Source organism: Uloborus diversus, chromosome 5 (genome assembly GCF_026930045.1).
Source record: "Uloborus diversus isolate 005 chromosome 5, Udiv.v.3.1, whole genome shotgun sequence".
Taxonomy (NCBI): Eukaryota; Metazoa; Arthropoda; class Arachnida; order Araneae; family Uloboridae; genus Uloborus; species Uloborus diversus.
The window spans coordinates 156,849,238-156,921,326 of NC_072735.1; the positions used below are offsets into that span (position 1 = coordinate 156,849,238).

At 35.0% G+C, this 72,089-nt stretch overlaps 2 protein-coding genes across 2 annotated transcripts in view; both read left to right on the forward strand.

The window, feature by feature from the left end:
• The window catches only part of LOC129222033 (alpha/beta hydrolase domain-containing protein 17B-like), a 16,262-nt gene extending 7,043 nt beyond the window's left edge, over positions 1–9,219 (forward strand). The window contains 1 exon segment of the mRNA XM_054856450.1: positions 6,724–9,219. Coding sequence (XP_054712425.1) covers positions 6,724–6,940 — 217 coding nt within the window. The 3' untranslated portion in view covers positions 6,941–9,219.
• A 7,322-nt stretch (positions 9,220–16,541) lies between these two features.
• Positions 16,542–55,946, forward strand: LOC129223214 (dual oxidase maturation factor 1-like). The gene is made up of 5 exons (XM_054857779.1): positions 16,542–16,666; positions 30,894–31,084; positions 33,640–33,697; positions 51,934–52,068; positions 55,819–55,946. Exons 2-5 carry the CDS (start codon positions 30,917–30,919, stop codon positions 55,944–55,946), a joined length of 489 nt encoding a protein of 162 aa, XP_054713754.1. The 5' UTR covers positions 16,542–16,666; positions 30,894–30,916.
• Positions 55,947–72,089: the final 16,143 nt, after the last annotated feature.

The following is a 72,089-nucleotide window of genomic DNA, read 5'->3' on the forward strand; positions in this document are numbered from 1 at the left end:
AAAGCCTAAAAGACGCGATTGTAGACATCTTTTATGTAGGCAGGATTGGGTTCAGTGACTTGTCTTCAGTAATTTTTCGGAACTGAATTCCGAAAAACTCGATTTTAGGCGATCTTCGATGATGTTAGAGGTATTGGGTTTCAAAACATTTCAGCCACATTTGCAGCAGAAACTGCCAAAAACTCACAAAATGGCAAAAAATTAATTGTTGACACACAGTAGAAAATGCAAAGAAAAAATAATTAATTGTTAACTAAAGCACAATCAATTGTTACATTGTTTGGACCCTGCAGTTGACTCTTAGAAAAGGTGGTTTCAAAAATCTAAACAGTTTCACAATTTAATGTGCACAGATGAGGAACTTGAGAATATTCTTGCAACAGAAGAGCTAGCAGGCAATGCATCAAGGAAAAAGCAATATTCGTGAAACTTTCATCTATTGTATATTTTTTCAAACTGGTTCATGTAGTAACTGGGAAAGTGGTAAAAATTTGACTGGAAAAATAAGTTTCGAAATGTGGGGCCAATTTGTCTTGCATAGTTGTGACATTAGGTACATACAAAATCTAGGTTAATATTGGCTAGTAAAATTCTGACACTTTCTTCTTGAAACACGTAATAATTTCAATCACAAGCAGTTTAGATGAAGCATATAAGCAAGCAAATTACAATCAGTAATTCTGTATGTCACTCTTCTTTCCTAAAAAACCCATATGATTTTTGTCCTTAGTTAGATTAATCCAAATATTACGAGCATCTGACGCTCTCAGCTTTATACATTTCTCTTTAGACAAAAACAGGATCCATCACACAATATCTAGCATCCAGCCCCAGCTATTAATAATTGGAATTTTGACGTCTTGAATTCAAATTATGTTTTTTGCAATTATGAATGCAATGGACACTATTTGTAGAAACATGAGGCTTAGCGAGTAGGGTCCTATCGCAATTTGTGATTGCGAAAAATATGATTGGAATTCAAGGCCTCAAAATTCATATAAATGCTAAGGGACGGATACTTTATTTCCCCCTCGCTGTTTAGAAAACAGCAAAATGCATCTTTTTTTTTTGCAAAAAAAGGGGTGGGGGAATGCAATAATCTATGTTTCAAAAATACTTTGCTGCAGAAGTTACACACTATTTCTACTTAGCACACTAAACAACTTAGCAACTAAATGCTACAACTTAACAACTAAACTGAACAACTCCACTCAACAACTCATTCAGAGCCGGCCTTAAGCCGATTAGAGCAAAAGATCCCAATGGGGCCCCGCACCAGCTGGGGCCCCGCTCTAAAAAAATATTTTTTTCCACACAAAAGAAAATAAAGGAAATATAACGTTCAAATGAACTTAACTATGATATTAATCATAATATGCTTAACTGATATTTAATCTGGCGGGTATGGAGCTACTTTCAGTGCCATTGAGGTAGTATAGGGGGAATTTCCTGAGGCTTTTAGCATCCATATTAAGTCCAAAACTACTAGTCTCAAATAAATTTCCTGAAGAAAAAAAATAAAACATATAGCCAGCTAAAATTTTTTAAATCCATATCTAAGGCGATACCTGCTGTATCCTATAACTTCCGATCAAGAGGAAGGAACTAGCTAGTGGGGAACCAAAGTACAAATTTTTAATGATTATTAGCAGTCTGCAATAACGTAAGGGTCAAGGACCCCTTACGTTATTGCAGACTGCAATAACATCCCAATGCAATCCCAGGATCTACTCGTATCACATGGGCAATGCGGAAATTTACATGAAATTCCGAAATTTCAGGAATTTCCAAAGCTATCTTTTTAATTTCATTTATACATTTACTTTTATTATTTTTTTACTTTCTTTATTAGTATTGATAAAAAAATATTAAAACTTAGCAGCAATGCCAATTTTTTTACTACACAATTAACACCAACGTAAATGCAATTCTGAACTAGTATGTTGTGGCCATCACGAAACTTTCTTCTATATTTTTCTTTTTTTTTTCTGATCCCTCCCCATGCTTGACGAGGAAGCAATATTCCCAACAAAAACAAAATTACACATGCAAAAACTTGACGACTATCCCAATGTCTGAATTATTGCAAAAGCAAAGCAAAGAGCGAAAATTGAAAGTTATTTTAAAAGCCTTGCTTGAATTAATTACAAATATTTTATTTGTTAACAAACATAAGATGGCAACAGTTAAAAATTTTAAATCATTGAGATAATATTTCCTATCATTTCCATACAATTAAAATCACGAGAAATACGCAGACGACAATCTATTACGATTCATCTTTCTTATTGTTGCATTAATAAAAATATTTTTATTCGCAAAAAAAAAAAAAAGAATCAACACCTCTTGGAGCGATCGGCGTCAAAATTGAACCAAAGCCTGTTTACAAATGGATTCACATATATTCCAAATTTCAACCAGAACGTAGCATTACTTCTTGAGATAGGGCACTCAAAATGGAAAAAAAAAAAAAACGGGTGATTGCGCTACCCCCCTTTTTAGCTGTTGACACAAAAATAAAATCAATTCTTATACCCACTAAGGGCTACTTGCCGATAAATTTTTCTTTCATTCCGTTCATTATTTCTTGAGATACAGCAGTCACAATCGACGACAAAAAACGTTCTATAGCTCAACCCCCGTTTGAGTTATTGACACCAAAATTGAATCAGCCCCTGTTCCTGTTAATACCAACATATGGACCAAATTTTGTTTGATTCCGCCAGTTACTTCCTGAGGAATAGCAAGCAGGCGTAACTCGAAAAACGTCCCATTGCTCCACCCCCCTTGGAGGAATTCGCGCCAAAAACTAATGGGCACAAGTTCACAGAGGGGCACATACGTGTACTAAATTTCGTTCGATTTCATGCGGTAGTTTTTGTTGTAGAGCGGCCACAAAAAACTGGTCACACACAGACGTGACACACATACACACACACACACATACACACACACACACACACAGACAGACAGACATTTTCCAAAAATGGTCGAAATGGACTCAGCACACCTCAAAACGTTCGAATCCGTCGAAATTCGAAAATTTGCACGAATCCAATACTTTCTTTTATATATTAGATATAGAAGAAAGTAAAAATAAATATATAAATGATAAACTTCAAATACTGCGTATTTAATACGCGGAAAACATCTCCATAACAATTCTAAAGAAAGCAAAGTGCCATTCTTCTTCTAACGTTTATACATAAAGCCTTTAATTTGGTTTTAAATCTTCAAGGTCAAAAAATTACTTGGAGCCAACCAAACCCTGACATCTCTCTTAACGTGACTGAAGATGCGTGTTTAAGACCTTAATTTCAAAAAGTTCAGGAGAAGGCTACTCAAACGCTCACCCTTACCTCAACTTTATCCCAAAAAAACTGACTAAAATTACATCATTCAGTTTTCAATTTAAAAGGATTTCCAAGGAAGGAAGAGATTCATAAATTTCCTTCTTCTCTTCTAACGTATCCAAAGGTAGCCTAAAATAGTGTTTTTAAGATTTAAATTTTGAAATATTTCATGAGGAAGGTCTCTGAAACATTTTTACTATCTAATGACCCCTTTCTTTAGCATCAGCACAATAGCTTAAAATTTTTCTTTTAGAAAATACTACCACAAGAAAACACTCGAACCCTTCCTTCAAATAGATAGCATAAAATTCATTTCAGTATCGAAAAAAAATTCCGGGACGAAACTCCTCCCGTTTCCCCTATCGTTACCAAACAGGGCATAAATTTGAGTTTTTTTGCGCTATAAAACCCTCTATTTTGAAAGTTTTCCGTAGGAGATCACTAAATTCCTTTCTTTTCCATTTTCATCAAACATCATCTAATGGGGACAAAAACTTCTGAGAGGAGCCCCCACTTCCCTATCGTTACTAAAATTAATCTAAACTTATCTTAAATTTTTAAATAAAATTTGGTAGGCGGGAAACCTCCGCCTCTCCCCCTTTCCCTTCAGTTTATATAAAATTGTCCAAAGTTGCAATTTTAGACGTCAGCTTTGAAGACTCTTCCAGGGACTGTGGGTGTTTTATCTGACCTCTAACGTCCCTCTTCTCCCCCCCCCCCTCAAACCTCATCTCCGTACCAAAACTGCCTTTTTAAACTTCAATCTCGAAAAATTTCCTAGGAGAGCTCCCCCGTTCCCCTTAATTCCGTTCCACTTCTGACACCTCAAAGACGTCTGGTCTTTTGCATGTGGTCTAAAATTACTTTTTTAGGACAGATACATTTTGGTGCATTTTCCTTTTCTGTTCTAAGTTATAAATTGCGCTACCCCCGCTTACTTCCAACGGTGAAGGGGTTCTCACTTCTGAAAGTTGCACAATAATGATCGATAGAAAAATGATTTTTTACTGGGTGGGTTGATTTATTCCATGAAAATAAAAATTAAAAAACCAGCTGAATGGACTTTTATCAAGTTATTTCACAATAAGCGAACTAAGAATTGGAAGAGAGAAGTCTACTGTGACCATCCGTCCCGGTTTTGGAGACAATATTCCACTTTTGTTGGAGGTTATTTAATCCATGTCAGTCATGTTAAAATCCCATAATATCGTCCAATTTTACAAAAAAAGGAAGAAAAAATCAGCATCAGGGAAGCCATTCCCTCAGCCCCACACTTCTTTAGACACCCCAATTTTCTCGTGCACCAACCGCATGTGATTGGGCATAAAGATTCTCAAAGCTACTTTTCTTACGTTTTTAGAATGCACACTTATTTTTGTGGCCATTCATTCATTTGTTTCTTAAGAAATAAAAAAAGTAAAAATCGAACGTGATATAGAAATTTGAAGGAAGACGGATAATTGCGGCAGTTTCGAATCCTTGCCTGAATTTAAAAAAAAAAAAAAAAAAAAATCGGTCAGCACTTCTCGAATTTGTACGACCAATCTGTAAGGGGCCCCGCCAGATTTCTCTAATCGGGCCCCGCATGTGCTAAGGCCGGCTCTGAACTCATTGTTATTATCGACTTCTTCACTCACTATTTGACCACTTTTGATTTTTCTTGTTTGAAGCGTTCAAATTATTAGTTTAAAATGAAAAAGTCACTTTGTGTGCACATTCTAGAACTGCATATTAAATCACAATTAATTTTTTTACTTCTGCTTTTAAGTAAAAAGAGTTTGGAAATCAGCTGTGAATGTTACGTTAGTCGCTATGGAATGGTCCAAGCTTACTTTTTGATGAGCATTTGCAATCTTTGTGCATCCTGCACTAGAATCTATTTTTTTCAATTCAACCATTTTTTAAGTTTTATATTGAAGTAATTAATTAATTGCCTTTTCATTTTCCTTAAAATTTTAGTTTGCAAATATAGTTGCATTATGTGTCATTAAGTTATTGAAACAACTATAGTATCGAAACCAAGAAGAAGCAGTTCTTACTAACTACCAAACGGCACGACCTTGAGGGTCACGGATTTAGACAAAATTCTAGATATAGGTCCATTCCCACTAGGTATGAGGCCAGGTAAAGAGGTTTGAATGCATAGGCCTTAGTTTGGTCGCAACGGGGGTCTAAAGTTGCTAATTTGGACCCAGGAATGTAATAGAATTTCCTTCACATTTACCATTTTTATCCCTTTTACTGCTATTCTACTACAGTATGAGTCATTTAGATGCACTTGGCTTTGAATTAACTACGTTGAATGCTATTTTTAATAAGTGGTTCTCAAATTTCAATTGGATACTACTTTTAATTTCAAGAACTTGAATGTTAAAATAGCATAGTTACATGATATTTATCATTTGCAAATGAAACTAAATTATTTTCGTTTTATATTAATTGTCTGCTAGTAAAAAGTATTTATCGTTACTTTAACTGGATATTTACCATTTGTTATCAAATATGATTCTCAATAACAAGCAATAAAAATCGGAGAGGAGAAAAAGCTCCGATTTATTGCACGCGGCACATAAAAAAAGAAACAAAAAAAACAAGATCGTTTCGACTTTCCAAGTTACTTAAATAATGCCCATAAATAAATAAATGTTCTCCCTTCCACTTGTACTAACAAAAGACACCAAATGTGTTTGAAGAACGTGTTTTGTACCTAAGTCGGAAATTCCAGGAAACGCCATTGCATTTTTGGAGCCAAACTAGCAAATTTGAATCTTTGTTGCAGCCAAACTAGAGCCTATGCAGCCAAACTAGGGCCTATGCAGTCAAACCGCTTTAACTGCGTTCATATCTAGTGAGAATGGACCTATGTCTACAATTTTTACCAAATTCGTGACCCTCAAGTTTGTGCCGTTTGGTTGTAAGTAATATTGTGATTTTAAAAGACTAATTCTTTTGAAACATATTGGCATTTCAGTAAATTACCGCCCATTAGCAAGGGCTAAAGCAGAAATATATGAAATACACCGCCAGCTCAGTCATGGTCTGCTAATTCTATATTAGCTACCAGTTTGTTCGGCACTCTTGGCTTCCTTAAGAGGTTTTCCATCTCCAGCTCAGTCACTTTCCTATGCCGGGCTGACGAGTGCTAATAAGCACGAAACTGCAGTCCTCGGCTGGAAATGACTGAGCTGGCGGTGTATTTCATGTATATTGGCATTTGTTTCCCTGAGTTGAAAGATTAATGAAATAAAAGCATTTTTTCAACTAACCAGCTGAATGGTGGTATTTTCAAATTAAAAAAATTTTTCTCCTTTGTTCGTGAACAACCGTGTATATGATTTGTACACGTCTAACGTGGTTTATTCTCTTTCAGCATAGAAAAAGTGCCGAAAGTGACTTCTCCTGTTCTGGTCATTCATGGTACAAATGACGAAATAATAGATTTCTCACACGGTCAAGCAATTTACGAGCGATGTCCTCGTGCCGTGGAACCGTTGTGGGTCGAAGGAGCCGGGCACAACGATATCGAACTGTATGGGCAATATGTGGAGAGACTGCGCAAGTTCATTAATGAAGAACTTTCTAACTAGTGGCTGTTTGATAAAATCAATACTTATTTTACTCGGAAAGGCATATCACGATGTATTTGCGGAGTACATGCTGCCTATTAGAACCTAATAAAAGTAATATGTCCTATATTGATTTGTACTTTTTGTTCCTTTTTGCAGTTGTGAAAAGTGAAATTTTTGAGATATATTTATTCAGTATTGTTTCAGTATTTTTTTATGTATGTGTTGATTTAAATATATTTAAATAAGTGTAAGTTAATGTTTAAGTTGTGAGAAATTTCTATTTTGTTATATTTATTATAATTTAAAATTCTTTTGGATTCAATCTTGATTTTATTTCTTGTTTTGTTGTCTCCGTGGATTCATGCAAGACGATTCATTTCCTACACTGCCTACAGTTTTCTATATGAAGTGCATACTGTCTAAAAATTACTAATACATTACAGTGGCACTTGCTGCATATTTATTCCATTGGTTGTAATTGATATGAAAAATTTTATATTTGAGCTAGTCTTTTTTTTTTTTTTTTTACACTTTGTGACCAACTAATGTTGCCGTCTCTTTTCATGTCTAGTATTGAAGACATAAATAACTGGCCACATAGTTATTGGTGCCGAAAACATGTTCTAATATGTGAACAAACCGCAAAGTAAAAATATATAGCCATATGTGTACCTGTTTCTTCCTATGATCACTGAAAGTGATTACACTATTAATTTCAGGAAAACAGAATCATTTTGCTTAAAATTTTACTCAATGAATTTTTATCAAACATATTTTGCGTACTTTATGTCTGGCACTATAATTTGTATCAATGCTCTGAACTCAGTTCATGAGAGATACAAGTTGAAGTGATTGAATTGTTTAAAAGGAAAATCATAAAATTAATTTAGTAAAATGCAAAAAAAGACTGCTTTTTTTACAAAATGAATTTATGTTAGAGTTTGGGTACTACTGTGCAATCTTGTACTGGTGGGGGGGGGGATGTAATTACTCATATCTATAATGTTATTAATAGGTTTAGATACATTTTTCAAAAGCATCAAAGTACTTAGAAATGAAATCAATTTTACTGTGATGGATATATACAAGCTTTAGGAATAGTTTTTTAGACTTTTCAATTGAATAACCTGACACATTAAAATTTCTTTTACTAGCTAATTGGAAACAAATTTGGATCTTTTTTTTTTCTTCAATCATCTGGCAATAGAGCTTATGGTATGTTTATAAAATATCCTGTTACATTGCATTTTTTGGGGGAGGACTGTGAATCGATTCTATGTTATTCCTCACATTTTCAGCTGGCACTTAGAATTGATACACATAATGTTTATAAAAAATTTAGTAATAGTTCGATAGAGGGGTCTGTGGGTGTCAATCAACTTTTATATTGTTTTTTAATAGTTGAGTACAACCTTTCTTCTCCTAAATGGATTCTTCATCTCCCTTCCCCCAAATAAAATTGTATACAAATTTTTTACATGCTGTTTGTTCAATACGTTCATCTCTTGTGTACTTAACTATTTTTCCCCAAGACTGTTTTATAAATTTTAAATTTAGTTTTATTTTCTATTTCAAATAAATTTTTTAATTATTCTTCCAGCATTGATTGATATTTTTTTATATTTGTTTTTAAAATAAGATATTCTTTAGGACTCCTCTTTTACCATTTTGAAGATGTTCGTTTTTTTTTCTTTAAACATGATTTTATTGATGTAGTAAAAATCAGTAGAGTTAGACAAATTATGTAAATTAAAAGTAAGAGTTGATTATTTAATGTTTCTATATTAACTGTACCTACATCAACAAATCAATCATGTGGAATTAACTATAATAGGAACCAGCATTGTTTGTATTGTTGATATTTATGTGGCTGTATTGTCAGTTTTTAATTTTTTTTTCCATGAAATGTCCTGATCATAGTGTATGTGTGAATGATTTTAGAAACTTGTGAGTACTTTGTATTCATAGAATTGAAAGTGGACCATAAAAAAGAAAAAAAAATGTTGGGCTCAAGCTGAATTGAACTTCAATATTTATATTTTTTACCTTAAAAATTCTTTATAAAGGCAATATTTGTAACATTAAAATGCGCTTTAGCAAGCGCATGTAGTGTTGTGATAATTTGTAAAAATTTATTTAATATTTTTTTATCTGAAAAATTAGAATTGGTATAAAAATATTGGATGTCAAGTTTCTAACGTTCCCTTCATAATAATTGTCGTCAGTTCTCATTTGATGAGAGCATATCCATCATGAATTGTAATTGTGATATATGATTAAGAGTAGAACTTTCATGTTCCATGCCCTGTGGCAGAAAGCTGCCGACACGGCGACATTGTCGCAGAATGAGAGAGAGTTTGTGCAGAAAGATTTTGCACTAAGGAGGGAAAAAAGGGATAGTGGGGAAAAAAAAGGTCAGCAATAAAATAATTCTGCAGAACGATACCAAAAGATAGCTGTTTCACGGTAAAAAAAAAATGTAACTCGACTATGAATTAAGGAAAAGGCCTGATTTTCTGCGAAAAGTAAAATAATCGCGACATTTTACAAAAAATAAAAAAAAAAACTTTGGCGAGCGCCAAATCGAGCGATTATTGATGATTGTGGTAGTCTGCAATATCGGAAATCAGCAGGTATGACATGGATAGAAACCAGTTCTAACCAGAACTTCTCACCACGTGGAGCGATTTTAAAGCAACCCTGTATTGATCAAAGAAGAGTGGCTGGCAACGCACATGTTTGGATGTTTGTGCTTGTTTGTGTGAAAGACTTGGTGCTGACTTGCTTTTTTTCACCTCTGTTGAAAAATTATTTTAAGCCTTTAAAAAATTGCTTATTTGTGGTGGATGGGTGTCGCAGGTTGCAGCAACAGAAAACAGATGGAATACTTATAAATTGTGTGGTATTTTGGGCTGACCAATCGTTATTCAGATAGGGGTGCGAACATGAATGAAAATCTTCTCTCTTTGGAGGAGTTAGTTATAGATTTTTCTTCTAAATGCATATTCAAATTAAATTCTTTTTTCTTCGTATGGAAAGGGAACTTATGTTTGCTCCAGTACTTGATTTAAATTCTTTTTTTCACATGAGGGAGAGGGCAGGGACGCCCAGCCTGGAGGGGGGGGGGTCATGGTGCAGACTGAGACATTAAAATTTGTAAGGGGGGAGTTGTTTTGAGGGTTTTTTTTCATTGGGGGAGGTCTCCGCAATATTGAAGGGAGTGCGCCCTTGTCCTGAGGTGGGGGGGGGGGCAATCCGGGGGGGGATTTCTTTTTTGCTTCAGTACTTTAATAAAATCCTATTTTCTTCTAGTGGGGGGGGGTTGAATTTTCAATTTTTTTGACTAAAATGTGTTTTTTAATTAAATTTATTTTCATTTTGGTGGGAGAGGGATACTTTGTTCATAATCTTGTGTATTGCATAGATTATTGTTATTTATTTTTTTTATGGGAGGGTGCCCTTTATTTATTCATTTTTTTTTCCTCCAATTCACATGCAGTTTTTTTTTATATATATAATTCAAACTGTAATGAAAATTTTAATTAAATTCATTTTCTTTTTAAGGGGAGGGGTATACTTCGTTTTAATTGTGTAAAATGTTTATTTTAGTTAAATTTTTTTTATGGGAGGAGGGGTGATCCTTATTTATGTGTTTCAATCACATGCATGTTTTAGTTTTTTTTTTTTGGGGGGGGGAGCACCGAAATGTAATGAATATTTTAATTAAAAATTATTTTTTCTTCGGATCTTATTTCTTTGAGTATTGAATAGATGTTGCATCTGTATTTTTCTGGTATTAAGAACTATCAATAAGTAAGTGTAAGAGATTAAGGCTGAAAACTTAAATATGTGTGAGAGTGGCATCTCTGTTTAAACAATCACCCCCTGCTATAACATAATAATTTACACTAGCATTACATAAATTAGCACAATTATTTACATTGCTTTTGGTTAGATTTGGTTCTTTTCTCCACTTACCAATTGCTGTTACCATGGCGTTAATATTTACCATATAGATTTAGCTCAAGGTCACTTTTTTCCCCCTAGCTAAAACTGAAAATCTGTTGGAAGCCCTGATACTGAGCATTAATGCTCTTCGTTTTTGTATAAATGAATTTACCTAAACAAGAAGTTGTGTGAAATTCGTTAATAAATAAATAAATTTTTCACTTTTGAAATGAACTGCACTTAAGTTTGTCTATTAATTCATTCTTCATATCACTGAGCATTCTTGCAGAAATAAATTAGGTCCAGAAAATTTGTCGCAGAAAGTAAAATAAAATTCTGCCACAGGGGTTCCATGTAATGTATACTGAATTTTAAAGAAACAAATGTATGAATGTAACGCAGCTACTATCTACCAGTGGATTTTTATTTTTGTCTTATATATTTTTAATTTTGTGGGATCAATGTGTATTTATTTTTCTTGTATGAAAAACAGTCAAAACTGAAATTATATGCAATGTACTTCAGTTTGAAATGCGTTTATAATCAAATACTTAATTATAATCGTTGCATATTCTGTTTTCAAAATGAACATTATTGTTATTAGTTTTTTCTCATCCACACAATAAACATCTGATAGTTATCTTGTAAATTATTTGTTATGTCTTGAACTAACGAAATTTTTTTTTATAGCCGGGGACCTACCAATAGGCTCATGGGGCCTGGGTTAGGAGCCCCCAAATTTGTTTCGCCACTATTTTGAATTACCATGCCATGGGGTCCCGAAATTCAGCTAGAACCTGAGGCTCGAATATGTTAGTTTTAGATTTTACCAACTGAAGTTAAACGATCAAGTTCTTTTTTTTTTAACAGCCGGGGATTGATTTACGAATAGGCTTATAAGGCCCGGCTTAGGGGACCCCAATGTTTTTCACCTATTTATTCGAACAATAATAGCTGAAGCAGAGGTGCTGTCGGGAAAAGAGGAAGTGGGGGAAGTGCTCATAATGGAGACTACATCATCAAGAATTTTAAAAGAAGGTATTTAAAAGGATTTTAGTTGCAATTTTATTTGACACATTTTTGGATCTTAGATCGAAACATGACATCAGAAGAAAGAAAAGCATCACTCAAATGTTTGAAGGATATGTACCGAAATGATATAGATGTTTGCTCTTGGGGAGATGAATTTGATCATTTTATTGTGTTTCTCCAAAAAAACAAGGATACCTTTAAAACAACACCAGACACATGAGGTCTCTCTTAATATATTTATCAAACAGCTCAAAGACTGTCTTATGCATTTTCAAACATGGAAACATTGTTTGTTTTTTTTTGTTTGTTTTTTTTGATAATTCCATTGACGAATGCATCTGCCGAATGATCCTTTTCAGTTTTGAAAAGAGTGAAAGATTATTTACAAAATAAAATGGGAGAAGAGAGACTGAATAACTTAGCTGTTTTATACATAGAGCAGGAGATGTTAAACTGCATTCACATAAAAAAAATAATGATTTTCTTATGAACAAAACACGATAAAAATTCATATAATAAGGTACAAAAATAAAAATTATTGTGTAACGATATTGTTTTCAATTTTTGTTGAAAGTTTATTTTTTATTTTATTGGAACTTCTATTTTTTACTGCTTAGGGACCTTACCTCACTTGATCTACCTCTGCATGATCATTAGTCTGGTATACCAGTTTTAGCTTTTCCCATATAAGGATGCTTTTGGTGCTTTATCTTAGTTTGCCAAAATTTTGGAATTTTCCATTGTTTGCATCTTAAGTCTTTCAAACTTTAAGTTTTACATTCATATTTTAAAGGAGAACTGATGCAGTGAGAATCAAAGGGATGTAAGCGAACATTTTCAAGTTTTGAGTAAAATACCTTTTTAAAGTTGCGGTCCTAATTAGGCTATCATTGAAAAGTTTTTCCAAATCGTGCTTTCTAGCAGCACCTACCAGTACTATTAGCACTATCTCTTGCTCCAAAGAAGAGGAAAGGTTCACGTAGCATTTGCATTGGTTATCTCCAAGTTTTTAATTTTGGCATTTACATCCCTTTGCTTCTCGCTGCATCAATTTATGTTTTCATTTTTTGTGTGAGCTGTTTTTCTTTAATGAACTTCTTTTCCCAAACATATTTTCAAAACTAAATGTTGTGTTACAATTGCATAATTCTAGTTGCATAAAATGACCGATATCTGCTAATAAGTCACAACTCAACCAAGCACTTTATTTGCATTTTTCCATGTTTCAAGAGGATATAACTTCGATAACTGGGAGTTTGATGTTATTGCTAAATGTTCGGTAATAATCCTTTTATTCCAACATTAGCGTGGAATACATTTTGCTATTTGCTCTTAGTCTTTGGGTGAAAAAAAACAAAGGCAACAATTGGGAAAACTGACAAGACTCAGTTTTCGAAATCCTCCCTGTTCTAACATTTCCGTTAAAAGTCCACTTTTCCATAATATTCATTGTATAAACAAATTTTTAAATATTTTAAATTGCTTTTCGGTAATTACTTCCTTGAACTGTAATTCAAATTTTCTTCAAAACGGGTTTTTGGACATGATTTTGGTATGTACGTATCAGATAAAGCAGTGTTTCCCATTCCTTTGGAGTTCATTGCCCCCCTCTAGAGGTTAACCGACACTTACAGGGTTGCCATGCCACAGGGAAACATGAAGAAACAGGGAAAACACAGGAAATTCAAAAATCAACAAAAAAAAAAATAGGGAAAATCCAGGGAATTATGAAATTTTCCTCAAAAGCATGGAAAATACAGGGATTTTTTTTTTAATTTAAAGTTGCAAAAATCAATGTCCAAATATATAAACTACCAAAACATAAATAAATAAATAGTAATAATAGAATTGATAATATTAATGAAGTTCAGAAATAAAGCAAAATAAAAAATAGTAATTTTGCTTATTTTTTTTAAACGTAAATATTAAAATGTTGATCATAAAAACAATCTTTTGTTCCTTGAATTTCATGATAATTTCATTTAAAGTGTATGAAATTAGTCGTCAATATTCATTGTTCTGCTTAACGTTTACACTTTTAGGTCCAAGTAATGAATAGTTAAGAGAAGGCTTCTTTTTTTTTTACCTTGCATGAAAAGTTAAATATATCCAATCAACATGCTATTATTTCAGTTTTTACAAATTCTTATTCATTTCCCCTTGTTTATTTATTAAAATATTTATTATTTCGATTTTATTTCCTGTGGTGAAATTATCAAGATATTAATTTTCTTTTTCAAACATCAGTGTTCGCTCGTTTGTAATGTGTCATTTTCATACAGAGAAAACACAGGGAAGTTTTTTCCAAAATTGAGTGGCAACTCTGACTTATTCCCCCCCCCCCCCTCTTTCTTTGCATAAGCCATAAATTGGTGCTAGTGAATATCAATTTTATTCAAAGCATGTGTGATTAATTTGGAAGTGAAATGTGTACAATAAAAAATTTCATCCAATCTCTTAAACTGAAAAATAAATAAATAAAAATGCCTTTTTCTTACGTGTTTTTTTTTTTTTTTCTTGAATTTTCCTAAGCAAACTGATAGGTATTTGAAGGGAAATACTTAACTGAGATCATTGATGTATTTGTCAAAAATAGAAGTACATTTTTTATGATATTTTCTTTTTTGAATTGGAAACTGGAGAGTTAACAACACAGACACTTGAAATTAAAAAAATAATAATAATGAAAATTTGAAAATTCATGAACTTGGTGTTGAATAATAAAATACTTCCTTAAGGTTCAATCGAGGTGTGAGGAGGAAACTCCTGAACTTCAATTTGTTTCTTTTTTAACTTGTAATTCCTTGCCTGAACTCTTAACGATCGATTTCGCATTCGTTTTCAATTTCGATATTCGCTGGATTTTTATTATTACCAATGTTTTCTTGAATGCTCAGCGCCCCTCACGAATTTAACGCCCTCTTGAGGAGCCCAATTCGCTCCTGAAGAGCTAATTTGGAAGCTTAAATGAGCAAGAAGCTCAAAAGAATTTGGATCTCCCCTAGGGCCACTGCGCTACAGTCACAGAAGTTCCTATCGTATTAATCTTGCCTAGAGAGAGATTTACATCATCAAAATGAAATGAAAACAAAGCAGTTATATTAACTTTGAATAGATGACGCTTATTTTATTAACACGCTTTTATTAGCTTCACCTGTATGTATGTATGTATGTATGTATGTATCTTGTAACGGAATCTTGCAGCTCAAATTTCGCCCTCTTCCTGCGATCGGATTCTTTAGAAATTTGGCACGCGACCTCAGACCCGATGACAATGCAATATTCTACAATCAAATAAATTAATTAACTCTTTTAATTGTTAGTTTCCTCCAATTTTAATCAATATTTTGGCATAAATCCAACAATGTGAAAAAAAAATTTAAAAAAATACATTAAAAAATGCTCGCAAAAATTATTTAAAAATATCTACAAAAACCTTTAATTTTTCTGCATCAGACAAAATTCGTTCCAATGTTCCAAGGTAATTAGAACATGAAATATAATTGTTTTTAACTAATTTCATGCCAAAATTTAGGTGAGCCTTCAATTGGAAATTCATTGCTGATCAGACCATTGTTAAACAAAACTTTTATTCAAATGCATCTCAAATTTTCAAAGCAATATAAATATGATTTCAGCAAACATACATCGATGACTCACCGCAGTAGCTTCCCATCGGAGTGCCCTTGTCTTAACTTTAAGATATTACCTCGAACTCGTTTTATAAATAATTTCGTCGTCTGATAATTCTCCAACATAAGACTAAAAAACAGAAAAATAAGATAATAGTTTAAAAAACTAAAAAAACACGCTTTCGTAGCAAAATGAACTAAAAAGCGAAAAATAATCTTTGGAAGATAGTAGTTGACCAATCACTTAATTTTAATGTAATACAAAAAAGCGTGGGGGGCTTCTTATCAGTTGCTTGAATTTCTTCCATTTGTTGTCCAAGCAAAATTGTAAATAGACAGCACCCCACGCTTTTTTGTATTACATTAAAATTAAGTGATTGGTCAACTACTATCTTCCAAAGATTATTTTTCACTTTTTAGTTCATTTTGCTACGAAAGCGTGTTTTTTTAGTTTTTTAAACTATTATTTTATTACAATAAAAGTTCATGTGGGCGAGAATTATACAATGCAGTGAATCGTATTGGATGAAGTATAGCCTTCAATTTTTTTTTTTTTTTAGAATCTTTTGCCAACAATTATAGAAAAGGGATCTAATTGTCGCAACATTACCTGGGGTAGATTTTTATGAACTTTCCAATGATATCAAATACAAAACAAGACAGTAATTGCTTCGTACAGGAAAACTTTTTTTTTGTACAAGTTGACGGCATTAAAACTAAATTTCTAACACTTAGGAAATTTTTAAACTCATTTTCTTGCATTTTCATCCGATTCTGAAAATCAAGTTTGTAGCTCAATGGGAAGTTAGTTAAAAACCAATCACAAGGTTTTACCCGAGCAGACATCAACAAGTCCAGTTAATAAAAACATGTTAGATTTGAGGGGTTTTTATTGTAAATCACTAGAGCTTAGAATATTTCTAATGAAATGAAAAGGAAGAGCATGTGGAGCGGAAGTCACCTTCCTTTTGAATAGCGGAGCCTGTCCTTCCGCTTTCATATCCTCAAGCAAATGCGCAAAATGTTAGCGAATATATGCTACTCAAAGTAAATATGCAGCTTTTAAAAGAAATGTGTCTGATATAACGTATTTAGTCATTGAAATTGCGGCTGTTGAGCAAGAAGAAAACAGGTGAGCAATCTTAGATGTGGTTGTTGCGTTGGTAGTTGTTAGAGATAAATTAGAATTTTAATTCATATAAGGTATGAAAATTGTTTATCCAAGTTTGTGTCTCTAAAAATCCCCCCCCCCGAGTCATTTTTCTTTACTGGTCTTAAATTCTTTTGACATTTTCCCATAAGCGATGTTATTATTATTATTTTTTTTTTTTTAAATTCATCACGGACCACGCTATGCGGGTATTGTTAGTAGACTCCGGATCAGGAGCATATACAGAAACTTATTTTGGAAAGAGAACAAGTCGAATATTGTGGGAATTTTCCAAATTTAAATTTGAAATAACCAAAATCCTTATTTACAATGAGTAGTTATAAATGTATTTCGGGAGGGACCCAGGCCCCTTCGGTTCTCCCTTAAATACACCCCTGCTCCCAATTTATCAAAATTGTCTCAATCCAGGTGTTGGTGAATATCCCGAATAATGCAAATTTTGATGAAACTTTTTTGAAAAGTGAAAAAGAAATCCTCATATAAATAATAGCCGATGATCGAGTAACCCGCGTGTTTCAACAATGAAACTCGCGCCACGGCATGATAATTAGCAAATATGTTTTGGTAATGCTTAACATACAGGGAAAGGCTTTATTGTATTGTGACAAGGCTGAACTCGATCTGGTAACTGTTTTACTGGTAAAACTTTCATTTCAGGAAAACGAAGAAACCAAAACAATTAACGCTATGCACTAGAGTTTCGGGTTAATCCACTGATGTTAGGATTACAGTTACCAGTATCAAAATATCACCAAACAGGCTTCACCCGTCATGCTATGACAGGCGATTTTCTAGTTGTTATAACAGAATTTTTTAAAAAATGCTAAGCACTTTTCATAATGCACTCAAAAGGACAAAATAACTTTTCTGGGTCAGAAAATACAATATTTAAGTGTATTCCTGTAGTTTTCAATTATTACAAGAATATGACTTCACAAACGAGGAAAAGTGCGGCTCAAGTCAGGTAGAGAATTTCTAATCATTATCTAACTTCTGTCATAAATTTGAGTGTTCAAACATACATATTTTTCTGGGAAAGTTTGTTTTAAAATGAATTGAGCGCTTGAGCCGCACTTTTCCTCGTTTGTGGAGTCATATTCTTGGAATAATTGAAAACTACAGGAATACTTAAATATTGTCCTTTTTGACCCAGAAAAGTTATTTTGCCCTTTTGAGTGCATTATGAAAAGTGCTTAGTATTTTTTAAAAAATTCTGTTATTTTATTCTTTTTAGTGTCAGAAACAGAATAATGTTACCATCACGAAATTTCACCTTTGTTTTCATATAAATGCTTCATACTAAAAGGGAAAAAAGCTATATACGTGTCTAAAACTTTAAGCATTTGGCACTAAAAATTAATCCTTGTCCCCTCTAGGATTTGTTTGTGTGCTAATTTAATTAGAACCATTTAAATATTAAAGGTTTACGAAACTAAATCATATTTCATAACATACAAGTTACTCGTGATAAAGATCTCAATATGTGTCTTTACTTAGCTCCGTTTTCGATTATTGGCATCAAAGAGATGAGGATAAAAAGCCTTAATCCTAATGCAATGATAATGGATCAATTTCGTGCTTGCTCCAGAGAAGCCTTGATTCAAAATTTTTATTTTATTACTATTAATATTGCTATTGTAAGGCAACAAAATTTAACAATGGGTTTTACTCGTATATTTAAATATTACTTCTTCTTCAAGGATTAGGCATAAAGCCTGTTCCGGCTTCTTGGTCGCCCCACCGCTTCCTGGGCCTACCACGGTCTCGTTTGCACCTTGGTCTGTAATAAAAGGCTGCTCTTGGAAGTCTCCCTCGTTCCATACGTTGAACATGGTTTTTCCAATCGTTACGATATTCCGTAATTTTTACTTTCTTCTATATCTAATATATAGAAGAAAGTATTGGATTCGTGCAAATTTTCGAATTTCGAATTTTGACGGATTCGTACGTTTTGAGGTGCGCTGAGTCCATTTCGACCATTTTTGGAAAATGTCTGTCTGTCTGTGTGTGTGTGTGTGTATGTGTGTGTGTATGTATGTATGTGTGTGTGTGTATGTATGTGTGTCACGTCTGTGTGTGACCAGTTTTTTGTGGCCGCTCTACAACAAAAACTACCGCATGAAATCGAACGAAATTTTGTACACATATGTGCCCCTATGTGAACTTGTGCCCATTAGTTTTTGGCGCGAATTCCTCCAAGGGGGGTGGAGCAATGGGACGTTTTTCGAGTTACGCGTGCTTGCTATTCCTCAGGAAGTAACTGGCGGAATCAAACAAAATTTGGTCCATATGTTGGTATTAACAGGAACAGGTGCTGATTCAATTTTGGTGTCAATAACTCAAACGGGGGTTGAGCTATAGAACGTTTTTTGTCGTCAATTGTGACTGCTGTATCTCAAGAAATAATGAACGGAATGAAAGAAAAATTTATCGGCAAGTAGCCCTTAGTGGGTATAAGAACTGATTTTATTTTTGTGTCAACAGCTAAAAAGGGGGGTAGCGCAAACACTCTTTCTTTTTTTCCATTTTGAGTGCCCTATCTCAAGAAGTAATGCTACGTTCTGGTTGAAATTTGGAATATATGTGAATCCATATGTAAACAGGCTCTGGTTTAATTTTGACGCCGATCGCTTCAAGAGGTGTTGATTTTTTTTTTGCGAATAAAAATATTTTTATTAATGCAACAATAAGAAAGATAAATCGTAACTAGGGGGCTATCGCCCCCTGCTCGCTATCGCTCGCCAACCCCCGGAACTGCTTACGCAGTTCCCTGTGGATCGCTTCGCGATCCATGCTCGCTTCGCTCGCTCGCTGTATGCCAATACATTAGCCTAGCTAAAATTTTCCGTAAAAATTAAAGTTGGTAATTGCATTTAGGTCACCATCCATTTAACCAATATGAAAATTACGTTCATAATGTTAATTTGTCTGCTTTAGCCAGACTTTCGACAGTTTAACTTTGCTGTATGTAAGATGACTGCCTTGGCAATGTGCACAACTTTACCATTATAGATACAAAAGTGTCTGTCATTGCTTTGGAGAGATTGCACTTCTACCTGTTGGTCCGCGGAAGGTATTTTATTTCCCTTCTACCACCCATTGGAAAACCAATGAAGGCATTCCCCTATCCGCCACCTGGGGACGCGCCCTCTAGGGGTTACAGGCTCCCCCGAGGGATGTATTTACATTATTTACACTCTTATATATATTTACATATTTACACTCTTATATATTCTAATCTGAGAAAACTTCCTCATATACACAATTAAAAATGTCCCGTTTGGGAGCCACAACTGACACTGCTTCAAAAGATCTTGTTCTTGATAATGCCACATAGAGCTGGCCATGACTAAAAACAGGCTCAGAGAGCACCAAACATATTTTCTCAAACGTTTGTCCTTCTTGTTGTTATTCTGAATCCTTGCCACGTCACGAACAAAAAATGGTTTAACTAAAAACGCGAAAACTCGCCAAGGCTACTTTGCTTGCACAATACTAAAACTACTATAACCCTAAACAAATTTGGCGAAACCTTTCAGCTGAGAATAAAAGGAATAAAGTAAATTCTTTCTCGGTTATTCATTTTGAACTGAACTGTCGTACTGAAGCAGAGAATAGACGACGCTCAAAGCGCCTACGCGTTCAAAACAACATTGCCGATGAACATGATTGTGGAGCAATGTGTGAAGAATGCGAATTTTGTGGTGCTCTTTATTGGCAGAAAGAGCGTAATACTGCAAATAAATATACTAAATGTTGCCATGACGGAAAGGTGCGGTTACCGGCATTGTGTGACGCACCTGATCTGTTGAAGGAACTGCTGACTGAAAATTCCCCAGCCGCTAAAAATTATCGGCAGCGAATCAGAGAATACAACTCTGGAAATGGCTCGTCTTAAATTGGATTCAAGAACGGTTTCCTGCCTTCTTTGAGCTTTTCTTTGCTGATTAAGGTTGAAATGAGCCACAGCCCGACTCAAACTCATCTCAAAAAAAAAAAAGTTCGTTGAGTATTCTGTGATTCAAGATTTCAAAACAACGTAGAAGTTTGTTTACATGATTTATCGGCGAAGTGTTGCCAACAGAGGTTTAGAAATTCACCCCTTCATTTGCCGGCACGTAAGAGAATTATATATATAGATAGATTGTCGTCTGCGTATTTCTCGTGATTTTAATTGTATGGAAATGATAGGAAATATTATCTCAATGATTTAAAATTTTTAACTGTTGCCATCTTATGTTTGTTAACAAATAAAATATTTGTAATTAATTCAAGCAAGGCTTTTAAAATAACTTTCAATTTTCGCTCTTTGCTTTGCTTTTGCAATAATTCAGACATTGGGAGGGTCGTCAAGTTTTTGCATGTGTAATTTTGTTTTTGTTAGGAATATTGCTTCCTCGTCAAGCATGGGGAGGGATCAGAAAAAGGAAAAATATAGAAGAAAGTTTCGTGATGGCCACAACATACTAGTTTCATTGAGGCTGAATATCTGTAATTCCCTTCGAATAGATTCATTCCTTATTTTGTCTAGGATAGTGCAGTTCTTCAGTGATCGCAAATACTTCATCTCTGTTGCTTGAATTCTACTAGTTTCTTGACTGTTCAAATTCCATGTTTCAGAGCCGTATAGTAAGGCTGGTACCGCCATAACCTTATAGAACTTCAGTTGTGTTTCCTTTCTCTTTTTTCCCTTTAGGGTTCTTGTAAGGGTTCCACATAAGTGTTGAAACCTATGTAGTTTGTTTTGGACATCATTGTCGTGGTCAAAGGTGATGTCACATCCTAGGTAGTTGAAGTGCTTCACCTGTTCAATAATTCTATTATCAATAACAATTTTACTTCTAATTGGCTCTTTAGCCCTAAATGCAATTGTTTTAGTTTTTGGGATTGAGATCTTCATATTATATTCTTGGCATATCTTGTGGAGTATGTAGGTGGATCTTTGAAGATCGTCTTCATTTGATTGGATAATAATCTGGTCGTCAGCAAAGAGTAATGTATTAACATAGGTAACTTGCATTCCCGTACCCGGCATTGCTCGGGTAAGGGAATTAGCTGGGGTTAACAGTGCTTGGTGCACCTAGTTTCGAAAATCCCCTGTAATAATAATTACTTATCTTAATACATAAAAATCTTCTGTGAGGACGTTTGTCACCATAAGGATTTTAAACGGCTGGACCAATTTTGATCAAATTTTTTGTGTGCAAGCATGGTTTCGAAGCGCGATGGATCGAATCGGAAACGTTTTTGTTAATTAATTAATTAATTTAAACATTGGATGGTTATACCTCCCAAATGATTAATATTTATTTTAACCTATTGTTGAGCGAGAACTGAAATAAATATTTAATCTGTTGCCAAAGGACAATAAGAAAGCCAGTTCTGCTTTTTGTAATGAAATTTCCTACTGTGATATGTCAATTGAGAATGGATAAAACGTAGAGCGAGAATGAAGCGTTCCATTTCCTAAAAGCAACGATTTTAGGTCCCGCGATATATTTTAAAGTAAAGTACAGGAAGGTTCTCGCAAAACGTGTGTTCTGTCGTCGTAGTTGAACCATGTGACCGGATCGGTGCTTTAGATTTTCCTAACCAAATGATCAGAAAGTACCGTCCGTACTTAGCAACATTTGTTTCTCGGCTGAAATCCATCTGAGTTTTGGCACCAATGTCAAGAATACGTTAAGGATTATCTAACTAATCAGTACATTATTAAAGGAAAAGATGATCCAATTTAAAGACGAAACAAATTTTATTTTCGTCCAGATAAATTACAACAGGGTAGTTCTGTACACGAAAGATCAGTGCAGTGGGAGATCTTTATCTTTGGTGGAAAGAACAAATTGGGCAAATATGAAGTTTAAAAAGTTTTCGTTCAAAAGATCGGACCTCTAATCGGTCGGAGTTGGCTTCGCTCACTGATCGGCTGGATTACAGTAACGTGGTGGCTTGGCGACTTTGGCTGTAAACACTAGAGTTGTGTGATCATTTGTTTATATTTTAAAGCTACTGTTAATGTAATTTATTGTATATTTTGTTTATTTGGCGAATGATTTCCAATTGCAAAGAGTTGCTTTTCGTTTTTAAAGAGTTTTTAGTCATTTTAGTTGAAGAAAGCGTTTATTTTACATCGTTATGGGGGGGGGGGATGAGTGATTTTCGCTTATTCAGAGAACTGTTTTTACCTTTATCATTTTTTTAAACGATATCTTTTTCATTGTTTTATTCTTTTTCATATGGGGGATGTTGCAACGGGATTTCCCGTTTGTTCTAGATGGGTAGTTAGTTTTTTACACTTAATATCTGAGGACGCTTTTTATCCTTTGAGTATGGCTGAAAGAACAAACCATCAAGTACGGGAGAAAAAATAGTTAATAAAACAACTGCTCAGTGGGCATTAGATAAATCAAGTTGTAATAAATATACGCATTCTGACACCAAGCAGCTTAAAACCTTTCTTTTTACTTATTTTTTTCAACAAAACGGTTCAAACACTTGATAGTTTATTGAAATTTTTTTACTTTTCAATTTACAAAGTTTGAACAGAACAACGTCTGTCGGGTTCTCTAGTTACTAATAATTTTTCCTAATTTTGGGAGGATGCCGGGGTCCCTGGACTCCTTATATATATGCCCTTGTCCTTAACCGATCTTTAACTGTTATTAACGATCCTTTTAAAGTATTGATTATCATTGCAAACACAGACCATCCACATTTTATTGTTATACCTATGTTTAAGCAAGAACTTCTTTGTGTACAACATTTTTAGTTTTTTTTTTCTTGGTGCTAAAATTATTAAGCTGCTTTATGAACTAACTTTGGAGCAAGCTACATAACATTGGAATGTGAAAAAAAGTCTTCTCTTAAATCGATCCCTGCTACTTTTAATGTCTGTCCTTGTGACTTATTAATGGTTATTGCAAAGCAAACTTTAACAGGAAACTGCACTCTTCTAACTTCAAAAGGATAGTCCGCCTGTGATGATGTTTTTAAAAACTTCGTTTCTAGTTTTGAAAAAATGAAAGCAAAGGACAGAAACATTATGATTTGACTTGAGAAATGCCTCGAAGAATCACGTGAGAAACAGAAACAATATCAAATTTACAGTTTGCTATCGACCATGAATAATGATTTGAATGGAGGAAAGCCTTCGAAAATAATGGATTTGAATTTCAATGACAGGTTTTAATTTCGCAGAAATTAAGAGGTTTTAATTAATTTCTCCCGAACTAATTGAGATTTCAAAAAATCCTTTCTTAGTGGTTACTTTCGTAATCATGCGGACATGCCTGCCAAATTTCAAGTCTGAAGCTTCAGCGGTTTCGGCTGTGCGTTGATATATATATATATATATATGTATATATATGTGTTATCTCAGGACATTGATTTTTATAAATTAAGATATAGGTTTAAATATTTAATGGGGAAATTACATGAAGTTTGCTGTTTTCCATCCAACCGAAATAATAATTTTATTTAGAATTGAATTATTATGCGTTAAGTTGTACTTTAAGATTAAGCAAACCAATTAGTGAAACCCCGAAGTCTCTAAGTTGTCTAATTGCTGAGATATAAGCAAAAGCAAACCTCAGATTTTTCCGTGACAATCATGCCAAATATAATAAAAATGCTTAATAATATAAAATTGTAAATTAAGCCAGCATAAACCTGTCCAGCGCCTTTCTTTTGCCTGTAAGAGTCCATCAATGCTCTTGCGCCATAAAAGTTCAATAGAACCAACCGAATTTGGAATTTTTATATATCATAAGCAGTGGGGGAACATTTTTTAGACTCAAGATTTAAATAGTAATGAATCAAAAACCTACCGTTGTCACGAGGGAGAAGGAAATATAGTCCAAATTGCTAATTCGGATAAACTGATGCCGGTTAATCGAGTATACTGTAGTATGAAATACTGTAAAGGCGCTTATTTTCGCAAGCCCTTCTTAATTAAAAAAAAATTATGCTCCGAGATTTTTTTTTTTTTTATTTTCTATTATCGGTTCCATTCATATAAAATTCACAAAATTTTCATCTCGTGAAATGATCGATATCTCCTTTTTGGCGATAAGTACGGCGCGCGAAAATAAATGCTTTTACAGTTAATAAATTCTGTAAAAGTTGTTTCCTTACGAACGCAGTACTAATTCAGGAAAAACATCCTGCCCTGGCCAACGATAGGCGTAGTCGCCTTCGTTACCGTATGAACTGCCACACAGCCCAAATTATGCACAGAACTTCATAAAATCCTTGCTTGGTGGACTGTGAGCATGCAATCGTAAGTAGTATCGAACAAAAAATAGCAATACTGTTTTGCGATATTTTAATTGTAGTTAATACAGTATTGTAACCTGTTATTCTTTGACTGTTATTCTTCTTAATATACTCTTCGAACTTTTGAAATTAAACGGGGGAAAAAAGGTTATGAGGACGAGTTCTGACTGCTGGTTTTTGCATTTTTTTTTTAATCTTTTCTTTTCAATGTGTAGACAGAAAAAAGCGTTGAAATTTTATGTTACTTTTAACAGTTAACGAGTACTTTTTTGCATTCAAGGATTCAAGGGCACTATTACGTGCTTGTTAAGCAATTTCTTAGTTTTAAATCATTAATCAAAACACTGAAAACTGATTGCTATTTAAGTTCAGGAAAGAACTTATGATACAATGAATGGTCCGACTGTATGAGAATATAATATGTGTACGACGTGGTCACGGAAAGAATGTTATTTATTTATTTATTTATTTTCCGTAATTTGTACGGATGAAATCAAAAGAAAGATTATATGAGGCAGTGAGAAGCAAAGGGATGTAAGTGACAAAATTAAAAATTTGGAGATAACCAGTATACAAATGGGACCCCTCCTCTGTCTTGGGGTAAGGGATAGCACTAGTAGCCGTGGTAGGTGCTGTTGTACAGCATAATTTAGAAAAAAATTTGAAAGCTTACCTAGGGGACGTTATCTTTATAATCGTTTTAATCAAAACTTGAAAATGTCCACACACATCCCTTTGCTTCTCATTACCTCTATTTACTTCGTTTATTAAGTACCAACTAAAGAAGAACCAGTACTAGTCCGTGGAGTTTGTGACAAAAATACCCAAAACATTTCACTTCCGGATACCAGTCTGAAATTTTGCACAATGCTTATGTACATATCTAAGAACAAAAATCCGCCGGGAGGCATTTGATCAGAGGTCATGAACCCCCTGTGATGACGTCATCAAAATGGCCGCCTTATTAAGAGAAGTACGTTAGTTTAACTGCTTAAAACTCTATTATGGATCTTAATATTGCGATATTAAAGTATATCATTTAAAAGCGCTTTAAAAGAGCTATTTAATAGTGATTGGATTTTTTTCCTATCACTAATTGTTTAAGAGTTATTACAATTAACGTCATCAAAATGGCCGTCTGGAAAGGTGAGTACGTACGTTTGACTGCTTAGAACTACATTATAGATCTGTATATTGTGATATGAATGTGTATCATCTGAAAGAGCTTTAAAAGATCTATTTAACAGAGATTGATTTTTCCTCTTAAGACAAGTAGTTTTAGAGTTATTAAAATTTCGGTCATCCAAATTTCCGTCGTGAAAATGTGAAAAGTTTCGTTTAACTGCTCAAAACGCCATTAGAAATCATTCTTCCGTAAAAAATAGGTAATAAAAGCTCTAAAATAAACTATAAAATATGCATTTGTTCTCTCTCCTCCCCCCCCCCTTAGTAAATAGTTTTAAAAATTTCACTGCAAAAACGTAACTACATGAGGCGGGAGGGGGGTGCATTCTCATTGAACTATTCCAACTGTTTCACCTCATCTAACCCGCTCTGAAACTTTTAATTAAAAATTCCTTATCGGATTAAATACATATATGTATTGTCACACAATAATTCACTTCTCCTGCAAGTGCGAACGTTTGCCGTCTAGCGGCAAAAATCAGAACGACTACTCGATTTTTTTCCCGCCAACAAGCTGTAACTTTGGATTGTAGTCCGCCTAGCTCGTTTCTTTCCAGTTCTGCTGTTCTCAGCAATAATTAATTCCATAGTGATATGTTTATTATTCAGATATAATTTTCAATAACTGAATATTTGACTGGTTAATGCTGTAGCAAATAATATCAAATTAAGGTGAGGCATATAATTCTATTACACGGATTGAAATCGATAACTTCAATTGTTGGTTCCATCTAGCATTAAAATTCTCATATATATATATATATATATATATAACTTGTATTCATTCCTTTACGTCCTTTACAATAAACAAAACGTATTTAAAACTCGCAATATTTTTTAGAATAAATTTTTCTCCTTCATTTGGTCCATGTGACCTCAAAATACTAAGCTTGCAATCATTTCTTTCATGTGCTTTTGAAAAAGTAAAATATTTAATGAATAGAATGTTTGTAATCTAGATCCCATCTACCCCTGCTAAAATCTATTCAGTGGGCTACGCTGAATGAGTATGGCGAAGATAAAATGTTGGTCATGTTAGGTGGTCTTCACATATAGAAATGGCTGTTTTATCTGCAATAGGTACATGAATTGAAGGAAGTGGATAAACTGAACTCCTAGTAGAAGCTCATGTTACAACATCAGGAAGAGCAGAAAGAACACAAAAAGTTTCGCATGTGAAGTGAAGTCGACACGCTCACGATTTTGCAGTAACCACTTTCCAAGTTCTGTTAGAGAAAGCGTTTCAAAATCGAAAAGAGATATAAACAAAATATATACAGACTGGGTTAAGCGAAGATCAGAAGAATCGCCTCAGTTTACTGAAAGATCACCATGGAGCTAGAATGCATACTTTCAAATCTGATGCGTACTATTCGTCAAGGAAATTTCTCAGACTTTATTGTCACTCTTGAGAACATATGTCCATGGATGTTTGGTTTGATCATACAAATTATGCCCGATGGTCTTCAGTATTTCTGTGCAATTTGAAGCAGTAGAGATGCATCCAGCTATTTTTCAAGAGTTTCATAGGAAAAATATATCTGGCTCCAAAACTGAGAGGAAATTTTCCAGGATGGCACACGACCATTTGCATGAGCAAAACAACAAATTAATTTAAAAATCATCAACTAATCTATCACGTTTAAGTCCTGAGGCGTCATTAATACAATGGATGGTTTCTGGACCGGAAGTTGTGCGCCTGATTGGGGAGTTTGAAGAAAATCAGAGCCTAAAGTCTGACGTCACTACTGAAAAGCTAGATACTAGATACATGAAGATACTAGAAGCTTTTTTATTCGGTGTGAAATTCATGTTTCCAGCCTAGTTGAAACATTTGAAGAACACGGGAATCCTTTCGAAGATGACGATTTACCTACAGTAAACAGCAACAAAATTATTCTCTCGGAAGAAAGTGCCATTGCTGTGATGTCAACGCAAGTCAATTCAATACATTTGTAGAAGATCGCTTAGTGTTAAGAAAATTATCCATACATGATGTTATTAAAAGAAACAATCTCCTCTTGATGAGCAGAAAAATATTTCTGTTCAGTCCAAAGACAAGAAAAACATTGTTAATTTGAGGAGGGGCAGCACTCTTTTTGCTAAGCTATATGTTGCCTGCCAACCAATTCAAATGGATGTAAAAGAATTTTTTTTCTCATGAAAACAGCTCGTGTCTACCTTCTATATCCAATCTTGGCAAATTTAGGAAATCAAGAAAAAAGTCCGGCGTAGTTTCTTGTATCGTTCAATCAACTGGACTGGTTTTGACGGCTATTCCGGAACTAAATTGTTCATTGATGGTGCTGCACTGATTCACATGCTTGTTCCTCTGTCTGCTCGAACTGTCCAATAATACTGCGATCAGATTATGAAGCCGTACATATTAATGAGACGAAAAAGTGTTCATAGGGTAGATTTGGTTTTTGACCGGTATTCAAAAGGAAGTTTGAAAAGCAACACGAGACAATGGAGAGGATCTGGACCAAGAATAAGTATTAAATCCAATGTTTTGATACCGAAATCATTTACTAAATTTCTTGCGAAAGATAAAAATAAAGTGGAGCTTTTCGAATTTTTGGCAGAAAATCTCGTGAAGATGGATCTACGAGATGGGAAGCAGGTTGTATGCTCGTACAAAGACACTGCAATTGCTTCAGTCAAGAACAATTTTGAAACCATGTTTCCCGTATCCCACGAAGAAGCCGGTGCGAGGCTATTCCTCTATGTGCAGCATGCAATAGAATACTTGGGTCATGTAAAGATCACCGTGAAAACTGTTTGCAGTGATGATGTAGTGATTGCTATGTTCCGAGTTCCGAAACTGCAAGAGCTATGTGTGGAGTATGGAAGTGGAAAATATCTACGGTATCTTCCCATTCACGTTTTGCACCTTAAAGTTCCACAAGGTGTTACAGATCTTCTACCTTTTCCCCATCCCTTTACATGAGCACACGGTGTCTAGTTTTGCCAGCATTGGTAAAACTAGGTACTGCATGGAAAATGTGGATGGCAATTAGAGATGTTGACAAAGTTTTTTTGTACTATACTAAAGTACCTGAGAGCATTAATGAAGAAGATGAGCATTTTCTACTTATTCAACGCTTCGTAGTCTTGACGCATCATTCAACAAGCTCAATGGAAACCGTAAATGAGGCTAGGAGAATTTTCTTCACCCAGCAAAACAGACCAGTTGATTGTATTCCAGCATCTAGCAACGTTTTTCTGCATCACCTTAAGAGAACAATATTGCAGTGTTTACTATGGACAAAATGTCTTCAGCAAAATTTTCAGCTCTTGGATCCATATCAGTGGGGATGGAAAAAAATCGGTGAAGAGTTTGAACCTCTTTGGTATGCACACCCCAAAACAACAATGCAGAAATTACAGGAACTTATATCATGCAAGTGCAAAGAGTTGTCTACACGCTGTCGATGCGTCAGATCAGGTCTGAATTGTACACTTCTTTGTAGTTGTGAGGGTCAGTGCAATACGTAAAACGTTCCTTAAAAAAACTTATTACTGTTTTCGTTATAACAGCTACTTTTTCTTTGTTATTAAAACATGTAATTTTCGTCTATTTCTCTTATATGTTTAAAATGTAAGCATTTTAACAAAATTGTTTTATTATACGATAGCATTAATAATTAAGTTCTCGATCCATTTTGAACATGAAATGCAAATTTAAATTTAATGAAACTGGAAAGGTTCTTTTATAATGCAGGTATTACAGTAAAAGTTTTACTCCAATATTGCAGAACACAGGAAAGTCATTGTTTTCCTATCAATTTTCACGTAGATACTGTAATAATTATTAAACTATTTGTCTTCTTTACTAATAATAAAGCTCAAAGTTTGTCTGGATAGCTGTCGGGATATCTGTCCGGATGTCTCTCTGTGACGAGCATAGCCCCTAAACTGTTCGGCCGATTTTCATGAAATGTGGCAGAGAATTTGTTTGTAGCATGGGGGTGTGCACCTCGAAGCGATTTTTCGAAAATTCGATTTTGTTCTTTTTCTTTTTCAATTTTAAGAACATTTTACCGAGCAAATTATCATATCGTGGACGAGTAAATTACAAAATTATCATAACGTGGAACGGTAACATAAAAAATGTTAAGAAGGCCAGGGCCAACCCAGGGCTGTCGTGCAACTGAGGAAGGAAGGAACCGTAAAATGGCCGAGCAAATTAACATCGCAAATTGGGGAAAAATTCATCATCCATTGTTTGTAAATATACAGGCGAATGAAATGACCTTTTAATTTTTCTACTACGAGCAAAGCCGTGCGGGTACCGTTAGTAGAAAATAAAACTAAGCTCTGTTGAAGAGCTTTTTTAAATGACTTTCAGATAATGTATTTGAATTTTACAAAAATATGACCTATTATGGAGTTTTAAGCAGTTAAACCGACGTATTAACCGATACATGGCGGCCATTTTGATGACGTCACCACAGGGGGTCTTGACCTACAATCGATTGCCTCCCGGCGTTTTTTTGCTCTCTTATATGAACATAAATGCTGTACAAAATTTCAGGCTGGTATCCGGAAGTGAAATGTTTTTGCACAAACTCCACCGACTATACCAAACTGGCTGATTGTCTTCGAAATGTAATTATAATGGAAAGTTATCGTACCTTAACTAAGCATTATAAGCTGGAGGGGAAGACTTTTTCTTAGGTGTAAATTTAAAAGAGTAATAATAAAATCTAGTTTATTTTCCTTGTAGTATTTTGAGAAAAGAACTCCATCATGGGCAGCGGAACGTTCCAAGCTCTCAGGGAACATGGTCGGCCAACGTACTATGCCGAAAATCGTTGGCCTGTCACGGCAGACACAGTTGTTTATGGCATTTTGTATGGATTTTTGGCAATTGCATTCTCATTTTACGTTATAATCATTGGCATTAGAGGAAAAGAGGTACGTACTTTTCGGAGAATTTGAAATGTGAAACAATTAATGAATTTCATGAATATAATGTATTCGTAGAATGCTTTAGTGTGTATCGACGGATTATTCAAGTATCCGCTTAACAAAGCAAGGTTTCTCAACCTCTATGCCCCCCCCCCTCCCGCTCAGGCTCTGTTCCTCACAATTATATGTGATCAATACTAGTACTAGTACAATCATAATTTAAAACTGAGGTTTGGTACAGATAGCTTTTTTTACTTATTAAATGAAAATGTAGGTAATTTTGCACACAAAATTCAATATTACTACGCTAAGTTTATTTTGAACACATTATTATTAGAACATATGAAATCAAAGATCTAAATACAAATTTATTTAAGGTAATCTTGGATCTAAGTTAGATTGGCATGTAATACTAGTCATTTGCCCAACATCAATGGCCACAGTTTATTCTTGACAGGTTTTTGATTATTTGATAGTAACTGTGACAAAGCACACTTTAGATCACTTTCAATGTCCAGCCCATAAAGTTGAAATAATAAGCGCCATAAAATTGAAATAACCTAATCTCAACTCCATGGTCAAGCCTAGCTCGAAACTTCGAGTTTATGTTTGCCGATGTCAAAAATCCGGATTCACAGTAATATGTGAATGAAAACTGCACAAAAACTTTTAAAAAAAGCCGTAATGCCGAAACCAGGAGTGCCCACCTGGGGGGGGGGGGGGAGTCATGGCGCAGATTACACCATTGAAATTTTTAGGGTGGTTGTTTTGAGCGGTCATTTTCACTTTTTTGGGGGGGGGGGCTCTTGCTTTGGGGTGTCTTCACGATATTTAGAGTGGCTGCGTCCTTGCTCTAAGGGGGAGGGGCATCCCTGCCAAAACTATTTACGCATGGCAAACAAAATTGCGTAAATTATTGTTCATACTACTGTTTTACTTTATTATCATTCATGCCTCCGCTGAAATTCTTTCACTCTTTTAACCTAGGGGGATGCACTCCCCAGGTTGAGAACCGCTGGTTTAAAGCAAAAAATATGTTATTTATGCTTTTATTTTCTTTTATTAGGTTAATTTGTTTTATTATTATTTTTTACTTAATTATTTCTACTTTATTTGTTTATTAATTTTATGGGACTTCCTAGTAGGTTGAGCATCAAAATGAACTTCATGCCCGATGTCCTCAAAAGTCATAGTCGGGCCTTACCTCGAAGCATAAAAATTCAGGAAATGATTTTCTCTTTGCGATTTGGACGATTCTGATTATTTTGTGTAAAATAAGATGGATGCGAGGAAAAAACGGTAATAAATCAAATTACCCCTCCAAGAAGGGTTGGATAGAAGGGGAGGTTCATGCAGGCCCGACGAGAGGACAAAGGAGGAAAATTTACTCCTTTATTATTTACTGTTGTGACAGTTTTAATGAGTTAATTATTTTCTAGTTGCTCAAGCAATTTTGATTTTTTTTTTCTTTTTTCCCCCTCTTTTTTTCTTCTTCTCCTTTTCAATCTCCTTCTTTTTTCTTTTTTTTTGGGGGGGGGGGGGAGGAGGGGGGCGTTGAGCTGGGCGACAAAACTGACAAGAGGCTCTCCTTGGTTCTCTGCGGCCCCCTTCATTGGGGTCATGAGCACCTCCCCCCCTCCCCAACCCCCTAAACCGTCGAACCTATAAAGCATTCACGTTATGTTCAAACAATTTATGAGTAAAATGTAAACGATTGCAGTACTCTTTTTAATTAATTTTTAATTTTAAAAGTAAACATTTGAAATACGACTTCTTTTCATTGCTTATGAAATTAATTAGTAGGGCGATTCTCGAAAAAAATGTCCCGTGCGTAACGCTAAGTTTTTATTTTTTCCAGCTAACCAAAGCTTTCAAAAAATAATGCTGCTGGGGAATAATACATGCTTTAATAGGCTATTAAAGCATAGCAGTTAATCCCATATTTAATTATTAGTTACTTGTATAAAATTAAAAAAACTTAACGTTACGCACGGAACAGTTTTTCGAGAATCGATTAGGTGAATTGTTCCTGGCCGATTTGGTGCTTTTTATTGATACCCTTGCAGTTTCAGAAGTCTTTCACATCTAAAATCGTAGGTTTGCTTGTAGGAGAGAGGGGGGATCTTCAACATGACCCCTCTCACCCCTAAAATGGTCCCTCTGTAGCTAAAGTTTCCGTTTTTACCTTTTATTTTCTCAAAATTCAATCAGTTCTCTGTGTCATCTCTTCCAAGACACAAAGCAGAGAAAACTCCGTAGTGTCGTGTGTGTTTCTATCAAGTTATGACCATTGGTTTTTAATCGTCAACCTTTTTGATTTATAGCACTCGTCATGTAGGGTCAACCTTTAACAATTGACTGAAACTGATTGACTGCAATGAGACTTTTTTTTCGTCGTTCTTAAAACACGTTGTTTTCTTTTAAGTCATTTTCATCATTGAACCTTTTGTATTTAAATTTTTATATTTGTTCATTTTTAATTTCATATTAATGTTTTTTTATTCCCTTCTGTTGTACAGCACGATACAAAAAATCTTTAAATATTCTTTGACTCCTTTCAGCAACTGTACGTCTTTATACGAGTGACGATTAGTCTGTTCATTGGAGCTGTAATTCTAAGTAAGTACTATTTTGGTTTCATCACGTTTCATGATTTCTTCCGTATAAGCAAATTAATTAATAAGTTTTAAGTATTATGTGACTATTCATAAATTTTCGTAATATTCTAGCGACTTAAAAACTGGGTTTTTTTTAAAAATACCGCAAGAAAAACTTTTTGTTCATAAAATCTTAAGTAGAGACACTGCGTGGCTTCCTCATACACATTAAATTATAAATGTATTTAAAATAACTAAACGATCAAGGCACCAAATATAAGTTTAATAAAGTAATAGTTTAAAAAACTAAAAAAAAAAAGAAAAAACACGCTTTCGTAGCAAAATGAACTAAAAAGTGAAAAATAATCTTTGGATGATAGTAGTTGACCAATCACTTAATTTTAATGTAATACAAAAAACCGTGGGGTGCTGTCTATTTACATTTTTGCATGGACAACAAATGGAAGAAATTCAAGACAACTGATAAGAAGCCCCCCACGCTTTTTTGTATTACATTAAAATTGTCTGATGCAGAAAAATTAAAGGTTTTTGTAGATATTTTTAAATAATTTTTGCAAGCATTTTTTAATGCATTTTTTGAAATTTTTCCTTTTATACATTGTTGGATTTATGCCAAAATATTGATTAAAATTGGAGGAAACTAACAATTAAAAGAGTTAATTAATTAATTTCATTATAGAATATTGCATTGTCATCGGGTCTGAGGTCGCGTGGCAAATTTCAAAAGAACCCGATCGCAGGAGGTGGACGAAATTTGAGCTGCAAGATTCCGTTACAAGATACATACATACAGGGGAAGATAATAAAGCGTGTTAATAAAAAATAGCAACACCGCGAGAAATTTTTCATTGTGGTCGCCAATACTTGCCAAATGGCGCGAAAGTTTATTCTACTGCATGAGATAGATTGAGTGGTACTTCGAGAAAGAAAATGAATTGATATGAAAAACACTATTTTGATACAAAAACAAGGTAAGTGCATTTTTGAAACATCGTATTGCAAACAAAAACGTAAGTTTACAGCTGCAAGTTGTATTGGTCTTTAAATACAAATTTCATCCTTCCACGACAAACAGCTTTTGAGTTGCCGTGTATAATTCGCACCTGCAAATACACCTCCGTGCAGACATCACGACTAAGGTGTGAACTTTCGCATAATTATTGAATGCGTTTGAAAGGCTCTGGGTAAGGATGTGATATGCCACATGATTTGAATTGTCAGTAGGCCAAATCCCAATAAAAAATCCCAATTTCTAAAAAATATTTGTACGATTTTTCATAGGTATTATACATTCTATATTCTGCAATACTAAAACCAAATATGCTTTTCTGTAAATGATATAATCCAATGTCATGTTTATTTCAATTTAAGCTATGAGAAACAAAAATTTTGACCCTCCTTATCTGGCTTGCCACATTTCTTCCCCCGAGCCCTTCATTTTATGTCTGCCTGGTCGAAATACACGGGAAGAAAGAGAATTTTTGCTTTTGAATAATTTGATGGCAAGCGAAATAACAAAGTTGCAAATCGCAGTTCTAATAGCAATGTTGATTGTGGAAGTTAATTGTAGGCAATGGCGGATACAAGGGTAGGGTCACAGGGGTCATGCCCCCCCCCCCAAATTGTCCATATTGTCTTCAAACCCTTTATGCATAAAATGTAAGCGACTTCATTAGTCTTTTTAATCTATTGATTATTTTGAAAAGTAATATTTGAACCATGCGACTTTTTTTCATTGCTTATGAAATCAATTTATACCGTCAATGCCCTGTTAGGTGCCTTATTCTTTGCCAATTCGGTGCTTTTCATTGACACTCAAGCAGTTTCAGAAAATTTTCGTATCCCAAACCTTAGGTTCATTCAAAAGGGGGAGGGGGGGGGGTCATTCTTCAGCAGAACCCTCCCCCCTAAAATGGTACTCCGTGTCCGCCCCGCTTGTAAGAAATCTTGTCAAGAATACCATCCTTATTTAAAATCGGCACCAAATGCACATAAGCTAATTTGTGCATAAAAAAATGTAATACGGTAGAAGGTCGAAAATAAGAACATCAAAAATCGGAAATGTCAAAAATCCGAGCACGCATATCAAAGCTATCTCAGCCGAAAATCGGTATTTTTATTTTAAACGAGTTCAGTCTTTCCTTACAGAAATCAACTCAACTTTGAGTGGGCTCGGTTTATTTTCCATAAGTTCATTCAATTTTCTTTGTTTCGTTACTGTTTAATAGTTTCTCACAGAGTACATACAGAACTGTCGCAAATATTTTTCTTTTTTTTTTTTTTTTTCATTATATTCTGTTAACAATTGGAGTTAAATGTTATTAAAAAATGTAATTACATACTAAAGCATTATGTACTGTACTGTATACTATGTTTTTACATATTGTACTATCGCAATATTTGACTTAATTACGGGCTATTTTCCTAAACGGTATATTCTTGGTTAATTTCGAAAATCCGAACTACCTATTGTCCCCATTAGTTCGCATTTTTGACGTTCTATTGCACGAGATCCATTCTTCTTTTTTAGGTGTTTTTTTTTCTCCTATTTTATGAGATCAAACTAAAAAAATTTCAACTTTTTTTCTTTAATACCCATGTTGTTGCCTGAAGTTAATAAATGTCCCGTTTTGAGAGAAAAAATACATAGGCATCCTCCTCTTAATAATGAAAAAATTTGTGAAAATGATAACAGGGGTACTCGAAATAGTAGATATTTCGGTTTTCCATGCGAATCAGAATTTATTTAAGGGGTGGTTAAAATGGAAAAGTATGTTGAAATCCGAGTAGGAAATTAAGCATAAATACAATGTCTTATTTTCTTCGAATGAGGAAGTAAAATGCGATATTTTACTTTAAAAATTCCACGACTCTTTGTTTATGACGTAGTGTTTTATACAAAGCTCGAAGCTGGAAACTTGGAATTACAGAGCACCCTTGCTTTTTTGAACTGGGACCAAAAGCAATCCGGATAAATCCGTGTCATTTTGGTAATAAAACACATTCTTAAATTAGAAGACTTATCTGTTATTGCAGCAAAAAACGATGATTTGTAACAAATTCAAGCAGGGTTTTTACTCGCAAGCACTTTATTATCAATAGCAATGGTGTCGAACTGACGCTCCAAATACGTCATATTGTTTTACCATAATTTATGTCTCGACCTACACAGGAGTTGTATCTGATCAAAATAAAGAGTGAATGTATGGAGCATTTATAGATCCGTTCTTACTATCGCTATCATAGCTACTTACTAGTTAGAACAATTTAAGTGAATATATATTTTTTTTTAGCTCTACAAATTTGATCCGAATAAACCGGAGATCAGGATGAAAGGGGACCGGATAAACCGGAGATCTGGATAAATGGGGTTCGGGTGAACTAGGTTCTACTGTTAGTAGAAAATATATTCTACCCGACTATAAGTTCAATAATTCTAAAAATCTAAAGTATATATGACTCAATCTCTACGGCTCACATATTTGCGAGTTCCTTCTTTGAGTTGTAATCAATAAATGTATCCTTTTTCGCTGTTTAAAACTTCTCCTTGAAACATCAGATTTTAATCCTCATCCCTTCACCTAGTATCACTGAATATTTCTTTAAAACTTCGTTTTTTAGGACTCTGATTTCAAAATAGTTTTTGTGGAGAGCCCCAGAACCGCCCTGCTTGTAACATCAATGAAGTTATTCTGAAACTGCGTTTTTATAACTTCAGTTTTAAAAAGTTGGGAGGAGAGATGATGGATTTCGCTCTATTTTTTTTTTTAAATCAATCGAGGCCAACTTCAATCAGTATCATTCCTTCCATTACACGAACGTCAACAAATAATGGCGTTTTTAAGATTTCAAATTCTAAAAAGTTCCGCTGAAGGTCCCCCGATTTTTTCTTCTCCGTAGCATTATCAAAGACCGTCTAAAACTGCGTTCTTAGGACTATAATTTCAAAAAAATTTCCGATGGGGAACCCCCGGACCTCCCTACAACCCTACCCACCAAAAGCGAGCATTTTTTAAAAGTGCCCTCATATCACTATTTTTTTGGTTGCTCCAATGGGTGACACTATGAAGTCCTTGCCCCCACTTCGAAACAAGATCAGGACACTGTTGCTCCCCTCTCAAAAACATTGAAACTGCAAAAAAAGTGGAGGGGGAAGGAGCTAATCTTGGTTATTTTGACCCCCTCCAAAATAAAAGCATATATACGCCACTGATGTGTTTGGAGGCACTTGTGTGTGTATTATGCGGGTGTGTCTGTGTCTCTGTGTAGGCGTGGTGTGTGCGCGCGTATGTGCAGATGTATATGTGATATGTAGAGTCGTGTGTATATGTAGCATATGTAGGTGTGTGTGTGCAAGCATGTGTATTTCAAGAACATTTGACGTTAAGCTTAACTCAATGAAAGTAGAAATATAATAGATGATGAAGTTCTCGCCAATATGGCATAGTAATTTGCTCGTCCATATTATGGTAGTTTGCTCGTCCACATTATAGGTAATTCGCTCTTCATTGTTATGGTAATTTACTCAGTTATTGCTGCAGAGAAAGGAGGTCCGAAAATAAAATCAAAGCAGTCAAATGAGAACAATAAGCAATTTGTGATTGCTTTAAAAAATTATGATCTATCTTTCCCCCTTCCCCTACAATTGCAAAACGTTACCAAGATAAAAATTAAAATTTAATACACGATTCATTTTCTTGCCAAGAGAAAAAAAAAGAGCGAAACACTTAAGCGAGAAAAATCGTTAGAGCACAAAAAGAAGTGAGGAGAAACCAGGGTTTTTATCGAAAGACCATTTTATCTTGTTAGTGAACACACATTCGTCACTAAGCTTCTGTGCTGTCAGCTCTCTCACTGTGACTGTAGTATCGACCTTGACCGTCGGGTTCGATAATCCTGCAGGCGAGCAGATGCAGTCCTCCATACTTTCGGTTCCTTTTTTTTCCCAATAAAGGTACACGCGTGGCTGACACAAATAAATCTGCTTGGATTATTTATCTTCCTATTCGTAGAATGTTTCACGCCATTTTCCTTTGTACCGCGGTGATTTATTTGTCTTTTCCATTTGCATTAAACTTTCACCATGCCACTTTTGACTTCATCAAAGTTCTATGCCGTCGTATTAGGCTGCGCGATTGTTTGTTTGATTGTTTTCCCTCCGTTACTCGGGTTGAAGAACAGTTATCATCAAGGGAGCCCCGAACTTAAATTTTTGGTTGGGCCGAATGATGACATTTGCCGAATAGAACTCCGCACTTTGCCGAATGATGACAATTTTGCCAAATAAAACTCCAAATTTTGCCGAATAATGTCAGTTTTTTTGAATGGTTTTGTTTTCTTCAGTTAAAAGTACTACTTTTGGTCACTGAAATTGATAAAATATAAGCAAAAAAAAAAAAAAAAAAAAACATGGAGCCAGAAATTTTTTTTTCCAAACAGTTCTTTTTTTTTTTTTTTTTTTTTTTTTTTAATGTCTAATTTTGGAAATAAGGCATGGTCTTCATGACGTCACAAGTGATGTACTTTGGCGTGCTATTCCATTGCCACGCCAAAGTACTTCATGGCATTTAATTACTTGTGATGTCATGTGCAGAAGCGTGAAAAATGAATATTAATCTGCGCACCCTTAAATTTGTAATCCCTTGTTTAAAATAGAAAGATATTTTTTTTAATCATTGATTTCATATTATATCCGTACTTTCAATTTCTTTTTGTAATATCTTAAAAGCGGAATTGTGTAATAAAATAAACGTAGAGATTTCAGTTTAACCCAAAATCAATTCCTTAAACTTAAGGCAAACCATACTTGTTTAATGAAATTATTACCTGGTGTTTGTGACATCTCAAAATACTTTGGGTTAAATAATGTACGTCGAATTCATGTCGAAGTGTTTCTTCGGGAAAAAATATTGTGTATTTAATTCATCGAAATCTTCAGAAAAACGTGAGTTAAGTTGTTAGAAATTTACATCAATTACAGTCGTCATCTCAGTCTGTCGCTAAAAGTCCTATTGCTTTTAGTTCTCTTTTTTTTTTTTGAGCAATCACGATTGCTTATTGTTCTCATTTGACTGTTTTTGATGTTCCGTGCCTTTTTCAGCTTGGACCAGAAGCCTCTGCAACACCGTCCTCTGCAGGCAGCGCGGCGCAGCTGCTCCGATCCTGAGCTATCCGCTTCTCCTGGTCGGAGGCGTCCATGTCCTACACACACACGCACGCTCACACACTCACACGCATACACACACGCCTACGTACATACACACAGGTCTACACACACACACACGCCTACGTGCATACACACAGGTCTACGCACACACAAGCCTACACACTTACACACACAACTATGCACACGTAACCGCCCAGAAGGAGAGGCAGGCTTGGGGGGGAGGGGGGGACAGGAGCTGTTTCTAGAAACAATAACTCCAATGAGTCCTGTCTCAGTTCGTGATTGCGAAAACCATAATTTGAATTCAAAATTTCAGAATTCAAATTAATTTTAATTTTTTTTTTCTTTTTTCCCCTTTCAGTTCCAACCGCCGCCTCTGCCCTTTAACGATTATTAAAGTTTGCTCAAGAGTTTACTCTCACCTTGTATTCTCAGCGCGTTTGTCTTGAACGTTAATCGTGAAACATGAAATCCTGCAGAAAATTAAACCTTTTTAATACAATATTATACTAAATGTGTTTCTTATTTAGTGTGAATTGGGAATAAAACGGTTTCATTGAAATATAAAATGTGGCAAAATTATTTTTGAGCACATTTTTCTAACAAAACGACGCCAGCAAAAGCTCCTCGAAATATATCCGGAAGAAGGCACGTGTCTACCTCTCGCTTTAATTAAAGGCACATTTTCATAGCAACAAACTATAAGAAATGAAACGAAATTAGAGACAAAATATGGAGGAGGGGAGGGATTCGTGTTTGATGATTTAGAGAACCTATAATTTGACCAATTATTGAACCGATTCGATATTATCTTCTAAGTTTACAACGATACGACTACTCATTAATTTTTAAGAGGTTTGAAGAGAAAATATTGATATTAATAAAATGTATGCATAGGGGGAACTTCATTCAAATGAATTGTGTCCGTAAGGCGATACATTAGTGAAAATAGCAAATGTTTTTCAACATAGTCATGTTTCAACAGTCATTTTGCTTTAGCGTTCAGTTTGTTTTTGAGTAGATTTGGTGCTGATTTTAAATGAGAACATAATTCCTCGCCGGATTTCATGCAGTTGATTTTTATAATCAAAATTGCTTTAAAAGCTGTGGTTTTTTAACTGTACTCTATCGCACAATTGAAGCGTATGGCGGCAAAAGTTGGTGCAGTTTGCGGTATAACTTCCATTTAACGATACCCGATTTAACAATTTCCTCGATTTAATGATACATTTCACTGGTCCGGATTTTTATGCGTTGAGAATGTCTATGCTCCTCGATTTAACGCTAACTTTTTCCAGTCCCTTCCAATCGTTAAATCGAGGTTATACTATATCCAAAAAAAATTTTAAAAAAATTAATTTGAATTTTGACCTCTTGAATTCAAATTATGTTTTTCGCAATCACGAGTGTGTGTGTATGTAGGCATGTGTGTTTATGTGTGTGTGGGGTATGTATGTTTGTGTGTAGGGGCAAGGGCGCCCATATAGGGGGGCAAGGGGCGCTCGAGTCCCCCTTAGAAATTAGAATTTGCTTGCTTTTAGTACTTTTTTCTTTGCAAAAATGTAAAAACATTTCTTCTCCAGCCATTAATGAATAAGTTATTAAAAATGTCAAATTTTAATAACTCTAATCTGTCCTGAAATCAGTTTCCACGGGGAAAATATCCAGCTAAACCACGGGAAAAATATTTGAGCCCCCCCATGCAACTTTGCATATGGGCGCCCATGTGTAGGGGGGTATGTGTATGTAGGCATGTGTGTTTGTATCTGTGTGCATGTATGAGTGTGTGGGTAGTTGTGTGTAAGAGTGTTTGTGGTGGGGGGGGGGGAATGTATGTGTGTGTAGGCATATGTGTTTGTGGGGACTCCAGGTCAGTGGACTCCGGAACTCCTCTGACAGCTACTCCTCTGTTTTACAGCTCCAGTTGATCAGCGCAATCAGTAGCGAACACGCGCGCTACTCAACTCGGCTCAGGAGAGTTAACTCACGTGCGCTCCATCGAAGCGAGGTTGTTCCTGGAGAGCTTGCGACCAGGTGTTTCGCCCGACAGCGAACTTTTCAAATGTTACCTTTTACTGTTTAAAAGTTTTAATGTTTTAGTAGCCCTTTTGCTCAGTTTTTAATGTTCATGTAGATCTTTTATAAAAATAAATAGTTTTAAAGGATAAGCAACACAGCGTCCTTATGTTTGTGTCTGTGTGCAGGCATGAGTGTGTGAGTAGTTGTGTGTAGGCATGAGTGTGATGAGTGTGGAGGTAGTTGTGTGTGTGTATGTGTAGGTGTCTGTATGTATGTGTAGGTGTCTGTATGTATGCGTGTGTGTGTGTGTGTATGTATGTGTTTGAGTGTGTGTATGTATTTCTGTGTGTGTATGTGTTTGTGTATGTGTGTAGGTGTATGTGCGCGCGTGTGTGTGTGTAGTTGTGTATGTATGTGCGTGTGTGTGTAGCATACGGATGCAACCTGGAGACGGTTTTCGCTATAGGAGCAGCATCGTGAGGAGCCGGCCGACGGTGATGCTGCAGAGGGTGCTGGCGGGAAAATAAAATGATAGCACATCAAAACAGTCAAGTGAGAACAATAAGCAATCGTGATTGCTCAAAAAATTCTTTTGGTTAAAGTTCACATATGTCAGTCAGTGTCACTACAAAAACTTTTCCTCTTTTGTTCAAACCATATAAGGAGCTATTTTGAAACTCTGTCTCAGGTTGGTGGCCTACCTATGTATTACATTACACTAGAACTTCATTTATCCGGCCCTTATTTATCCTACAAAATCCAGATCAAATTTTCAAAAGAGTTTTTCTTTTTTTTAATTATGTTCCCTCTAAAATAATAATTCTTAATTATGATAGCGAAAGCGGAAACATAAATGCTTCAAATATTCTCCCTATTTTGGTTAAAAGTATAACTCCTGGTAGTGCAGTAAACTACAGTCATCTAATAATAGGCTTGCCAGATTTCTGAAAAGCTCAACCGGGACACCGGAATGACTCCCCCCCCCCCTCCCCCCTCCCCCCTCCCCAGCGTCGCAAGTATTCAAAAGGTTATGCACCCCTGACTAGAATTTTGAGTATTTTACAGGACTGTACATTCTCAATGCTGAGTTAATGTTACTAATTATGAACCTAAAACAAGGGTATTAAACTGACATCAAGCAGATAATTTTAAAATTTTTACGTGTTACATGTTCTGCCTACAAGTTATTTTGTAAGAAGAAACACTTTAAAAGAGGAATAAAAAATTGAACAATATTTACATATACTTTTTATTGGTAGGGACTTTTTTCAGAAAGTCTTTTTTTTTTTAAATCTTGTAAAAATCCTCATAAGATATTCCGCGATATTAATTTTTCAAGTCAATGTTGCAAATGACAAATAAATAATCCTAGATAAGCCTTACCAGTTAATTATTTTTAGACTTTTTTTGGTCATCTGTAATCAAATTTATGTTTTTCCGGGACATGAAATAAATCAGCCGGGACACCGGGATTTTCCCTGAAAATCGGGACGTCTTGCAAGCCTATTTAATAAACAATATGGCGTATTTTGTAGTGACACTGCTGCAGCTATACTAGAATGATATATTTTTTTGCGTGTAACAATTCTGTGCAGCATTGTTACAAAGCTCCACTTTTTGCTGTAATAAAAGATATGTCTGCTTATTTGGGAATGTTTTGCTTATAACCATGCTTCCCGGATAATCCGGATTGCCTTTAATCACAGTTGGTCCGGAAAAACGAGATTGCACTGTATCTGTGACAAAAAAACGCATTTGAGTTAAAATTGGAATTATAGTTTTGCCACGGAGAGATGGCGGATGAACTAGAAGAGGAAGCAGACCACTTCTTTTTTGTAATAGGCTGCATCAACGAGAACGCTCGCGCAGTAAAGGTTTTTCTGATCGTGCCTATTGACAACTATATCTACGTTTGTTGCGAGATGCTTCAATTTACAGGTTAACTCCCGCTACAACGCGATCCGATCTGTGCGAAATGGCTATAACGCGAGTTTTTCAGGAGCAACGAACTTTAGAACTAACGAGAATTTCTCGCTCTCAACGCGAAAATATTTGGAAAGGAATCGCGATGCTAAGTTTCAGCTTTGTTATTGAATACTAAACATTGACTTCGTGAATGTACTTTCATCCTTTCAGCATCACTGACTGCGCTAGTTCCCACACACCGCACTATAAACACAGTTTTATTAGTGTATATGCATCACCACTCCTCATATTTCATTTATTTATTGGAAATATGAAAGGTGATGAAATATTGTAGCATTTAGGCCTCAATTTTAATATGAAGCTCGCATAGTAGTGTTTAAGCAAAATTCAAACAATATGAAATTGGAATCTGCTCTTGTATCGTAGATTATATCTGAGACTTTCGACGTACGCGAGGAGTCTTGGAACGCATCCCTCGCGTAAGTCGGGATCCGACTGTATTCATAAGCAAAAAATACCCTTTCTACAAGTGCATTAGGGTCGAACAAACCTAACTATATAAATTATAATGAATAATGTAAAACCGCACGACTCAAATTACACTGTGCGGCAAAAAAAAAAAAAAAAAAAAAAAAAACCTTCAAAATGCTTCTGACATTTCGTCGGCTGATTCTTCTTATAAAAAACGTCACCTACGGCTTTACAAATAGTAAATACAGAATTTAGTCTCAATTTTTTTTTCTTTTTTTGAAGGATGCCGAGAAAAACCAAAATGAAAAGTAACAGAAACCCCAAATCGATAACAAAAAATAATATTAAACTAAAATTTAAAAAAGAAAAAAACATGTTCCAGAGGGCCGACCTCATATTAATATGGATTTCGCGGGTCAGAACACACATCCTCATATATATAATAGCCAATGATCAAGTAACCCGAGAGTTCCGAGAGTTTCGACAATGAAACTCGCGCCACGGCATGATAATTTGATAACATGTTTTGGTAAGTTTTAACATGCAAGAAAGGCTTTATTGTGACAAGGCTGAATTGGATCCGGTAACTTAACTGTTTGGCTGGTAAGACTCATTTCAGGGGAATGAAGAAACGAAAACAATTAGCGCTATCTACTGGAGTTTAGGGTTGTAGTTTCAACAATCAAAATATCAGCAAACAGGTAATTGCTCCGTTTGGATATAGATTTTAAATCATTGAGTTATTTTCCTTATCTTTCGACTATGATTCGCTATCAATTACGCGTATAAAGGCTTAGAATTGCATTTAAAATTTACTAGTATATCTCCTACTGTATATAACTTGGAAGTTCCAAATAAATATCAACCGCAGAAAACTTCGTTCTTTCAATTTGGGGCCGATATTTTTAACGTACGGTTCAGTTTTTACTACCATAATTCTGAAAACCGTTAAGTCGGTTTTTATTAATGTCTCCGGTAATTAAAGGTCTACAAAAACAAGGTCGAGCTAAAAACACTTTCGATCAAGTCATTTTTTGAACGAAAAGAGAACTATCGAAATCGGTTCATCTGTTTAGGAACTACGATGCTACAAATAGACGCACAGATACACTTTAAAACTTATTACCCGTTCCTTTTAGCGACGGGGGGTACAAATTGGCTTCTGAAATCATATCTTATAATTTAAATCTTTACAGCTAAAAATCTTTCTGTCTGTCTGGATCAAAGCGCCTAGACCATTCTGCCAATTTTCATGAAATTTGGCACAAAGTTAGTTTGTAGGATGAAGGTTGCACCTCGAAGCGATTTTTTCAAAAATTCGATTTTGTTCTTTTTTTATTCCAATTTTACGAAAATTTTACCGAGCAAATTATCACAACGAGGAAAAGTAAATTACCAAATTATCATAACGTGGAATCGTAACATGGGCAAGCAAATGAATATAGCCAATTGGCGAGAAATTTATCATCCATTATTTGTAAACATGCACGAGATCCAAATGGCCTTTTAATTTTCTATTACGGGCAAAGCCGTGCGGGTACCACTAGTAGGGAATAAAACCTAACTTAAACGGAATTTATGAGTCATTTTTTTCAAATATTTAAGAATTTTTAGAATATAAAAGATCCATTTAAGATCCGTCAAAGAAGATACTGATACGAATACAGATCTTTGTTTTCCCTCGGATATCTGCGGATACGGATATCCTGAACATCACTATATAAGACTCGCTTCTATGACTCCCAAGTCCAAAAAAATTTTCGTGATGCAAAAAAAATTATAATAAAAAAAAAAAAACTTTCATGTGAATGTCGCACGTTGCATACACGTTGAATCGCAGTTCTTCATTCAAAAAGATTCTTCTGGCTGATTCTTATGTAAAATGACCCCTTGTTTCCAAAATACGATCACCTTTCCCCCATCACGTCCCTTTTTAGAACATCAACCCCTATTCTGATTTAGAGCCATTTTTTTCATTTGGAGGGGAAAAGAGCATTACAATAACCGTAAACATTATTCTGAATGACTAGAGATGTGCAAAGCTCAAAATCTTGTGCATATGTAGCAAAAAAGAAAACTTGGAGGCACTCCACCCCCACCCCAAACACACTGAACAGCAAAAAACTCTCAAATGCTTCTGAGGCTATTCCGGCTGATTCTTCTGCAAATTGACCCCCTGAATACGAATATGATCTCCGTTTTGCCCCTACACGTACCGATTTTGTAGAAAATCTCCCCCCTCCCCTTTTTAAATTTTCCTTAATTTCAGATCTATTATTTTCTTTTGGGGGAGAAAGGAGCATTATATTAGCCGCTAACATTGTTTTGGAGGGCTCAAAGAAAGGCTCAAAGTTCAAAATCATGAATACTGCTAACAAAAAGGGAGAGTTAAAGGGAAGGGGAATATCCGCGCCCCAAATATTTCAAAAATCAGCAAAAAACGATTTTTTCGTCGTTTTTTTTTTTTTTTTTTCAAAAACATGTTTTTAACCTTTCTTTCTGACAGTATAGGACTCGTTTCTATGTTTCCCCCTCCAAATTAAAAAAATGGTTCTGAATCATAGGAGGGGGGAGGTTCTAAAAATGGAGGCGTGGTGGGGGGGGGGGAAAGTGGTCGTATTTGGAAACAAGAGGTAATTTTACATAAGAATCAGCCAGAAGAATGTCTTTTTGAATGAAGACCTGCGATTCAACTCTTATGCAACGTGCGACATTCACAAGATAGTTTATTATTATTTTTATTTTTTTATTTTTTTTTTTACATCGCGAAAATTTTTTTGGACATGGGAGTCATAGAAGCGGGTCTTATGCTCTCATTCCGTACTGATTTTTTTTTTAACATCTTTTTTTTTAAAGCAAAATAAAAAGATCGTTTTTCGCGATTTTGGGGGGGGGGGGGTATACCAGTGGCGTAGCTAGGGAGGGGCAGAGGGTGCAGTCCGACCCAGGCGGCACTTTTTGGAGGGCAGAAATTTCACACTTTTGATGCGAAAAAATTTAGCGTTTTTTTCCCCAATAAGGAAATCATGATTCTGATCTATTACTGGAAGCGAAAAAGAAAAAAAAAGCTCTTCGAATTGTAAGGTTTTAGTACGACTATAATAATAAAACTACTCTAACACAAAATATGTGTTTTTCTTGTAGACATCGTTGTTTTTTCTCTTCCTTCGTCTGAAGCTACAGACTGAAGGAGTTGGTAGTGTAAAGTCAAGGGATCATGCTTTTTTTTTCTTTTCATTTTTTTGTTAAGGTTAACTTTTACGGAGGAAACAATAAATTTCATAACCTTTCGTTAATGACGATGCTACCAATTGATTTTAAGTAAGTTCCTCGGAAACCACCGTATTTTAAAAAAATAAATAATAAAGTAAAATGACAACAAGAGTAAAAGGAGAGAAGTCTCGAATGGTGGGCGATTTCTAGCTCATTTTCAGGTTTGCATTATCTGTTTCAACAATTGCTTTGATTGTTCATTGACTACAAAATTTTCACTAAGACAGAATTAATTTTATGTTCATTAAAAAAAAATATCACAACTCGCATAATAATTGCTTGTACTACTGTATTATATCAACTAATTCCTTTATGCAATGAGTTTCACATTTAGTCATTCATTTTAAGGAAAGATTTTTAGTTAGTAAAATGATCTCTAGGCAAAGCCTTTCACATTTCGACCTTTATTAGTGAAAAAGAAAATCATCCAAATTTGGTAATATAGCAGTAGGGAATGGGAAGGGGTGCGTCTTGTTTGTACCCTGGGTGGCAACTTCTGAGTTTGTTAACATTAGGTGAGTGAGTTATAACTAACTCCCTTTGAGAAACCAAATTGACCCTAAATTTGCGTTTCTAAAACTTTAAATTAGGAAAATTTCCCCGACCTTTACGCTTGTGCTTACTGTCACGAAGCTTAAAATACACTTTCAGGACTTCAATTTTGAAAAGTTTCCGGAGGAGAACCACTTAATATCCCATTCTTCTTAATTTGCCTAAACACAGCCTGAAACAGCTTTTTGGGGAGCCCCATTTTAACTCTCCCCCCTCCCTTTCCTTGTCTTAAGTGTGCCAAAGATAGCTTTAAAATGTATTTTGAGACAGGAGAATTTCGACCCATCGAAGACAGTTTAAAATTGCGTGCCTCAACAAAAGTCACATTTTTCGGAAAGAGTAAACCGAATCTTCCTATCTCTTAACGTCACAAAAACAGCCCAAAAGTTCAGTTTTAGGCCTTGAGTCTCTAAACATTTCCAAGGGGTAACGCCCACCCCATCCCTGCACATCTCATCTTTTAGTCTAATATTGATTATTGACTTTTTATAACTTCAATACCAACAAATTTATAAGGGCGGTCAAGCCCTGACCTTTCCTGTATAATGATTAAAGATAGTCTAAAGCGCGTATTTAGAACATTCAACTTCGAACTTTAAAATCCTCATCTCATCCAATGTCTCCAAAAATAGCTTAAAGTTGGGTTTTTGAAACTTAAACTTCAGAAAAATTCTAAGGTAGAAAACCCCAATGTGCACCAAATCACCTAACATCATCACAATTGGCTCCAAATTTCGTTTTTAGAAGTTTTTGAGGGAAGACCGCAAATCCTTTTTTTCTCAGTGGTGAAGAGGTTAAAATGAGCAACAGTTTCGAAAAAGGTTTCGGGTGGGAAACCCCCCTCTGATCTTAATTTCATAAGGTCCGTCAAACAACGGCTGAAGTCGACTTTTTAGGACGACAATTTCAAAAAGTCACAAGGGGAGGCGAAAAAACTATCTGACTTCCCAACATTTTTGGAAACTTTAAGATAGCTTACCGTCAAAGATAGCCTACAATTGCGTCTTTGAAACTTCGTCATCGAAAAATTTCCCGAGAGCTCCTGAACATTCCCTATTCTTTTTAACGTCATCAAAGAAAGACTAAAATTGATTTGAAGTTTGAAAATATTTCGGTAGGAAAATCCAGTTTTTGTTGGCATTAGGGGAGACCCTTACACCACTATAGATACAGCCTACATCGTGTTACATCGCTTTACGTGTTTTTCAGTTTTGTTGAAAAGCTTTCTGAACAGCGCCCCCGAAACTTCCCCAATATCTTCGCGCACCAAAGATAGCCTAAAATTGCTTTCATGACACTTCAGTTTCGGAAGTTTTCCTTCAGAAATCCTGATCCCTTAACGTCACCAAATAATGCATAAAAGTAATTTTAATTTTGGGGGAGAAAAATCTGGAGTAAGCTCCAAGCATCTTTTCTATAAGCGTTACTAAAAAATGGCTTAAAATTCCGAATTTCGACTTAATTTTTGAAATGTTTCGGTGGGGCTCTAAATTCCTTTTTTTTTCTTCTGCATGAAAAATGAGAATGAAAAAAGAAATATTTCTTTTTTTGTTTATTAAAATCTTATTAAAATACTTTTGACTGTTTAATGTGTCAACTATTTCGCATCATAAAGGGCGGCAAATTGAGAAACCGCCCCGCGCCCCGGGCGGCAGAAAGTGTAGCTACGCCACTAGGGTCTAACCCCCCTCAAGTCCCCCCCCCCTTTGCTATGGGTGTCCATGAAATTGAACTTTGAATCTCTCTTGCCTGCCAAAACTATGTTAGCAGTTAATATAAAGCTCCTTAAACCTCCAAAAAAAAAAATTGCTCTGAAACTAAGGAAATTGAAAACAACTCGGGGGGCCTTTAAAAAAATGGTACGTATAGGGGGGGGAGGGGACTGAAGTCATATTCGGATTCAGAGGATCATTTTACATAAGAATCAGCGGACGAAATTTCAGAAGCATTTTGAAGGTTTTTTTTTTTTTTTTTTTTTTGCCGCACAGTGTTATTGGTTTTAAAATGCGGAATTCCATCCAATGATTGTTTGTTGGAAACTTTTCGGTGTTCCATTCTGTCATTTTAGAAAACGGGACTGTCCTGTTCGAAATGGGCCTTATGGTCACAATAATCACGCCTGTGCAATAAGTTACTTGATTCGATATTATTTACTGAAATGAACTTTTTATTTGCCCATTAAAATGAATTAAAAAGCTAAGTAATTCGTATATGACCCTTATATTAAAATTTTAATGAAGATCATTCAGCTAACATTCATGATGCAGGAAGCTCTCAAGTTACTGATTGATTTAGTCAGTCAAATAATGGTCTAAAAACCAGTCTAGACAGTCACGCGAGTGTTATTTCTCTGCTTCTTAAAAATGAAAGCTGAAATCACTGATTATTTATATTGCAATGTTCTGGTTATTTACAAATCACAACATCTCGATTTCAGCGGGAGTTCTAAATCGACCTCCACGTGGAGGCTGCTCGAAATTTCATTCTATTTGTTCAGACGAAGGCACTTAAGGGGGGAAAAAAATACGGTTTTTTTTCTTAATTTCTAACTAGCAAAAATATTTTTGGATTTTAAAAAGTAGAATTGGAAAAAGGGTCTGTGATGTTTAAAATGTGAGAAAAAAGACTGCTTTAAAAGAAAAATATCTTTTAATCCTTATATATATATATATATATATATAGAGAGAGAGAGAGAGAGAGAGAGTAAAACCTGTCTACAATGATACTGTTGGGACCTAAAAAAATATTGTTATGGACAGGTTTTCATTATACACAGTTTGATTATTTTTGCTGATATTTTGCTGGTACAAGGAAAATATCGTTATAGACAGGTTTGTTGTTATAGACAGTATTGTTATAGACAGGTTTCACTGTAATAGCCAAAGATCGAGAAACCCGCGAGTTTCAACAACGAAACTCGCGCCACGGCATGATAATTTAATAATATGTTTTGGTAATGTTTAACATGCAGGGAGAGGCTTAGTTGTGACAAGGCTGAACTCGATCCGATAACTTAACTGTTTTATTGGTAAGACTGTCATTTCATTGGAATGAAGAAACGAAAAAATGGTCCACAATGAACGCTATCTACTGTAGTTTAGGGTTCATCCACTGGATTTAGGGTTACAATTTCAAGTATCAAAATATCATCAAAAAAGGCAATGGCTTCGTTCAAATATAGAAGCAATTTTCACCCGTCATACCTTGACGGGCGATTTTCTAGTTATTTAAATAAAAGGCAATGCGTGTTAAACGTACTTACAAGTGCTATTCATTCGAAGCCAATAATTAACTGCCCTAATGACTCATCATACCAATAATATTCTCTAGCTTCGCGGAGGGAAGGACAATATTGCACGTTGTCAAATCATTATTCTTCTGTCTTTTTTTTTCTCCTGAAACTCTAAAAGCGATTCGATTAATCAGCAGTTCGGATAGTCAGAGTTCGGATTGTCGAAGTTCTACTGAATTACACTGCCTTACTTATTTTGAAACTAGACCTAGGTAGGGGATCCACGAAAATATTCAAAATTGAAAGTTTTGTTTCAAAAAGCATGACAGCTTATTATTTTCTCTTTGGTGTTTGGCTAATCCGCTATTTTTATCTTTTAAGCTGTTTGCTTATCTAAATCTTGGCTTTTGTCTTTTCATCCATAAGCTCATTACTTTTTACATTGAAAAAGGCGTTTCCTGTAACCCCGAAACACGTGTCTGCAGTAATATGCTATTTTGCTTTTTTGGCGTTGTTATTTCTTACTTTACTTTTCAACACAAAGGTATTTATTTATCTTATTTATCTTACATGAACTTCGCTTTTCATCATGTTTCAGTTTGCAACTTTGGTTACGGCTGGGAATACGGCTCTGTGAAGGCGGTTGTGCAGTACAAGTCTTTCATCAATGAAAATGCGCATGCGCACATTGGTCTGAAAGTTGGCCTACGCGGCATCAACGTCACATTGAAAGGTAAGTGAGAAAACATGAAACGTTTTTGAAGTATTTTTCTAAAACCTAAACCTTTTTAAACTTGTTCAAATTTTGTGATCAAAAAATAAATGACTAAAATAATTTCTTTCGAGTAACTTCACATACAGTGGCTTCCAAAAGTGTTCGTACACTTTGAAATTCTTTAGTAAAAACCAAAATAACGCGAAACTGAATTCGAATATGAAGTTCAATGTTTTTTCACTTCATTCCTATGTCATTCTAAATAAAACCCTGTAGTTTTTTCAAAATATTGACGGATCTTGTTTTTGAAATGGGTCAAAAAACGAAGAGACTGAAATAATACACCACAAAAGTCATCGTACACTGAAATATTTTCGAATAAATTCATGAATAAAATTATCAAATGTCGTTTTTTTTATTATTATTATTATTTTCGCATTGTGTTGAAGTTTAAAAGTCATTTAGCTTTCACTTTTTGTTTATTTATTCCTTAACATTGTGCTTATTACTTTAAAATAGCTGGTATTTGTAAAAAAACCACAAACACCATTCGAGATTTGAATTTTTTCCTCACAATAGCGGTAAATTGGTTTGAAATGACTCTAAATTAGTTAATTTATTCCATTCTATAGTAAAGTGCTTGATAAAATGCTTTAAAGAAAAGAATCGGACCGAAAACAAGGTAAGAAAAGGTCAACCGGCAAAGTTGACAAAGCGTGATCGGAGATTTACAGTTAAAAAAAATATGAAAAATACACATTTGAGTGCTGTAGAAGTTTCTGCAGAGTTAAATGAAAATTTTTACACATAATTTTCACTTAAAATTGTTCGCAAAGTTCTCTGATTAGCTGGATTAAATGGGACCTCTTCCCGCAGAAATTTTCTTGGTCGTGCAAAAAACAGAAAGTTTACGCTTTTCGTCGCAAAAACAATGATAAATAAGCTCAAATTACGTCTTACTTACAGATGAAAATGCTTTCAACATTTTTGGTTAAATTGCTGTATAATTGTAAATAAAAGAAAAATTTAGGAACTTAATCTTAAGAACTTAGTTGGACCAGTTAATCAGGACGGAGAAGGTGTTCTTGTGTGAGGGTGCATATCAGCATCAGGACTTGGTAGTTGGGAATTTTTTGATGAAATTATGAATCACGCTGTTCATTTAAATATTTCAAATACTAATTTTAAACTCTTAGCCAAAAATTTGGTTATCGCAAACAACTTTGTTTTTCATCAAGACAACGATAAGAAGCGCACGGATTTCAACGTTTGCGTCTAGCGCCTCAAAAATTGTCCTTTAGTTTAGATAATACCCCTTCAATCTCCAGACTTGAACTAAATGTAACATACTTAGAGATATTTAGGGCCAGATTACGAAAATACGGCTTTGAAACGAAAATAGAGCTAGAAACAGTAAGACTCGAAGTGTGGCTGAACACTTACTCAGAAATTACGCAAAAAGAGAAAGAAAAAAGAATGAAATCTATTCCCAGACGTTTAAAAGGTGTTATTGATACTGCATGATATTCTACTAAATAATAAATTAATAAAAAGTTAGATTATTCAATAATATATAGACGTTTTTTAAAGTGTACGAAGACTTTTGTGAGATAAAATTTACGGCACTTTTTGGTTTTTGATTTTTAAAAAATTAAGTTTTAACATTTTTTAAAAAATTGTTATGTAGTTTTGTTGAAAATTGATCATAGATCTTATAATTAAATACCTTAAAATTAAGCGTTTGGTCAATTACTTTATATACTTGTCATCCAAAGATTATTTTTAGCTTTTTAGTTCATTTTGTTACTAAAGCTTGTTCTTTTAGTTTTTTAAACTATTATTTTATTACTACTGATTTATTCTCAAGTACTACAGTGCGGGCAATATTTGGTCTTGGAGAAAAAACCCCATGAGAATAACGTCACAAAACATACAAAAGTTGAGGAAATGATTCAGTTTCATGCCAAAATCGGATACGTCGCTCACCGTCGACGATAGTGCCACACCTCAAAAATTTAGGCAAACGTAAAAAACATGTTGATTTAAAATCTAAATTGGAAGATCTTTATTGTCAGAAAACTTATCCGAAGTTGAATGCTGTTATATATACTGGCTGGACCTTGCAATCTAAATTAATGGTGTGCAGTTAGAGTTTGAAAATGTTTCTTCTAAATTATGAAAATTTTACTGATGTGTGACTACTGATGAAATCGTTTTTACCAGGACTGACGCTTCGGAGTCGGGCTGGTTTTAAGATAAAAGAGTCGGAGTCTAAAGAGCAAAATTCTAAAAGTCAGAGTCGGTCATATTAGCCTCTAAGTCCGCAGCTCTGCCAGTGCTTGCGGAGTCGGAGTTGGACTGATTTTAGGGTAAGGGAGTCGAAGCCTTTAAGATTCTCGGAGTCAAAGTCTGTCATTTTAGTCTCTGAGTCCACAACTCTGCCAGTGCTTGCGCAGTCAGACTGAGTCTTGGGTAAAGGAGTCGAAGGCTTGAGGACTGTCGGAGTCGGTCTTTTTAGCCTCTAAGTCCGCAACTCTGCCAGTGCTTGTGAAGTCGGAGTCGGACTGATTTTTGAGGTAAAGTAATTGGGGTCGGATGGTCATAAATTTACCGGAGTCGGAGTCGGCTATTTTCCCCCCGACTTCGCAGGCCTGGGTATATGATATGCATTAGTTTTGAAAATGAATCTGGTGCAAGTTTTCTGGTAAGAAAGAGCATTAAAATTTCTTTTTAAATCAATATTTATAACATTTCTTTTATTTTTTTTGAGCTGTCGCAGTATCGTCGTTGGTGAACTTTGACAGGAAATTTGGAATGTGTCGTTCATGAACGAACGGGTCGAAAAGAACGACTGTTCTTTTGAACGATGAAAGGTTTTGAACATTGCACTGGAAGTACATTTGTTTCAGTTAGTTCGTCTGTCCATTTTTATTTATATATTTCTTCAAATAATACTACACAAGCAAACTTAGTTTTGTTTCTCTTCTCTTACTTTATAATAAAGCATTCGGCAACACTTGCTCTGAAGCTTTTTGTCCCCATCTTGTTCACGCTGGTACGTTAATGAATTAGTATTATTATTTTTAAAACCGAGTTCTTTTAACTTATAACCCGAAAAAATTCATGTTTGAGAATTTTTTGATGAACTTTTTTACAATGTTAGTAATTTTTTTTTTCGATGAACTAAGTGTTCAAATGAACGAATTCAATGAACGGGTAAAAGAAACTAACGATCCTCTGATGAACATGTCATTAAAAAGAACGGCATTGCCCATGCCTACATGCAGGGGCTGATACAGACTACCATTTTTGGGGGGTCATGCTGAAGAAATGACACCTCCCACACGCGAACGAACTTACGGTTTTGGCACTAAAAATTTCTAAAGTTGCTTGGGGGTCAATAAAAAGCACTAAACCCGCCAGGAATAAGACACTTAGTAGAGCATAAACGTTACTAATTAATTTCTGAAAAGAAGCAACATTTCAAATATTTACTTAAAAAAATAATAATGATGAATTGATAAGATTACTGAAATCGTTTACAATTTATTCGTCAAGTGCTTGAACACAATGTGGACGGAGAATATGCTCGACGGTTTAGGGGAGAGGGTGTCATGACCCCCATGACCTCACCTTGTAACCGCCATTGCCTACGTGAAACTACATCCTTTTCTCTACTGTATATTTTGTGAAGTTATTCTAATGTTTTTTCCCAATATGAGTAATAAAGAATTTCCCACCATGAAACTGCTTCATTTCCTTCACCAGGTTTGCCAGTGAATCAGCTGAACGAAACCATCAACTACAACGAGCGCTTTTCATGGGAATGGGCTCAGGGCCGGCCTGGCTTCGGAAAAGACGGTGAGTCACCCCAGTTCAATATTCTGCGTGATTGAGAACCACACCCAAGTGGTCGTGTGAGCAGAAATGCATAATTGACGCAGAGGGGGTCATAATTCGTGTAAGAAACAAAGTTTACCAGTTTCCTGCCATAACTGAGTGTCCTAATCGCGTCGTTTTGTTGCTGCTGAAACGTTGAAGGACACGCGCTAAAAAGGTAGCTGAACTTTCTGAACATCTTATGAGACTATGGATCTTGTTATTATTTTGAAAGGAAGCTAAAATATTATCCCACTTCCGCTGTTTACATTCTCCAGAAATCATTAAATTAAAATATTCTCTTATCGCCGCCTCATGGTAACAGTAGAACAAGAGTAATAATAGACTAGGATTTAACCGTGATTGCCTTCAAACTGTACAACTTTTGCAACACAAATTTATATTTTGTATGTGAAGGCATGAAAATGTTCGAGTATGAAATAGTGGAGGAGTTAAAGTGAGAAAGGGAATCTTGGGGTCATTTTTTCATAAAACGCTTACTGACGAAAACTCTAGGAATACTTTATCAATTAAGTTGAATTCTGTCAGCATTCAAATTTTAAATGTTATCAACTTGAACATATCTATCCTTTACGAAAGAAAAAAATAGTGCTTTATAAATAACTCATAATTGGCCATAGAGTAAATAAATTACATAGAGAGACCACGTCTATGGAAAAAAGGAAATGAAAAGGAAGCCGGTATTACGGGATACATCGGTGCGAAAATGGACAGAATTCGGTACGCAGACTCAATTTCATTTTTTACGCTTCTGCGCATGACATCACAAATGATGAACTATTATTCACTGTTGCCATTAGCGAAGTGCGCAATATTTAATTCACTTTTTTACTCATATGTAGTGGTAACGATATGGTTGATAGCAAGCGTAGAGCGCAATATTTAATTCGCTTCTTGATTATCATAACGTAGAAATGCGGTAGACACCAAGCGTAAACATTCAGCGCGCCAGTAGAATGCGCCGAAGTATATCATTTGTGACGTCATAAAGACCATGCCTTGTTTGAAAAATCGGACATTTAAAAAAATTAATTAAAAATAACTTTTGGGAAAATGAAAGTACTTTTTGTGTTTAGGTAAAATATTTATGTAAAAAAAATGTTTTTAAAAAATGTAATTTTTTGGGTCTATGACTAAAAGTAGTACTTTTGACTAAAGGAAGCAACCCCATTATGAAAACGTAATCGTTTCGCAAGAATGGTTATCATCAATTTCGCGAAGGGACCGCGAAATGAAACTGGGACAAAAACGTCTAGAATCTTATACATATAAAATCTGAGTATCTATCTATCTATCGATCTAAGCTTCTTCTCCCGAACGACAGTGAACTGACCATCGAACCAGGTATCGATGGATTCGTCATCTTCCCGTCTTCATGTTTGGCTATTTAACATAATCCTCCGATAATAATTAGCGGAGATATCAATTAAAAATTATTAATTATGACTCTTAGATTTCAAAATAAAATCCATATTTTTCGAAATCTTTCCTCCATTCAAATTATTATTCACTGCTTTAACTCAACTTTCCGGATGAACGCTTTTATTAAAATTTACAGCGTGAAGAAAATCATTGAAAAGAAACATCTGTTGCAATTTTTTTTCTCGAATATAAAGAAATAAAATTAGGCTTTTGTTTTAAGGCTTTTCCTGTAATCAGGGTGTTTAAGTTGTTTACTTTTCGATTATTTTGCCGTAATCTGCAGCAAAATTTTGCTGTTTTTTTTTTTTTTTTGTTCAAGCCTGATTGTTAAATACGCGTCACATGACATAACTTTCATTTTCGAGGAGGACCGTGCACGTCGTAAAGTAAATGAGTGATTTACAAGTTATTTGAGTTCTTTGAGGGTTTGTACCTGGAAAACGGATTGATGTAATTCTTGTACGACCATGTGGATAGAATCCATCCAAATATTTATCTGAGTGGTATGTTGCATTAATAAACACCCGGGCAACGCCGGGTAGTAGACTATTTTATGTAAAAAGCGGATTGTTATTGTGCATAAATATTTCCGATATAGTCTATCAGATGTAATTCAGTTTAACGTGAGTAAAGATTATAGTTGATAATGCATATATTTTCCCCTTTTGTGCTGACTGAAAATGTACTCATAACTTGTATCATTGATAACGATTATTAACGTTGATGAGGTGTTTTGGCAAAAATATGTTTTACTGGTGTTTTGCAAACCTTGCTTTACGCGCATTTATTTATTCCTTAACGCGTTAGAAACTAGTGTCAGTGTACTACAAAAGCATCAACTGGACTGCTCTTACATTTTTTAGGTAGCCCGTGCAACGCCGGGCACGCAGCTAGTCTTATACATATAAAATCTGAGTATCTATCTATCTATCTATGTCCAAGCTTCTTCTCCCGAACGACAGTGAACTGACCATCGAACCAGGTATCGATGGATTCGTCATCTTCCCGTCTTCATGTTTGGCTATTTAACATAATCCTCCGATAATAATTAGCGGAGATATCAATTAAAAATTATTAATTATGACTCTTAGATTTCAAAATAAAATCCATATTTTTCGAAGGCTTTCCTCCATTCAAATTATTATTCAGTGCTTCAACTCAACTTTCCGGATGAACGCTTTTATTAAAATTTACAGCGTGAAGAAAATCATTGAAAAGAAACATCTGTTGCAATTTCTTTTTCTCGAATATAAAGAAATAAAATTAGGCTTTTGTTTTAAGGCTTTTCCTGTAATCAGGGTGTTTAAGTTGTTTACTTTTCGATTATTTTGCCGTAATCTGCAGCAAAATTTTGCTGCTTTTTTTTTTTTTTTTTTTTTGTTCAAGCCTGATTGTTAAATACGCGTCACATGACATAACTTTCATTTTCGAGGAGGACCGTGCACGTCGTAAAGTAAATGAGTGATTTACAAGTTATTTGAGTTCTTTGAGGGTTTGTACCTGGAAAACGGATTGATGTAATTCTTGTACGACCATGTGGATAGAATCCATCCAAATATTTATCTGAGTGGTATGTTGCATTAATAAACACCCGGGCAACGCCGGGTAGTAGACTATTTTATGTAAAAAGCGGATTGTTATTGTGCATAAATATTTCCGATATAGTCTATCAGATGTAATTCAGTTTAACGTGAGTAAAGATTATAGTTGATAATGCATATATTTTCCCCTTTTGTGCTGACTGAAAATGTACTCATAACTTGTATCATTGATAACGATTATTAACGTTGATGAGGTGTTTTGGCAAAAATATGTTTTACTGGTGTTTTGCAAACCTTGCTTTACGCGCATTTATTTATTCCTTAACGCGTTAGAAACTAGTGTCAGTGTACTACAAAAGCATCAACTGGACTGCTCTTACATTTTTTAGGTAGCCCGTGCAACGCCGGGCACGCAGCTAGTTATTTCTTAAATGATGCTGCATTCAATCATATTTCAATTTCAAGTATTACATGCTTGAAAAGTAAAATATGAACATAGAGATCAAGGCTTCAGAATATGAGACATAAAGAATATGCTGATTAGGAAAGAACGCTAGTGCCATTTCTGAATGCTTAAAACTCGTTCTCTCTTGACAACACCACAGCTTATTCAAGCAGCAAAACTGATAGATGGCAACAAAATTTATAGGAATTTCTACTATAATTGTAATCCACTGCTCACTTTCCGCTTTTTGTTTTTCTAAATACATTTGCAAATGCAAACTAAAAAATAACTTAAGATTATGTACAATTTTTCACTCATTTCACATCCAGCGTTTTTTTTTTTTTTTTTTTTTTTGAAAGATGAATTACGAAGTTTTAATTTTCTATGCATTAAAAAATTTATTGGTTCAACTAGAGGACCCGACAGACGTTGTTCTGTTCAAACTTTGCAAATTGAAAATTTCAATAAACTATCAAGTGTCTGAACCGTTTTTTTTTTTTTGAAAAATATAAGTAAAAAAAAATGTTTAAAGCTGCTATGGTGTCAGAATGCGTATATTTATTACAACTTGATTTATCTAATGCCCACTGTGCAGTTGTTTTATTAACTATTTTTCTTCCCGTACTTGATGGTTTGTTCCTTCAGCCATACTCAAAGGATAAAAAGCATCCTCAAATATTTAGTGTAAAAATCTAACTACCCATCTAGAACAAAAAGGGAAATCCCGCTGCAACATCCCCCATATGAAAAAGTATAAAACAATCGAAAGGATATAGTTCAGAAAAATTACAAAGGTAAAAACAGGGTATAACTTTGATATACCCCCCCCCCCCAAAAAAAAAAAAAAAAAAAAATTACACGCCAAATCTGGCACTCCCTACGGACTTTTTAGGGTTGCTGTTTCTTATTTTGGTGTTGCCAATTTAGGTTTTTTCAGCTTTTAGGTTTTTGCTGTTGCCAAATTTAGTATTTTCTTGCATTTTGTAGAATTTTTTGAGTTTTTTTCTTAAAGTTTTGTGGCAACAATTTTTGGAAGTTGCCAAATTTCCGATTTGGGGGGGGGGGGGGGAGGGTATGTCAAAGTAGTTCCAAAAACAGTTCTCTGAATAAGCGAAAATCACTCATCCCCCTCCCCTCGGACGTAAAATAAACACATTCTTCAACTAAAATGACTAAAAGCTCTTTAAAAACAAAAAACAATTCTTTGCAATTTGAAATATTTCGCCAAATAAACAAAAAATTACAATAAATTACATTAACAGTAGCTTTAAAATATAAACAAATAATCACGCAACTCTATTGTTAATAGTCAAAGTCGCCAAGCCACCCCGTTACTGTAATCCAGCCGATCAGTGTGCGAAGCCAACTCCGACCAATTAGCGGTTCGATCTTTTGAACGAAAACTTTTTGAACTTCATATATTGCCTAATTTGTTATTTCCACCAAAGATAAAGATCTTCCACTGCACAGATCTTTTGTATACAGAACTACCCTGTTGTAATTTATCTGGACGAAAATAAAATTTGTTACGTATTTTAATTCCATCATCTTTTCCTTTAATAATGTACTGAGATAATCCTTAAAGTCTTCTTGACATTGTTGCCAAAACTCAAATGGATTTGAGCCGAGATACAAATGTTGCTAGGTACGGTACTTTCTGATCATTTGGTTAGGAAAACCTTAAGCACCGATCCGGTCACATGGTCCAACCCAGGGGCGGATCCAAGGGGGGGGCAACGGGGCAATTGCCCCCCCTGGACAAATGAAGGGGCGCCCGTGGGGACGGGCGCCGGGAGCCGCTGCCTAAAAAAAAAAAAAAAAAAAGAGGTTACGCACAGTCACCAAAAAGGCAAGTTTCTGAGGACTCCCCCCCCCCACCGCCACCAAAACAAAAGCTCTGGCTTGCTTTAACCTGCTCTGCTCTCCAAGTATGCAATAAAATATTACACGCGCCCTCAATCATCAATCACATCAATGGTTGCTAACTCCTGGCTTTCGATTAGTTTAACATCGTTTTTCTATTTTCGATTTTACGCTACTAACACCGGTTCTCATCATGCATGCAGTGGGGCGAATACACGGCCTTCTAAGGGGCGCAATTTCCGCTTATTTATAAGTTTTCTCTCTGAATTCAGAGGGAATGTTTTGAATCTTGATACAAAAAAAAAAAAAAATTGTCTCCTTCACCGGTTCTCAAACAGTTTGTAGTGGGGCGTATCAGCAGCCTTCTTAGGGGCGCAATTTTTGCAACCTATAAGTTTTCCCTATAAATTCAGGGGGAATGTTTTCAAATTAGCTGCAAAAAAAGGGGGGGGGGATATTTGTCTCCTTCACCGGTTCTCAACATGCACGTAGTGGGGCGCCTTCGCGGACTTCAAAGGGGCGCAATATCTGCAAAGTTTCCCTCAAAATACATAGGGAATGTTTTGAAAAATGTTTTGTCTCTGTCGCCGGTTCCCAACCTGTATGAAGCGGCGCTCATCCACGGCCTTCTATTGGGTGCAATAACCGCAACAAATGAGTTTACCCCCTAAATTCAGTGGGAATAGTTTGTAATTTGTTTTAAAAAAAAGGAGGGGGGGGGGATTATTTGTCTCCTTCACCGGTTCTCAACCTATATGTAGTGGGGGCGCATCCCAAACCTTCAAAGGGGCGCAACATCTACAATTTATAAGTTTTTCCCTCTAAATTAAGAAGAAATGCTTTAAAATTTGTTACAAAAAATAAAATAAAAGAGAAAATAGAAAGGAAAACCAATTTTCTCCTTCACTGGTTCTCAACCTGTATGGAGGGGGGGGGGGGAGGCTCATCCCCGACATTCTAAGGGGCGCAATATCTGCAATTTATAAGTTTCCCCTCTAAATTCAGAGGGAATGCTTTGAAATTTGGAACAAAAAAAATGGAATTAATTAGAAAAAAGAATTTTCTCCTTCACTGGTTTTCAATCTGTGTGGAGAGGGGCGCATCCAAGGCCTTCTAAGGGGCGCAATATTTGCAACCTATAGGTTTTCTTTATGAACTCAGGAGAAATGTTTTCAAATTTGAAGCAAAAATTAAATAAAAAAAATTTTTGGAAAAAATATGTCTCCTTTAACGGTTCTCAACATGCATATAGTGGGGCACATCCACGGTCTTATAAGGAGCGCAATGTCCACAATTTATAAGTCCTCCCTCTACATTCAGAGGGAATGTTTCGAAATTTGTTACAAAAAAAAAAAAAAAAAAAAAGAAAGAAAGAAAATTTGAAAAAATTATTTGTCTCCTTCACCGATTCTCAACCTGTATGTTGTAGGGGCGCATCCCCAACCTTCAAATGGGCGCAATATCTGCAATTTATAAGTTCTTCCTCTGCATTCAGGGGGAATGTTTCGAAATTTGTTACAAAAAAAAAAAGAAAATTTGAAAAAATTATTTGTCTCCTTCACCGATTCTCAACCTGTATGAAGTGGGACGCATCCGCGGCCTTCGAAGAGGCGCAATGTTCACAACTTAAAAGTTTTCCTTCTAAATTCAGAGGGAATGTTTTAAAATTTGCAGCAAAAAAAAAAAAAAAAAAAAAAAAAATGCTGGAAAAATTAATTGTCTCCTTCACCGGTTCTCAACATGGATGTGGTGGGGCGCATTCGAGGACTTCAAAGAGGCGCAATATCTGCAAAGTTTTACCTCTAAATTCAAAGGAAATGTTTTGAAACTTTTTACAAAACGAATGAGAAAATATTTGGAAAAATGTTTTGTTTCTCTCCGTCGCCGGTTCCCAACCTGTATGAAGCGGCGCAACATGGGTGCAATAACCGCAACTTATGAGTTTGCCCCTAAATTCAATGGGAATGGTTTGCAATTTTTTACAAAAAAAAGGGGGAAAGGGGGGGAATTATTTGTCTCCTTCGCCGGTTCTCAACCTGTATGTAGTAGGGGCGCATCCCCAACCTTCAATTGGGCGCAATATCTGCAATTTATAAGTTTTCCCTCTATATTCATAAGGAATGCTTTGAAATTTGGTACAAAAAAAAGTGGAAATATTTAGAAAAAATAATTTTCTCCTTCACTGGTTTTCAACCTGTGTGAAGAGGGGCGCATCCGAGGTACTCTAAGGGGCGCAATATCCGCAAAGTTTTCCCTTTAATTTCAGAGGGAATGTAATTATATGTTCAATTGTTTTATTTTCGTACTGCGATTGCGACGCCTTATTTTCAAGAAAAAATAACTTAAAATGTCATTTAACGTTATGTATATAATGTAAGTGTTAATTGGCTCCAGATTTTGCAACAATTTTTTATGGTCAAACTCCGGTTACCAGGACTTTTGCGCTGCTCAGAAAAAGCACTTTTTCTCACAGTTGAAATGCTTCCAGTAAAATAATGAAAACATCTGGAAAAGCTTAACGTGAGAATTTCTGAGAAGCGATAACAGTCCTGTGTTAGTGACAGTGTAGTCTATCCTTTGAAGTGAGGGACAATAGGAAGGAACGCAAAGTAAACAGGGTCATATGGATTTTAAAACTGGACATAGCTACCTTTAGCAGTATTTGCTCATTGTAAGCTTCTCCCATGAGGGAAAGAGGTAAGAGCCTCTTATTAGAGTGACAAAGACCACACATCCTTTGAAGTATACCAAAGAATTAGAAACCTTTTAACACTTTTAAAAGGTAGAGATGAGCTGCCAGAATTGTAACAGGTTGCGGCCAGATGTGAAGAATATTTTAATAGGGTTATTTCCCACTGATAGTTTGATTTTTCCGTCGTGAGTTAAGGGGGACATATTTTTAGGAACTGGCAATCCTGGTCTTTGTCCGAATCACTCGTGTTTACTGGGCTTGGATAAGTTTCCTGTCAAAATTAGTTTTGTGCATTTAAAATTTGATTGATGTCTACCAGTAAAAAAACATCAGGCGCATTTAATCGTAAAAGGAAATTACGACAATTAAAAGAAGATGAAAAACAATCAAAAGCTTTGCAGAAGTTTTTTTCAGCTTCCGCATCGGACTCCAAGAAACTGGATGACAGAAATGTGGATCAATCTTCCGAGGGAATGTCAGGACCGTCGACAAGTCAAACTGTAAGTTTAATTTGATTCATATTACATTATAAAATAGTATCAGTAAATTGAAATTAAAGCGTCCATCATTTCAATTGTTTTAGCTATGAAAATTAATTGTGCATTGACTATTGACTTATTCTATAATTAATACAAATTGATTGTTTCTGAAATAGCATTGTACACTTCTCTCATTTGGTGCTTAAGCCGAACCTTTTGCTTTAAATTGCATTTTTGTGACAACTCGCTGTTGAAGAAAAAAAATGCTTGTTCAATGAAAGGATAAAAAAACAAAACATATTTATGTCCAAAATATTATTTCCAAATACTGCAATTTATAAATTTCCCACATTTTATAGTGTCTCATGCTTTAAATCAGATCACCATTTGGACTAGTTATGTTTTTTAATTAATGAAAAGCATACTTAGCATTTACACTTCTGTTTTGACTTATATATAAAATTGTAATTGTAGTTTAAACTTCAACTATGTTAAACGCTATATTCATTTTTGCACAGCTGAATATTTCTATTTTTTTCCCTCTATGTGATTTCTTTCTTTCTTCCTTTCTTTCTCTTTTTTTTTTTTTTTTGAGGTTTTTAAAATAATTATAATATTGGCTTTACAGATGTCTCTTTCTACTTCAATTTCCACTCCCATGAGACTGAATGAAAATTTTGCTTCTGAAATAGAAGATGACGATCAATCGGTCGAAGCTATGTCAGGACAATCGACAGGTCAAACAGTAAGTTGATTTACATTACATTATAAAATAGTATAAATAAATTGAATTTAAATCGTCCGTCATTTCAATTGTTTTATCTATGAAAATAGATTATGCATTAACTTATTTTATAATTAGTACGCATAACTCACGCTTCAACTCAGATTCAGATTACCATTTGGACTAGTTATGTTTTCAATTAATGAAAAGCATACTTTAGCATTTACTTCTGTTTTGACTTATACATAAATTGTAATTGCAGTTTAAACTTCGACTATGTTAGACGTTATATTTATTTATGGGCCGGATACTCCTTTTTAACCCCCTCTATGTGATTATTTATTTATTTATTTTAATAATAATTATATTGGCTTTACAGGTGTCTCTTTCTACTTCAATTTCCACTCCCTCGAGACTGAATGATAATTTTGCTTCTGAAATAGAAGATGACGATCAATCGGCCGACGCTATGTCAGAACAATCGACAGGTCGAACAGTAAGTTGATTCATATTACAGTATAAAATAGAATAAATAAATTGAAATTCAATCGTACATCATTTCAATTGTTTTAGCCATGAAAATAAATTATATATTAACTTATTTTATAATTAGTACAACGCATTGCTCACTCTTCAACTCAGATTATTATTTGAACTAGTTATGTTTTTAATTAATGAAAAGCATACTTAGCATTTACACTTCTGTTTTGACTTATATATAAAACTGTAATTGTAGTTTAAACTTCAACTATGTTAAACGCTATATTCATTTTTGCACAGCTGAATATTTCTATTTTTTTCCCTCTATGTGATTTCTTTCTTTCTTCCTTTCTTTCTTTTTTTTTTTTTTTTGAGGTTTTTAAAATAATTATAATATTGGCTTTACAGATGTCTCTTTCTACTTCAATTTCCACTCCCATGAGACTGAATGATAATTTTGCTTCTGAAATAGAAGATGACGATCAATCGGCCGAGGCTATGTCAGGACAATCGACAGGTCAAACAGTAAGTTGATTTACATTACATTATAAAATAGTATAAATAAATTGAATTTAAATCGTCCGTCATTTCAATTGTTTTAGCCATGAAAATAGATTATGCATTAACTTATTTTATAATTAGTACAACGCATTGCTCACTCTTCAACTCAGATTACTATTTGAACTAGTTATGTTTTTAATTAATGAAAAGCATACTAAACATTTACTTCTGTTTTGACTTATATAGAAAATATTGGATTATTTACATATCTTTCTAACTGACTATGTGTTTCACTTTTTCGTAAAAAAGCGAAAATGCCTTACTTCATTTTCGCTATTGAGATAGTGTTTTCGCATTTTGCGAAAAAATGCCACCATAGCGGAAACCCTAGTGTATGTGTGTGTGTTGTTTTACAAATATTTTTATTACCGTCCTTACAGTTCTCTTCAACGAAACTGAATGAGTTTGACGCTTCTGAAATCAAATATGGTGATCAATCTGGAGAAACTACGCCTGGTCAAGAAATCAGTATAACTGTAAGTTGATTCAATGTATAATACAAGACAGTACAGTGGAAGTTAAATTTCACTATGATTCTTTGGTGTGATTTTTTTTTCATAAGTTTCTTTTTTCGTCTGAAAAATAACATTCAGTCTGGCTCTGATAAAAAGATGTGTGGCCTTGACCCTGCTAATATCATCTCTTGTTCCAAATCAGATGAGAGTTTTCTTCTTCATTTGTATTAGTTTTCTCCAAATTCTTAACATTGGCTCTTATATCGTTTTTCATCTAGGCGTTTTATGTCAGATTTAATTTTCCCCAAAAAAATAGCTTTTAAGCGAAATAGTACTACCTGAGCAAAACTTAGGTTTGATTGAATCGACAAAGCCCTTCAGTCGCATGTTTTCTTTTGTTTGTTTTAAAAAGTGAGAACTATTTGTTGAAATTTGAACATTTCAAACACACTTAATCTTTAACTGCGAACGTGAAAAAATTTAGTACTATAAGTGACATGACGTTTCACAGCTTACTGTTTTCAAAGTCAATTTTGTAGCAAAAATAATGAAGAATTTTAAAAATTTATGTGCCTACTTAATTATTGGTGTGTAACAAAAAACCTATAAGTAATTTCAATAAAATTTATATCAAATATTTATTTAAAAAAAAGGAACGAGATATAACAGTTTGTAGTACTTTTCAGCCTTAATCTACATGAGATGCTTGTTTTCTTATTTGAATTGACCCTATACAAGTATACGATAAATTTAACACATGTCACTTAAAATTTGATCTAGAAAGAAAGAAGAAAAAATCAACTACGTATTTCTAGAAACAAAATAATAAAACTCCGAGAATGACTAAGGCATGGGATCTGATCAACGGGAGAAGTGATCCATTCCATGAATCAATTTGACCTTCATTAAAATAATTTTTTTTTCTGCAGGGTAGTGGACAATTTTTATCAACAAAGAAGCAAATCTCTGAAGCTAGATGCATTGAATCCTTTTTCCAGCCTCCCCACAGGCGTGATGTTTCAGATTGCGTTGTTCAAGCAGCTTCCAAGTCCGTTGGAGGTGATATATTAAATACTGAAGAAATGACTGTTCTGCCTTCTGCCGACTCTACTGCATGTAAAAAGTCAAATGTTCCTTACGATATTGGAAATTTTTTAGGTAAAAATATAGATGATTACTCCAAATACCAGCTACTGTCAAACCCCTGGAGGCCCAAGGATGATTACAAATTTCCAGTTTCCTTGCACACGGTCAAAGGAAAGGTAGTGAAAAGATATTTTTCTCATAAATATCTTATTAAATATCCTTGGCTTGTGTTTTCACATGCTCAGCAAGGTTTGTTTTGTAAGTACTGCCCTTTTTTTGCAATCGGTGGCGTTGGTGGAAGTCAAAAAACAGTGCCTTTGCAAAAGCTTGTGACTAAACCGTTGCTAAACTTTAAGGACATTGCAGGACACAATGGAGATTTGGAGTTGCATTCTAATCATCACTACCACAAACGAGCAGTAGAACAGGGGATTGCATTCCTGCAAACATTTGATAGGCCAGACTTGGAAATAGTTAATCTTGTGAATGAGCAGCATCTCAAAGAGGTAGAAGCAAATAGGGAACGTCTTCGTCCGATTGTTGAAACAGTTATTTTTCTCGGGCGGCAAAATCTTGCATTCCGTGGACACCGAGATGACGGGTCAATACTTTTAAACGCTGATACATCTGGTGGTGCCTCCGACGTAGCAGTTAACGAAGGGAATTTTAGAGAGCTTTTGAAATTTAGAGTATCTGCTGGGGACCAAAAACTGGAGAAGCACTTACAGTCAGCTTCCGCTAATGCGACATACATTAGTAAGACCACACAAAATGCTCTCATTTCATGCTGCGGAAAGGAAATATTGGAGAAGATTTTGTCTAACGTGCGAGCGTCGCAGTATTATGCACTACTTTTTGACGAGACAACAGATCTGTCACACTCGTCACAACTAAGCCTTACGATTAGATACGTTAATGATGGTGGCATTCGTGAGGATTTTATAACCTTCGTAGATGCATTTTCAGAAATAGATCCCACTAAACATAATGATTATGGATCTGAGGAAGATGATTGGAAGGCTATAGAGAAATTAATCACTAACGAAGAAACTACAGACGAAACCGCCACACTAACAGAGTTGTCCTTGACCGGTAAGGCTATCGGTCAAATTGTGTTATTTCAACTGAAAAATAGACTGCAGCTTCCTTTAGAACTCTGTGTTGGAATAGGAACAGATGGATGCGCGGTCATGCTTTCTGAAGTTCGCGGTGCAGTCGCGGAGGTTCAGAAAGAAGCAAAAAAACGCCATCAAGACACCCTGCTACAGTCACAAGCTGAATAATTCCATTTCACGCAGTTCAAAAGTGCCCACTATCCGAGATGCTGTAGCAGTTATAAAGGAAATAGTTTCCTTTTTCAAGGCCCATCCAAAGAGGAAGACTGTTCTCTTGAGCACCTTGGGATGTGCCCTGACATCCTTATGTGAGACTCGGTGGGTGGAGAGACACAAGGCTGTGCTTCAGTTCTCTGTCGACCTCCCGAAGGTAGTTGAGACCTTAGAAAAAATATCAGGATGGCGTGATCCAAGCACAGCTGGCAAGGCTACTTCATTAGTGACAGCAGTTTGTAACGCCCAATTTATAGTGGCTATATTGTGCCTCAGCGATATACTGTCCTTAACTCACTCTTTGAGTAAATTGTTGCAAAAGAAAGCCCTTGATATTCATGAAAGTTCTGTGCTGGTAAAAAATACAATAAGCATTCTAGCCAGACGAAGAGAGAATTTAAGTTCTAGCTTTAGCAGAATCTGGCAACGAGCACAAAACTTAGCCGAAGAGCTAGAGATTGAGCTAAGCATTCCACGGATCCCTTCCCGTAAAGGACGGCAAATCTATCGTGCAAATTACGATACAAATTCAGCAGAAGAATATTTTAGGGTTTCAGTATATGCACCTGTTCTAGACTTCGTTCTAGCAGATTTGCGAGAAAGATTCTCAGCTGAAACATTAGACGCGTTTCAGCTGTTTATTATCATACCAGAAAATATTGTTAAGATAAATCTGGAAGAAAATGATGAAATTGTAGCATCCCTCCTCGATCGCTTCGGACTTCTCCTTGACGTCGAAAGAGGAAGTGCCGAGTTTCTGCTGAAAGATGAACTCTTATTATGGAAGGAAAAATGGGTTGAAGAAATGGGAAAGAAAGCAGAGCTTCCCGTAACTGCTTTAAACGTATTGCCTAGCTGTGATGCATTTCCCATCATACGAAAATGTGTCCAAATCCTTGCAACACTTCCAGTAAGTAATGCATCCTCTGAAAGATCATTTTCCTCGCTGCGACGCCTTAAGACGTATTTAAGGACAACAATGACTGAAAATCGTCTTGTTGGTCTTGCACGTATGCATATTCACAGGAATATTACAATTGATATAGATAAAGTTATTACGAGGTTTGCAAAAAGCGGCAATAAAAAAAGAAGACAATTCAGAATATAAAACTCAGTAGCGTCACTACAAGTAGGGGAGAAAGAGGGTGGATTCTGACCCGGGTGTCACCCTTCTGAGGGATGACACTCAAAACGAATATAACATTTACAGAAAATATAAGTACCGGAATTTCCCCCAAGTTTCCCCCAATTCAATCAAATTATAAAAATATACCTGAAATTAGATAACTATCTTGTATAAATAATTGAGAAAATTAAATGGTGAAACACCTTGATCAGTTTCCTCATTTTCTCCCCAAATTTTCTACCAATGGTGAAGTTCGTTCACAAACTAACCATGAAAAATAAGCAATTTTGTACGGTACGGCATATGTTTGTTTAACCTTTTTGAGTCACAATTGGACACTGGCTGTAGAGACAGTGGTAGTAGTCCAGTTATAGTTTATTGAAGGTGAGCATTAACCCCAACTGCAGTACATAGCGGTAATAGTTTACAACTTTTTTCGTTTCTTCATTCTCTCGAAATGACACATTGTTAGTAAAACAATTAAGTTTCTGGATCCTGTTCAACCTTGGAAGCAAAGCACTTCTCTGCTTGTCAAACTGTCTCTGTTGCCATTAAATATTACTAAAATGTAAATGAAAGTATTGAATTTTACGTGCTTCCTTCAACAATCTCTTGCATGATATTGCGCGAGTTTCATTCTTGATGATGTCAGAGCGTTAAGAGATCGCTTTTGGCTATTATATAGATATTTCTGAAGTGAAAACTTCTTAAGCCATGTTGGGCATTTTTGAAGATGGGAAAAACAATAATGTTTGTTATTGGTGATAATATCACCAATATCAGAAACATTATTGTTTCAATGTTTCTCGAACACACATATTATGTGTGTTCGTCGCTGCCACGCTGAAAATGGACTGCTAATTCTAATAAGCGCAATACGAGAATTTTTGCATGAAAATTTATTTATTCATTCATTCTTCAGACTCTTCTGAATTACTTCAATTTAAAATTGGGAAGATATTTAATGATTTGTCAGGGGGCTTTCAACATTATGTTTGCAAATGATAAAAATCTACCATTTCTGAATTTTAAAATAGAAAATTTGATTTAACGATGTTCAATGATTTGAATCTTAACACAACGAGACAAAAAACTATACTTGATGCAGTCTTTGTAAGATATTTAAATAAATTCGAAGAAAAATTGCTTATTTCCTATTTTAGTTAAAAAAAACCTGTAGTATCAATTTCGGAACTAAGTGATAATAATGATGATAATGATTGAAGAGTTGTTAAAATTGTGGATAAAAATTTATAAGTCTTATTGGTATTCATTTCTAAGAATACCAACTCCTTGAATTTCATATTACATGTGTCTGTAAATATACGTTTTAAGCAAAAGCTTGCAATGTTTGTATGTAAAGTAATATGCATTATTTTTGATGTATATTAGCGCATTAAATAAAAATTTTAATATAATTTTTTGTAGTAGTAGTTTATAATAACGAATAAACATACACCTCAATTAAAAGTATTTTCTGCATAATAAAATATTTGTTTACGATTCAAAAAATACACACGTAATTGTTCAAATTTTTACGTCAGTCAGCACTCGCGGAGTACCGTTTTTTACAAGGGGAGGAGGAGCTAATTACCATCCTCGGTGTCCCCCGTGCTAGAAACGCCGCCATAGAGCAATATTATATTTTGTTTCATACACGAGTGTATTTTTATTTTATACTTTTTTTACAAAACGGTCAAATGGCTGAATTTTTAAATGAAAAGACAATATTTAACAAATCAAAATATAATTTTTTCCCCACTTCCTGAACTTTTTTTTGGGGGGGGGCGCCGGCATCTCATTGAAGGGGGGCGCCAAAATGAGAATGAAATTGCCCCCCCCTGAGAGAAATCCTGGATCCGCCCCTGACGTGAGTCAACTGTTTGGGAAAAACATGACTGACTTGTGTGTGATTTGAATGAAATTATATATGGAAG

Bases quoted from the DNA above. Each gene is read 5' to 3' on its own strand.
- LOC129223214 (XM_054857779.1), top strand. From the start codon at position 30,917: ATGGGCAGCGGAACGTTCCAAGCTCTCAGGGAACATGGTCGGCCAACG. The intron at 33,698-51,933 runs GTAAGTACTATT...ATCATGTTTCAG, and splicing joins CATTGGAGCTGTAATTCTAA to TTTGCAACTTTGGTTACGGC. The intron at 52,069-55,818 runs GTAAGTGAGAAA...TTCCTTCACCAG, and splicing joins CATCAACGTCACATTGAAAG to GTTTGCCAGTGAATCAGCTG.